This window comes from Pongo pygmaeus, chromosome 20, assembly GCF_028885625.2.
Source record: "Pongo pygmaeus isolate AG05252 chromosome 20, NHGRI_mPonPyg2-v2.0_pri, whole genome shotgun sequence".
NCBI classification, from domain to species: Eukaryota; Metazoa; Chordata; class Mammalia; order Primates; family Hominidae; genus Pongo; species Pongo pygmaeus.
In genome coordinates, this window is record NC_072393.2 from 62,162,531 (window position 1) to 62,233,509 (window position 70,979).

General features: G+C 40.9%; 6 protein-coding genes across 6 annotated transcripts; 5 read left to right on the forward strand and 1 right to left on the reverse strand.

Moving 5' to 3' along the window:
- The first annotated feature begins 591 nt into the window (after positions 1-591).
- Positions 592-10,603, forward strand: LOC129021114 (ret finger protein-like 4A). Its single transcript, XM_054466162.1, has 5 exons — positions 592-877; positions 1,382-1,899; positions 8,051-8,115; positions 9,422-9,617; positions 10,529-10,603. Exons 1-5 carry the CDS (start codon positions 592-594, stop codon positions 10,601-10,603), a joined length of 1,140 nt encoding a protein of 379 aa, XP_054322137.1.
- Positions 10,604-12,194: 1,591 nt separating this feature from the next.
- On the forward strand, positions 12,195-16,501 carry LOC129020841 (ret finger protein-like 4A). The gene is made up of 3 exons (XM_054465707.1): positions 12,195-12,246; positions 14,877-15,171; positions 15,682-16,501. The coding sequence occupies exons 2-3, from the start codon at positions 14,886-14,888 to the stop codon at positions 16,284-16,286; spliced, it is 891 nt and encodes a 296-aa protein (XP_054321682.1). The 5' UTR covers positions 12,195-12,246; positions 14,877-14,885; the 3' UTR covers positions 16,287-16,501.
- A 9,562-nt stretch (positions 16,502-26,063) lies between these two features.
- On the forward strand, positions 26,064-28,090 carry LOC129021115 (ret finger protein-like 4A). The gene is made up of 3 exons (XM_054466163.2): positions 26,064-26,157; positions 26,681-26,975; positions 27,486-28,090. Exons 2-3 carry the CDS (start codon positions 26,690-26,692, stop codon positions 28,088-28,090), a joined length of 891 nt encoding a protein of 296 aa, XP_054322138.1. The 5' UTR covers positions 26,064-26,157; positions 26,681-26,689.
- A 2,762-nt stretch (positions 28,091-30,852) lies between these two features.
- On the reverse strand, positions 30,853-32,453 carry LOC129020993 (ret finger protein-like 4A). The gene is made up of 2 exons (XM_054466043.1): positions 32,165-32,453; positions 30,853-31,672 (listed from the first exon to the last, which is right to left on the reverse strand). The coding sequence occupies exons 1-2, from the start codon at positions 32,448-32,450 to the stop codon at positions 31,092-31,094; spliced, it is 867 nt and encodes a 288-aa protein (XP_054322018.1). The 5' UTR covers positions 32,451-32,453; the 3' UTR covers positions 30,853-31,091.
- A 21,021-nt stretch (positions 32,454-53,474) lies between these two features.
- LOC129021116 (ret finger protein-like 4A) lies at positions 53,475-54,875 on the forward strand. Its single transcript, XM_054466165.1, has 2 exons — positions 53,475-53,760; positions 54,271-54,875. Exons 1-2 carry the CDS (start codon positions 53,475-53,477, stop codon positions 54,873-54,875), a joined length of 891 nt encoding a protein of 296 aa, XP_054322140.1.
- Positions 54,876-65,316: 10,441 nt separating this feature from the next.
- LOC129021117 (ret finger protein-like 4A) lies at positions 65,317-66,718 on the forward strand. Its single transcript, XM_054466166.1, has 2 exons — positions 65,317-65,602; positions 66,114-66,718. Exons 1-2 carry the CDS (start codon positions 65,317-65,319, stop codon positions 66,716-66,718), a joined length of 891 nt encoding a protein of 296 aa, XP_054322141.1.
- The last annotated feature ends 4,261 nt before the right edge of the window (positions 66,719-70,979 follow it).

Consider the following 70,979-nt stretch of genomic DNA (forward strand, 5'->3'; position numbering starts at 1 on the left):
AAATTGGCCAGGCTTATTGTGGAGGTTGAGGGTCTCCAGTGCTGTCCAGTATAAACATAATGTGATCAACATATGTAAGGATAAATTTATGGTCCAATAGCCAAATAAATGAAGCAAAATGAAATAAGCCTAAGTAAGTTTAACAAAATATAAGCATTTCACATGTAATACATTTTTAAGATTCTCTAACAGATAGTTTACGTCTCCTTTAGGTCCTCAAAATTTAGTGTCTATTTTATACTCACAACATATCTTAATTCAGATAAGCCCCATTTCAGGTGCTCAGTAGCCACATGTGGCTGGTGGCTACTATATTGGATAACTCAGCTGTAGACCATTTTGCCACTCAACTCAAAGCCTCATACCAAGCCATGGCCTTCATTCTAGCGAGTGTTTCCAATATTGGGAGGTCAGGGCCCCAATCATTTATATTTGTACTTATATTGTATCTTCATTTCCTAGTACTAGTGCTTTACAAAGAGTAGGCGATGATGTCTTTATGCAGGTAAAGATGAAAGTGTCCCAAGAACTATCAGCCATTCCACTCACGTAAGAGCTAAAACCATGCCTATTTATTCCCAGACAGTGGCCATGGCTGAACACTTTAAACAAGCAAGCAGTTGTCCTATCTGCCTGGATTATCTTGAAAACCCCATGCACCTGAAATGTGGATACATCTGTTGCCTCCGATGCATGAACTCACTGCGGAAGGGGCCCGATGGGAAGGGGGTGCTGTGCCCTTTCTGCCCTGTGGTCTCTCAGAAAAATGACATCAGGCCCGCTGCCCAGCTGGGGGCGCTGGTGTCCAAGATCAAGGAACTAGAGCCCAAGCTGAGAGCTGTTCTGCAGATGAATCCAAGGATGAGAAAGTTCCAAGGTAAGGAATCTGTACTACCTGCTCCAAGCCCATAAAGGGCCTTGGAAAAAGCAGCTTTTCAATGTCTTTCCGTTCAATACGGGCATTAGCTGAAGTCTGCAACCTAAAAGTTTTGTGATCCCAAACATCAGCTGTTATCAGCGCGCAGTATAGATTTCCACAGGATCTGTACCAATTTATAACTATGAGAGCGAACTATCATCTCCTCCTTCATCCATCCTATGTACTAAGAGGGAGAAAAACCTTTAATCAAAATATTGAATAACTTAAACAAGAATTTTTACTATGACAAAGGTGGGCTTGTTGCAATCATATTCGTACATTCTATACATAAAATTTGACTTAATCGGGGGCCAGGGAAATTCCTAAAGAAAGTTCGGATCTGAGAATGAACGTGGAATAAAAGAAGAGACAATGAATAAAATATTTGGGTCTGTGCAGTAGAAAGGCAGAGGGAGTCTTTAGTGTGTGTCTTTGCTGAACTACCGGTTCTTCTTTGCACAGTGGATATGACCTTGGATGTGGACACAGCCAACAACTATCTCATCATTTCTGAAGACCTGAGGCGTGTCCGATGTGGGAATTTCAGACAGAATAGGAAGGAGCAAGCCGAGAGGTTCGACACTGCGCTGTGCGTCCTGGGCGCCCCTCGCTTCACTTCCGGCCGCCATTACTGGGAGGTGGACGTGGGCACCAGCAAAGTGTGGGATGTGGGCGTGTGCAAGGAATCTGTGAACCGACAGGGGAACGTTGTACTCTCTTCGGAACTCGGCTTCTGGACTGTGGGTTTGAGAGAAGGACAGATCTACTTTGCCAGCACTAAGCCTTCGACGGGTCTCCGGGTGAGCCCAGGTCTACACCGAGTGGGGATTTACCTGGATATAAAAATGAGGGCCATTTCCTTCTATAATGTCAGTGATAGGTCACATATCTTCACATTCACGAAAATTTCTGCTACCGAGCCACTGCGTCCATGTTTTGCTCATGCAGATACAAGTCGTGATGATCATGGATACTTGAGTGTGTGTGTGTAATTAATAATGGCATTGCCAGTTCCCCAATTTATCTTGGGCAAGGCAACTATACACTTGAACACAGAAAACATCCACAGTAAGTGGCTGTGTGCTCGTGACCAAAGGCGAGAACTTCTCCGCTTGGTCCACTTATGGTTCAAAGGTATGGAAGAAAAATGTGGGTCTTTCAATGAATTCTGAGCTCTACTTGTATTGCTGATGAAAAATTGCATATGAAATATAAAGCAGTGTCTTTTTTTGTAACTCATGCTTATGTTTCTTTTACAATAAACGTTTAACATTTTCAGATGCATTTGCAACTGTTTTTCTTTTGCTTTGCTGTAAGATGAAGTAAATGTGTTATGGAGGTTATAAACTGTAATAATATAAATGTGACCCCCAAAATTAATTCACTTTCTAAATGACAAGGAAACACTGCCTGTTAAGCTGGTAAAAGTATGTGCCTGTATGTGTTCAGTCTTACCCAACAAATGGAAAACACACATTCATCTCCAGTATACATTGAGCATTCGCTAGCATAGACAGATGTGGCCATAAGAGAAATCACATTGACATGAAAATTGAAATAATATACACGCTGTTCTCAAATGCCAACAGAATTAAATTATAAATCAGTAACAAGAAGAAATCTGTAAAATCTCCACATACATGAAAATTAAACAACCACTTCAAAATAAAATATAAATCAAAGGTGAACTTACAAAGGAAATTATGAGTGAAAGTAAATGCACAATATCACAACATTTGTAGATGTAGTTGAGGCTTAGAGGGAAATTTATAGAAATAGACACTTATAGAATCAAGGAAAATACCCTCATCCGTGATCTAGCTTCCATTTTTATTTTATTTTATTTTTTTTTTGAGGTGGAGTCTCGCTCTGTCACCCAGGCTGGAGTGCAGTGGCCTGATCTCTGCTCACTGCAAGCTCCACCTCCCGGGTTCACGCCATTCTCCTGCCTCAGCCTCTCGAGTAGCTGGGACCACAGGTGCCCGCCACCTTGTCCGTCTAATTTTGTGTATTTTTTTTTTTAGTAGAGACAGGGTTTCACCATGTTAGCCAGGATGGTCTCGATCTCCTGACCTCGTGATCCACCTGCCTCAGCCTCCCAAAGTGCTGGGATTACAGGAGTGAGCCACCGTGCCCGGCCGATCTAGCTTCCCTTTTTAAGTGAGCAAATGCAGTGGCAAATTAGGGAAAAAACAAAACAAAACAAAGACTACAGTAGTAGTCAATGAAATAGAAAATGGATAAATGTTATATAAAATTTTAAAAATTCAAGACACATTTTTTCAGGATCAAAGTAGTAAATCTTCAGCTAGAGTGAAGGAGTGAGGAAGGGATGAATTAAAACAATGAGTAAGCAAGAGAAAAGGAGGATGGGGCAAAATCAAGAGAGGTAGAGAAAGAAGAGACAGAGCCCATTGTGATGGCTCAAGCCTGTAATCCCAGCACTTCAGGAGGCCGAGAAGGGAGGATTGCTTGAACTCAGGAGTTTGAGGCCAGCCTGGGCAACATAGCAAAACCCCATCTTTATAAAAATAATTTAAAAAAAAATTAGCTTGGTGTGTTGGTTTGCACCTGTGGTTTCAGCCACTTAGGAGGCTGAGGTGGGAGGATTGCTTGAGCCCCAGGAAGTTGAGGCTGCAGGGAGCCATGAGCCATGATCATGCCACTGCACTCCAGCCTGGGCTACAGAGTGAGACCCTATCTTCCAAAACAGAAGAGAAAATGTGACATATGTACACAATGGAATAGTATTATCCATAGAAAAGAAGAAAGTTCTGTCATTTGCATCTACAGAAATGAACGTGGAATACACGATGCTTAGTGAAACATACAGCCACAGAAAGAGAGCTATCACATGATCTCATTCACATGGAGAATCTTAAAAAGTGATCTCACAGCACTAGAGAGCAAGACCGGGCACAGTGGCTGATGCCTGTAATCCCAGCACTTTGGGAGGCTGAGGCGGGCGGGTCACCTGAGGTCAGGAGTTCAAGACCAGCCCGGCCAACATGGTGAAACCCCATCTCTACTAAAAATACAAGTACTAGCCAGGCATGGTGGTGCACACCTGTAATCCCAGCTACTCGGGAGGCTGAGGCAAGAGAATTGCTTGAACCGGGGAGGTGGAGGTTGCAGTGAGCTGAGATTACACCATTGCACTCCAGCCTGGCGGACAGAATGCAATTCCGTCTCAAAAAAAGAACTAGAGAGCAAAATGGGGTTAGCAGGGGCCGGGGCCGGGGCTGGGGCTGGGGCAGTGAGGAGGGAGGGTTAGGGAATGGTTGGCCAAGATACATACAATTTCAGCTAGACAGGAGAAATAAATACAACATGGCAACAATAGTTCATAATAACATATTATAATATTCTTAAGAAATGCTAAGGGAGGCAATTTTCAGTGTTTTCATAAAAAAGATGACAACTTTTCGAGGAAATGCATATATTACATAACTAGATTTACCCATTTGGCAATGCATCTACATTGCAAAACACCATGATGTACACAATCATTACATACAATTATTCTGACAATTTAAATAAGAATCAAACTTTACATGTTCAAGATGTTCCGTTTTACCTCAGTGAGATCCCAAAAAATTTTTTTAATAATAAATAGTTCTGTTGGTACCAGTACCATGCTGTTTTGGTTACTGCAGCCTTGTAGTATAGTTTGAAGTCAGGTAGCGTGATGCCCCCGGCTTTGTTCTTTTGACTTAGGATTGACTTGGCGATGCAGGCTCTTTTTTGTTTCCATATCAACTTTAAAGTAGTTTTTTCCAAATTCTGTGAAGAAAGTCATTGGTAGCTTGATGGGGATGGAATTGAATCTATAAATTACCTTGGGCAGTATGGCCATTTTCACGATATTGATTCTTCCTACTCATGAGCATGGAATGTTCTTCCATTTGTTTGTATCCTCTTTTATTTCATTGAGCAGTGGTTTGTAGTTCTCCTTGAAGAGGTCCTTCACGTCCCTTGTAAGTTGGATTCCTAAGTATTTTATTCTCTTTGAAGCAATTGTGAATGGGAGTTCACTCATGATTTGGCTCTCTGTTTGTCTATTATTGGTGTATAAGAATGCTTGTGATTTTTGTACATTGATTTTTTATCCTGAGACTTTGCTGAAGTTGCTAATCAGCTTAAGGAGATTTGGGGCTGAGACAATGGGGTTTTCTAGATATAAAATCATATCATCTGCAAACAGAGACAATTTGACTTTCTCTTTTCCTAATTGAATACCTTTTATTTCCTTCTCCTGCCTAATTGCCCTGGCCAGAACTTCCAACACTATGTTGAATAGGAGTGGTGAGAGAGGGCATCCCTGTCTTGTGCTGGTTTTCAAAGGGAATGCTTCCAGTTTTTGCCCATTCAGTATGATATGGGCTGTGGGTTTGTCATAGATAGCTCTTATTATTTTGAGATACGTCCTATCAATACCTAATTGATTGAGAGTTTTTAGCATGAAGGGTTGCTGAATTTTGTCAAAGGCCTTTTCTGCATCTATTGAGATAATCATGTGGTTTTTGTCTTTGGTTCTGTTTATATGCTGGATTACATTTATTGATTTGCATATATCGAAACAGCCTTGCATCCCAAAACAGAGATATAGATCAATGGAACAGAACAGAGCCCTGAGAAATAACACCACATATCTACAACTCTCTGATCTTTGACAAACCTGACAAAACCAAGCAATGGGGAAAGGATTCCCTATTTAATAAATGGGAAAACTGGCTAGCCATATGTAGAAAGCTGAAACTGGATTCCTTCTTTACACCTTATACAAAAATTAATTCAAGATGGATTAAAGACTTCAACGTTAGACTTAAACCATAAAAACCCTAGAAGAAAACCTAGACATTACCATTCAGGACATAGGCATGGGCAAGGACTTCATGTCTAAAACACCAGAAGCAAAGGCAACAAAAGCCAAAATTGACAAATGGGATCTAATTAAACTAAAGAGCTTCTGCACAGCAAAAGAAACTACCATCAGAGTGAACAGGCAACCTACAAAATAGGAGAAAATTTTCGCAACCTACTCATCTGACAAAGGGCTAATATCCAGAATCTACAATGAACTCCAACAAATTTACAAGAAAAAAACAAACAACCCCATCAAAAAGTGGGCAAAGGATATGAACAGACAATTCTCAAAAGAAGACATTTATGCAGCCAAAAGACACATGAAAAAATGCTCATCATCCCTGGTCATCAGAGAAATGCAAATCAAAACCACAATGAGATACCATCTCACACCAGTTAGAATGGCGATCATTAAAAAGTCAGGAAACAACAGGTGCTGGAGAGGATGTGGAGAAATAGGAACACTTTTACCCTATTGGTGGGACTGTAAACTAGTTCAACCATTGTGGAAATCAGTGTGGCGATTCCTCAGGGATCTAGAACTAGAAATTCCATTCGAGTCAGCCATCCCCTTACTGGGTATATACCCAAAGGACTATAAATCATGCTGCTATAAAGACACATGCACACGTATGTTTATTGTGGCACTATTCAGAATAGCAAAGACTTGGAACCATCCCAAATGTCCAACAATGATAGACTGGATTAAGAAAATGTGGCATATATACACCATGGAATACTATGCAGCCATAAAAAATGATGAGTTCATGTCCTTTGTAGGGACATGGATGAAATTGGAAATCATCATTCTGAGTAAACTATTGCAAGGACAAAAAACCAAACACCGCATGTTCTCACTCATAGATGGGAATTGAACCATGAGAACACATGGACACAGGAAGGGGAACATCAGACTCTGGGGACTGTTGTGGGGTGGGGAGAGGGGGGAGGGATAGCATTAGGTAATATACCTAATGCTAAATGACGAGTTAATGGGTGCAACATACCAGCATGGCACTTTTATACATATGTAACTAACCTGCACATTGTGCACATGTACCCTAAAACTTAAAGTATAATAATAATAAAAAAAGAAAATAGTTCTGTTGAAACTCTCTCGTGAATTTTCCTTTCAGTTATTGTACTTTAATGTCCTTAAATTGCTTACTGGTTCCTTCTTCAACTTTCTCTTTATTCATGTTCTCTATTTGATGAGGAGTTATTGCTCTGGTTTATTTTCATTCTTCTGCCCTTGGTTTTCTTGAGTTGTTTGTGCCTATTTAATTTAGTATTTGGAGAGGAAGCCCAATGTCTTGGCTTGCTGATAGTGTTATTTTTTCTTAGGACTATTATAATTTCTTGTGTGCGTGCCTCATATTTTTTTGTGCGAAAAAGTGGACATTTTGTGTGGCAAACCCTGGACATCAGATTCTCACCCCTGACCAGGCTTTTTTGTTGCTGCTGGTTGTGAGTTGGAGTCTTCTGTTTTTGTTTTCATTTTTTGTTTGGTTTGAACCTTTGTAAACTAGTGTGTAAAGGTTTTACTCTTTCTTCTGCATGGCCACTGAAGTCTCTGCCTTCTGGTCTGCTAACGAATTGATGGAGATTTAAAAAAAATGCCTGAGCCCAAACCCAAAATTCTCTGAAGCTCTTTGCCATGGGATCCCTCTAGGGGCCTAGCCAGGAATTTTTTTTTATTATTTTTATTATATTTTTATGTTTTATTTTTTTTTAAGACGGAGTCTAGCTCTGTCGACCAGGCTGGAGGGCAGTGGAGCCATCTCGGCTCACTGCAACCTCCGTCTCCCAGGTTCACCAGCCAGGATTTTTACAAGTCTCATTTTAGCCTTCATTTCCTGCTTGCCTGGAGCCTTAGGATCATCAGAGGTAAAACATAGGGTTTCCCAGATTTTTGTAATCTTGCATGGACATGTATGATTGAACTCAATCCTTGGTATACCTCAGTGCTATTCAAAGCCCTTACTATCTCATGTAATTCTTCCCCCAGACTCTCCCTTAATAGGCTTTTCATTCCGTCATCTGTTTTCCCTGTTATCCCTTAGCCAGGCAACTTCAGCAAGTGTATTTGTCTTTAAGGGCTTTTAATGACACTGGCACCCCCAAGAAATCGGCTTTAGTCTGTGTAGATCTAAAAAGGGTGAAATAAAGGCAAGCCCTTGAGCCAACCCTTCAAGGAACCACTAAGATAGATGGAGGCACACAACAATTTTTTGAGAACAAAGATTCTTCATCCTGTGGCACCAGCGTGCTCGTCTGGGAATGATGGACGCCACGTTCTCAGCAGCCATCAAGCTGAAGAGTGGGGAAGAGTAGGTGGGTGAGTTAACATGCCACCACTCAGCTGGGCGCAGTGGCTCACGCCTGTAATCCCAGCACTTTAGGAGGCCGAGGCGGGCGGATCATGAGGTCAGGAGATCCAGACCACCGTGGCCAACATGGTGAAACCCCATCTCCACTAAAGATACAAAAATTAGATGGGCGTGATGGTGGGTGCCTGTAGTCCCAGCTACTCGGGAGGCTGAGGCAGGAGAATCGCTTGAACCCGGGAGGAGGAGATTGCAGTGAGTCGAGATCGTGCCACTGCACTCCGGCCTGGTGAAAGAGCAAGATTCCGTAAAAAAAAAAAAAAAAAGCCACAGTGGAAGAAAGGTAAATCCAATTCTATATAATTTACATTTCTACACAGGGCAGAGAAAGCAAAGTAAAGGGAATTGGGTAATTTATTAATTCAGCAAGTGTTGTGTGAAGCCATGAAGCTGACTCCATGCCAGGTACAGTGTGTGCCCTGAGCCCTCTGCCCTGGCAGGTATTAGCAGGACTTCAAGTTCAAAACCCAGGCTGGTGAACTGACAAGGGCCTTCATTTTCCTTAATCAAATCATAGCTTCAAAGACTCTGCAGGACGCTGGTGAGTTGAGTTTTAGCCATTAACTTACTCAATTTCTGAGGTCCCGTTAGTTTTTCCCACAGTCATAGGAGACCAGCTGGGGGAGTCGCAGGGTCTTTGAGTCTAGACCAGCGCTGTTCATAAGAAATATACTGTGACCCATATATGTAATGATGAATTTTCTGGATACACTAAAGAAAATGGAAAGAAACATGTTGAATTAATTTTAATATCCAAAAGATTTGTCATTTTAACATGGAACCAATATTAAACAGCTATGAATGATGACTTTTTTCATCTAACATCATGTCAATCTTGTGTGCATTTTATAGTCACGGTATGTCTCAATTGAGATAAACTCCATTTCAGGGGCTTGCTAGCCACATGCTGTTGGTGGCCACCATATTGGACAGCCCGGGTCTAGACCCTTTTACCACTTCAACTCTATGTGGAATAATGAACGATATTCTTCATTCCAGCTAGCATTTGAAATTCAGAAGTCAGCAGCCATGACTCTTCATGTCTGCACCCGTATTGCCTGGTAGAAGGGATATCACATAGTAGGTACACAATCCCTAAAGTTAAAGGACCCCGGTTCATTTGTCTCGTGGAGTCTCCATGAAGAGGCACATTTTCCCCCCAGGCAGCAGCCACGGCTGAATATTCGTGAGAAGCAAGATGTCTTAACTGTCTGGCCTGTGTCGAGAAACCTGTATTCTTGAGATGTAGATACATCAGCTGCATCAATTCACTGAAGATGGAGCCCCAAGCGGAGGGTGTGTGGTGCCCTTTCTGTACCATGGTCACTCAGAAGAATGACATCAAGACAAATTATCAACAGTGGAAGGCAGCTTCCACGAGAAAGGAACTAGAGCCACAACTGCGGTCTGTTCTACAGATGAACCAAGGATGCCGAAGTTCCAAGGTAAAGTATCTGACCCACCTAGACCCTCCCCACAAAGGGCCTAGGGAAAAGCAACTGGGCAAAAGCCTCTTCACTTAATATTAGCAGAATTCTGGTTCCTAACATTGTATGCACCTTTGAGCATCAGTGGTTCTTGCCTCTGAGTACAGAACCACCTGGAGATTTTTAAGAAAATGTCATATTCAGGTCATGCCCTAGCCCTGTGCTGTCCAACAGGGTAGGCACTAGTGGCTCTGGACCACGAGAAATGCAGCTGGTACCTAGTGGAAAGGATGCTATCTATACCTATTGGATTCAATGAAATATATTACTGAAGTTAATCTCACCAGGTCTGTTTTATGTTTTTGAATGCAGCTACTAGTACATTTACAACGTGACATGCGGGTCATGTTATATTTCTTTAGACAGCACTGGCCTACAACTTGAATATTTGTTAAATTATCTGAGGATCTTATTAAAATGTACATTCTGGTACGACACCTCTGGGATCTCCTGAGACTCAGGATTTCTGACAAGAGCCCAGAAATTTCTGAGAAGAGCAGCTGATGTTGCTAGTTCCTGAAACATATGTCGTTTTGGGTTTTTTTTTTTCCCTCCTTTACTAAGTTCGTTTTTTTTTTTTTCCTTCCGACTTGTATGTTAGGTTCATGGTGGTACAGGTGCAGCTTTGTAACATGATAAACTGCATGCCTCAGAGGTTTGGTTTACAGACAGTTTCATCACGCAGGTAATAAGCACAGTACCTGAGAGGTAGTTTTTTGATTCTCGCCCTCTTCCCACCCTCTACCCTTGAGTTACCCCCAGTGTCTCTTGTTCCCTTCTTTGTGTCCATGTGACCTCAATGCTTAGCTCTCAGTTCTAAGCGAGAACACGTGATGTTTCCTTTCCTGTTCCCACGTTATTTCACTTAGGACAGTGGCCTGCAGGGACAGGGCATGGAGAATACAGCCCTCGCTGACTGGGATGTTGAAGGACAGGTTTATTGAAACACAGAAGACCCTTAAAGTACCAAACTGTACATGACAGCGGGCAAGGAAAACTTTACCACTGTCTTAATAGAAGCCAGCGGAGCTACTTTCTGTGAAAAGATGCAGTTGGAAAAGATGTGGAAAGTATCTAACACTGAAAACAACCCCGCGAGTGTGCCCGCAATCCTAATACACTCTTCTCTAATTCTGAATGGAAGAACTCCTTTCCCAAGACATGAGCATGAATGCAATTCCAGGCTGAAAGATATTTTGGGAGAATGTTCCAGAGGCAAGTCAACCCACTGGGCTTGGTGGTTTCCACAACTGAGGCTACCTGGTATTCCCAAAGAGAACATAAATTTTGTTCAGGATTTACTCAAAGCAGATAAAATGTAAAAGATGTCAGGGATCAGTGCTCCATGAACGTGGGTCCATAAAATTACAAGCTGGAGAATAACTACTCCCATAAATGTGAGTCTATTTTAAAAGGATTTATATAAGAAAATAAACCAATTTGAATTATGCAAGAAGAGATAAGCATTTTCTCTCTGCATGCATATGTGTAGATACGGTATGTGTGTATACATGGACATACATGTGGCAGATTATATTATAGATCCCAATCAGTGAAGAAATGCAATGTGCAAGGATTTGAAAGAATATATGCATCTCAACGTAGAGTTTTGTGTTTTTCAATTTGCCTTCATGAGACAAAAGGAATTGAGAACTGCCTTGGCTTTGATTATGAAAGAAGAGAATCCAGCCATCACTAGGGAATGATTACTATGGAGATGATTAAATTAAAGACTAGTAATTTCATCACATCAATGTAATCATATCCTTTTCCACCCTACCTCCAGTCTCCCACTTTTACATTCTTATCCATGAACTCTGATCACCTATAATATATTTAATACATGAGGAACCCATTTTTGAACATTTTTGAAAAAGAAATTAATCTCATTTCATTTATGATGTGATGTAAGGGAAACAGTAAGGTTGTAACAATAGCTTTTACCTTTAATTTTAGATGCTATAACTAAAAAGAAAAACAGGACTTTCATTGGCTGACTGATTGTCTGGAAACAGTTTTGGGATTTCTTTTCTAAGCTTCTTAACTAGAACCTTTACATTATAGAGAAAGTGTTTTCGAGAGTTGAGTGTGGTCTGGGGAGTGTCCGATTAGTAACAACTTCTGAGTAGGTTGAACTCACCTCTTTTATTGACATGTGAAAAGGTGTTACATTTATAATAAAAAACGATTTGAAAGTCGCACCATTCATTTTAGTGGAATTTTAAATGTCACCCCAATTTTTAAGATTTTAATTACTTTTAATTAATTTTCAAATTTTAATCGAGGCATAGTATTCAAGATCTTATCTAAAAACTATTACATGGCAATATTTTGTCCTTTTTAATTAAAAAGTAACACTGAAAGCACAATCGTCTTCCTTCATGGTAAAAAGCTGTCCAATAGTAACAATCTCAATGATGGCAGAATTAAATCAGAATCTGATTGGATGAGAAAGGAGGGGGAGGGTGTGGCTAAGGTGGGTGGAGAGACTCTCTCGTATAAAAGCCCCTGGCAGCCAGCTCTCACTCTAGATCTGAGCTGTCCGCAGAAGCAGCTTGAGGCCAGGGGAGAAACTCCAGAAGGAGAGGTGAGTTCAATCTTATGGAATTCATTTTTACAAAAGGCGTATGAGAGTCTAGGGGAATGCAATAATTTCTTGATTCCACAAGTGTTGTCTGAGGCCAACTCCATGACAGACACACTGTATTTCTGGAGGAGAATGGGACCTCTGCCCTGGTGATGGTTAGGTAAGTCTTAGATTTTCAATACCAAGAGTAGAGAAATGACAATCTCCATTTGCTTGAATTTCAGCAGAATCTGGTAGACTTTCTGAAATGATGGAGAGAGGTTCCGTGGCTGTGTTATTCCACGTCAGGTTTTCCTACGGGTTTGGTATTGTTTTCCTATTCTCCCCTTCCCACAACCCCTGGCAACCATCATTCTTCTCTTGTTTTCTGATTTTTTTGTCTTCAGTTTTTACTTCCTTTGAATTCAGAAAGAGAAAGGGAAGGAAATAAAAAGCAAAGTTTGTTTAAATTATTATTGCAGAAAAGATCTGGCTGGATGCTGGGACCTACTTCTTCCAGGATGGGGATTCATTATTTATTTAATTTTTTGGAGACAGGGACTCGCTCTGTCGCCCAGTCTGGAGTGCAGTGGCTATTTTCTGATTCTATGAGATCAGTCAACTCAGATTCCACGTAACTGAGATCACACAGTGTACATTTCCCTCAGCCTCACTTATTCCACTTCCCATAACGCCCTCGGCCTTCATCCACATCGGTGAAAATGCCAGGATTTCCTTCTTTTTTATGATAGAATAATCCATTGTATATATCACCGTTTCCTCATCCATTTTTCTCCCACAGACTCTGGGGTTGTTTCCATGGCTATTGTGAATAACGCTGCAGAGAACCTAAGAGTGCAGATATCTCTTTGACATGCTGACCTCTTTCTTTCATGTATAAACACAGAAGTAGGGTTGCTGGAACACAGGCAGTTCTACTCTTCGTGTTTTCAGAAACCTCCCTACTATTTTCTGTAGCGGTTGTACCAATTCTCTTTCCCACCAACCTTGTACAAGGGTTCCCCTTTCTCCACATCCGTACCAACACTTATCTTTTGTCTTTTTGATCACAGCCATCCTAGCAGAGGGGGTGTAATATCTCATGGCGGTTTTGTTGCTGGAGGGCTCAGGAGGGTCTCTGGATGCCAGAGAGACCCCAGTCCCAGCCAGTTTCCAGATTCTTGATGCTGTCAGGAGAACGAATTCAGGGATGAGCCAGAATGAAGTGAAAGGCAAGAAGTTTCTATTCCAGAGGAAAAGCACACACTTAGGAGAGAAGTGTGGGCATGATTCTGAGAGCTGGTGGTGTGCAAAGGAGTTCGGGTTTTCTATTTTTATGAGCCCTTCTAATTAGGATGTGAACTAATCATTAGGTCTTCTAAGAAAAAAACAGAGATTTTTTGGAATTGGTGTGGTACCCATTTTGATACTACATATAGGCATGCTGGGGTCAGACGTGACACTGCAGAGTGTGTGACTTAGTGTGGTGATGACCATGGTAATTACCGTGGTAATGGTTTCAACCAGCTTAACTCACTCCTATTTTTGTAGCACCTCATCAGCCTAGGGTCCCCCTTGTCCTTGTAATTTTAAAGACAAGTGGCTAATTTTAACAGCCACCGTTTTGGTCTAATGTGAAATTGTCACTGGATACGTTCTCGATTCTCTTGTGACCACACAGTATTCCTGTCTCAGTTTAAATTGCATTTCTCTGACGGTGAGTGAAGTTGAGGTTGTTCTTCAGTACTTGCTGGTCATTGGTGTGTGTTTTTCAGAGAAATGTCTGCTCAGGTTTTTGCCCATTGGAAATTGGATTATTTTGGCTTTTTTTCCGTTTTGCTATTGCCTTCAAAAAATACCTTATATATTTTGGATATTAATCCATTGTCATATACATGGCTGTTTGTTTGTTTGTTTTTTTTTTTTCAGTTCTGTTTTTTGCTTTTTCGTTTTTTTCCCCTGCTATGCAGAAGATTCAGTTTTACCTGGTAGAACTTATTTGTATTTTGCGTCTTGTCCTTTTGGTGCACTATCAGGTTCCTCACCACATCCGGTTTGCACAATTGGGGAAGTAGAAGGTATTCAAATGGACTCCAGCACTGTCCAATAGAAACAGAAGATAACCCATATATGTAATTGTAAATTTATTTTCTGGTAGTCACATAAAACATAAGAAAACAAGCCTAATGAATTTTAACTCAAAATAGAATCATTTAACATGTGAGCAACTTTAAACGTTCTCAAGCAGATAGTTTACATTCTCTTTTCCCCATTATGTCTTCCAAAATAAGAGTGTATTTGGCTCACAGCACATCTCCATTCAGATACGCCCCATTTCAGGTCTCAGTAGCCATTTGTGACTGGTGGCTACCATATCAAACAGCTCAGATGTAGATTCCTTTACTATTTCAACTCAAAGTCTTTCGGTGAATCATGCCCTTTATTCCAATGGGTGTTACAGATATTAGAAGTTCAGGGCCTCGAGTCATTGACATTTGTATTCATGTTGTGTCTTCATCACTAGCAGTAGTGATTTTAAGTATCGTGTCATGATAGCTCTATGCTTGTAAAGATAAAAGTCCCAAGCACTATCAGCTGTTCATTCAGCTCATGGAAATTCTAATACTGTGTTCACTTTCTTTTTTCTATAGACATTTGCCATGGCTGAACACTTCAAACAAATCATTAGATGTCCTGTCTGTCTAAAAGATCTTGAAGAACCCGTGCAACTGAAATGTGGGTATGTCTGCTGCCTCCAGTGCCTCAATTCACTCCAGAAGGAGCCCGATGGGGAAGGTTTACTGTGCGGCTTCTGCTCTGTGGTCTCTCAGAAGGATGACATCAAGCCCCACTACAAGCTGAGGGCGCTGGTTCCCATCATCAAGGAACTAGAGCCCAAGCTGAAATCTAGTCTAACAATGAACCCAAGGATGAGGAAATTTCAAGGTAAGGAATCTACATGACCTGCGACTACCCATAAAAGGCACTGGGAAAACGACTTTCAAACGTTTCTTCATTAAACATAGGCAGTAGCAGATATCTAGCATCTCAAACTTGCATGCTTCACACTCAACAGCAGTTCTCACCTTTGCGTATAGCTTTTCATGGAATCTGTGCAAGTTTGTACAGTCCTTTGGAGAGCAAGCTACAGTCTTCTTTCATGTATCATATGTGCTAAACGGAAAAATAATTTTAATCCAATTATCCACTAACTGATTTCCAAAGGAATTTCTAATATGAATCAGGTGGACTTGTTACAATTATCGTATTCATGCAATCTATAGATAAACTTTAACCTCATCAGGTGGCCAAACAGGTTTCCCCAGGAAATTTTGATTTGGGAGAGAAAGGAGAATAAATGTGAAAGTGAATAACGTACTTAAGTGTTTGCAGTAAAAGGGCAGAGGGAGTCTGTAGTGTGTGTGTTTGCTGAACTACTGCTTCTTATTTCCACAGTGGATATGACCTTGGATGTGGACACAGCCAACAACTATCTCATCATTTCTGAAGACCTGAGGAGTTTCCGAAGTGGGGATGTCAGCCAGAATAGGAAGGAGCAAGCTGAGAGGTTCGACGCTGTACTGTGCGTCCTGGGGGCCCCTCGCTTCACTTCCGGCCGCCATTACTGGGAGGTGGATGTGGGCACCAGCCAAGTATGGGATGTGGGCGTGTGCAAGGAATCTGTGAGCCGACAGGGGAAGATTGTGCTTTCTTCAGAACACGGCTTCTTGACTGTGGGTTGCAGAGAAGGAAAGGTCTTTGCTGCCAGCACTATGCCTATGACTCCTCTCTGGGTGAGTCCCCAGTTGCACAGAGTGGGGATTTTCCTGGATGTAGGTATGAGGTCCGTTTCCTTTTACAATGTCAGTGATGGGTGCCATATCTACACATTCAGCAAAATCCCTGTTTGCGAGCCATGGCGTCCATTTTTTGCTCATAAAAGTGGAACTGAAGATGATCAGAGCATCCTGAGTATCTGTTCTGTGATCAGTCCAGCCAGTGCCAGTGCCCCAGTTTCTTCTGGGGAAAGTCAATCAACATTTGAACAGAATCATCTTTAGGAAGTTTCTGTGTGCCCATAGCCATAGCTAAGAACTTTTCTGCTAGATACACATAGCTACAAAGGGATAGAAGGGAAAGAGCCATCATACTGTAAACCATGAACAGAAAGCAGTTATATGAATTAGGGGAAAATGACATTGTACTTAAAGTTTGTCATGGTATTTTCTTTGAGGCTTATGTTTATATTTCTGTTCAATAAATATTTTGAAAATTCAGATTCATTTGCCAATGTTTTCTGTTTTCTGCAAGATTAGTGTACTATGTGTTATGGAAGTGATGAACTTAATAATAATTTGAATGGGACCAAACACAGTAAGTGAATTTCAAATGATAAGGACCTAGGAATACGGCAAAATTATACATGTTTATGTGTTTAGTTTAACCCAACAACTGAACACTGACATTCATTTGAAGTGCACACTGAGTGTTTGCCAGAAATGTGTGTGGTCTGAGAGAGAACTCATTAGCTTTCAAATGGAAATATTATACACCGTCTTCTATGCTGGCAAGAGAGTCAAATAAGAAATCAATAAGAGGAAAAAATTCATAGATTGTCCACATAAATGGAAATGAAATAACCACTTGTAAATAAAATGATCAAATATGAAATTACAATGGAAATTTCAGCTACTCTGAGTTGAATGAAAAGCACACATTTACAAAATTTCTAGATGCAGTTGAAGCTTGGTGAGAAACTCATAATAGGAAGAAGATACCATAATCAGCCACCTTAATTTCTACTTTAAGGTACTTTGCTAAGAGGAATTCAATTGTCAGCATTTTGATGAAAACCATCTAACAAGTATCTAGGAAGTTCCAGACTTTCTCACATCTTCCCGTGTTCTTCTGAGCCCTCCAAACGGTTGCAACCTCTGCCCGTTACCCAGTTCCAAAGTCGCTTCCACATTTTCAGGTATCTTAATAGCAGTGCCCCGCTCCTGGTACCAACATTCTGTATTAGTTCATTCTCACACTGCTATAAAGAACTACCTGAGACTGGGTAATTGATGAAGAAAAGAGGTTTCATTAATTTATAGTTCTGCAGGTCACACAAGGAACATCTCTGGTTGGCCTCGGGAAACTGAACAATCATGGAGGAAGGCAAAGGGGAAGCAAGTGGCTTTTTCACATAGTGATAGGAAAGAGAGGAAAAGGAAAGTGCTATACACTTTTAAATCGTCAGATGTTGTGAGAACTCACTCACCATCATGGGAACAGCGTGGAGGAAATCCGTCCCCATGATCCAATCATCTCCCCCCTGGTCCCTCCCCCAACACTGAGGATTACAATTCAGCACGAGATTTGGCTGCGGACACAGAGCCAAACCGTATCACTTGATATGATCCCACAGAATACTATTAATTTTCATTCAGTCTTTTATTTCTTAACAAATGGTGGTAAAGTATATATAATTTACCATCTTCACCGTTTTTAAGTGTAAAATTCAATGGTATTTATTATGTCCATATTATTTTGCCACCATCACTGCCAAAATATCCCATGGTCTCACTTATATGTGAAATCTAAAAGAAATTTGGTCTCAGAGAGTAGAGCAGTGGTTATTAGAGGCTGAGGAAGGTAGGAGGAAGTAAGGAAATAAGAAGAGGTGAGTTAATCAGTTGAGGTCAAGAGTTCGAGACCATCCTGGCCAATATGGCGAAACCCCTTCTCTACTAAAAAGACAAAAATTAGCCAGACGTGGTGCTGGGCACCTGTAATCCCAGCTACTCGGGAGGCTGAGGCTGGAGAATCACTTAAACCTGGGAGGTGGAAGTTGCGTGAAGCTGAGATAGCACCACTGCACTCCAGCCTGGGCAACAGAGTGAGACCTTATCTCAAAAAAAAAAAAAAAAAATTGACGGAAGGAAGGAATTCATAATAAACGTGGGTTTCCATTTAAAGCCAAAACATTTGTGGTAACCTCTCTCTATATCATTAGTAAAACTCTTATTTCTGCCTAAATTAAAATATGATTTGATGAAGAAGGTGTGGCCTGATGTGATTAAGGTGGGAAGAGGTACCCTCTTCAATAAAAGCCTCTTGCCCATGGATGTCACTCCAAAACCAAATTATTTCAGAAGGTTTGAAGGCAAAAAAAAAAAAAAAAAAAGCCACAATAGAAGAAAGGTAAATCCAATTCTATATAATTTACATTTCTACAAAGGGCAGAGAGAGCAAAGTGCAGGGAATTGGGTAATTTATTAATTCAGCAAGTGTTGTGTGAAGCCATGAAGCCGACTCCATGCCATGTACAGTGTGTGCCCTGAGCCCTCTGCCCTGGCAGGTATTGGCAGGACTTCAATTTCAAAACCCAGACTGGTGAAGTGACAAGGGCCTTCATTTTCCTTAATCAAATCATAGCTTCAAAGACTCTGCAGGACGCTGGTGAGTTGAGTTTTAGCCATTAACTTACTCAATTTCTCAGGTCCCGTTAGTTTTTCCCACAGCCATATGAGACCAGCTGGGGGAGTCGCAGGGTCTTTGAGTCTACACCAGCGCTGTTCATAAGAAATATACTGTGACCCATATATGTCATGATAAGTTTTCTAGATACACTAAAGAAAATGGAAAGAAATATGTTGAATTAATTTTAATATCCAAAAGATTTGTCATTTTAACATGGAACCAATATTAAACAGCTATGAATGACGACTTTTTTCATCTAACATCGTGACAGTCTAGTGTGTATTTTATAGTCACGGTATGTCTCAATTGAGATAAACTCCATTTCAGGGGCTTGCTAGCCACATGCTGTTGGTAGCCACCATATTGGACAGCCCGGATCTAGACCCTTTCACCACTTCAACTCTATGTGGAATAATGAACGATATTCTTCATTCCAGCTAGCATTTGAAATTCAGAAGTCAGCAGCCATGACTCTTCATGTCTGTACCCGTACTGCCTGGTACAAGGGATATCACATAGTAGGTACACAATCCCGAAAGTTAAAGAACCCCAGTTCATTCATCTCGTGAAATGTCCACGAAGAGGCACATTTTCCCCCCAGGCAGCAGCCACGGCTGAACATTCGTGAGAAGAAAGTTGTCTTAACTGCCTGGCCTGTCTCAAGAAACCTGTATTCTTGAGATGTACATACATCAGCTGCGTAAATTCACTGAAGATGGAGCCCCAAGCGGAGGGTGTATGGTGCCCTTTCTGTACCATGGTCACTCTGAGAATGAGATCAAGATCAATTATCAACCAGGGAAGCCAACTTCCACAATCAAGGAACTAGAGCCACATCTGAGATCTGTTCTATAGCGGAACCAAGGATGCTGAAGTTCCAAGGTAAACTATCTGCTCCATCTAGACCCTCCCCACAAAGGGCCTAGGGAAAAGCAAGTGGGCAAATGCCTCTTCACTTGATATTAGCTGGATTCTGGCTCCTAACATTGTATGCACCTTTGAGCAACAGTGGTTCTTGCCTCTGAGTACAGAACCACCTGGAGATTTTTAAGAAAATATAATATTCAGGTCATGCCCTGGCCCTGTGCTGTTCAACAGGGTAGTCACTGGTGGCTCTGGACCACGAGAAATGCAGCTGGTACCTAGTGGAAAGGATGCTATTCTGTACGTATCGGGTTCAATGAAATATATTACTGAAGTTAATCTCACAAGGTCTTTTATATGTTTTTGAACGCAGCTACTAGTACATTTACAATGAGACATGTGGGTTATGTTATATTTCTTCAGGCAGCAATGGCCTACAACTTGAATATTTGTTAAATTGTCTGAGGATTTTATTAAAATGTGCATTCTGGTACTACACCTCTGGGATCTCCTGAGACTCAGGATTTCTGACAAGAGCCCAGAAATTTATGACAAGAGCAGCTGATGCTGCTGGTTCCTGAATCATGTGTCGTTTTGGGTATTGTTTTCCCTCCTTTACTAAGTTCTTTTGTTTTTTTCCTTCCAACTTGTATTTCAGGTTCATGATGGTACATGTGCAGCTTTTTGTGACATGATAAACTGCATGCCTCAGGGGTTTCGTGTACAGAAAGTTTCATCACCCAGGGAATGAGCACAGTACCTGAGAGGTAGTTTTTTGATTCTCGCCCTCCTCCCACCCTCTACCCTCGAGTTGCCCCCAGTGTCTCTTGTTCTCTTCTTTGTGTCCATGTGACCTCAGTGCTCAGCTCTCACTTCTAAGTGAGAACACGTGATATTTGCTTTCTTGTTCCCGTGTCATTTCACTTAGGACAGTGGCCTCCACCTGGATCCGTGTTACTGGAGAAGACATGATTTCATTCTTTGACTGTGTAGTATTGCATGGTGTATACGGGCCACATTGTCTTTATCCAGTCCACCACTCATGGCCATCCAGGTTGATTCCTTGTCTTTGCTAGTGTGGATGGTATTGTGATGAAGATTTACGTGCATGTGTCTTTATGATAGAAAAATAGGAATCGTGAAAATTTATACATTTCATTGGTGCAGATTGTTTTACTCTAATTAGTCTTTTTTTTTCAAGTTGGAGACTCACTCACTCTGTCGTCCAGGCTGGAGTACAGTGGCACAATCTCGGCTGACCGCAACCTCTGCTTCCTGGATTCACGTGATTCTCCTGCCTCAGACTCCCAAGTAGCTGGAAGTACAGGTGTGTGCGACCATGCTGGGCTAATATTTGTATGTTTAGTAGAGACGAGCTTTCTCCATGTTGGTCAGGTTGGTGTGGAACTCCTGGTCTCAAGTGATTCACCCGCCTCGTCTCCCCAAAATGCTGGGATTACACGCAAGACCCGCCGTGCCTAGCCTTCAATTAGATTTTAATGACATTTGTAAAAACAAAAAAAGAAATGGAAAAACTTCTGTGGAACCTCTGTAGTGAGATTTCATTTCAGTTATTTTACTTTATGCCCCTCAACTTCTAATTAGTTCATTTCTAAAATTTCTCTTTGGTTATTGATATTTTCTATTCTGTGAGGTGTTATTCTTCTAATTGACTTCAGTTCTTTGCGTGTTGTTTCCTGTAGTTCTTTTGGTCCTCCTTAGACAAGTAATTTAGTCTGTGGAGAGGAAGCCCAATGTCTTGAGTTCTCATAGACATTTCTTTCATCTTGTGAGTTGTAGACATTCTGTTCTCTTTGTGTGCCTCCTATTTTTTTTGTTGAAAATTGGAAGTTTTATGTGGCAGACGCAGATCAGATTCTCAAACGTCACAGGTTTTTTTTTTGTGTGTTATACTTGTGGGCTGTAGTTTTCTGTTTTTGTTTTGTTTTGTTTGGACTTAAGGAAACTATTTTGCAAAAATTCTGTTTTTTCTCCTTTGTGGTCTCAGCTCATCCTGACTGACACTTCTCCTCACAGAACTTGGTGACTAGAAGACCCACGGGAGTGCTTCCTCATCTTCTGGGCAAAACACAGAACCGAAGGAATCGTGAACAAAAGAATTCAGAGCCACGGTTGAGCAATAACATGTCCTGCCTGGTTCTGAGCCACCTCATCCACGCCGTGGCTGGACTGACAGTGGGGCTGCATGCTGGGCAGTGGCTGAGGGTGAGACCAGGATTTCCGGGTTCACCTCAAAGCCGTTTACCGTGCCAACACTGACAATGAGAGAAAGGAACACAGTTTCCTTTAGAAACTGAGCCAAGCCCTGGGTTGTCAGAAACTCTGAGCTTCTCTTCATTGTTAAAGACAAAATGTGGCACATATACATCATGGAATACTATGCATCCATAAAAGAGGATGACTTCATGTCCTTTGCAGGGACATGGATGAAGCTGGAAACCATCATTCTCAGTAAACTATCACAAGATTGGAAAACCAAACACCGCATGTTCTCACTCATAAGTGGGAGTTGAACAATGAGAACACATGGACACAGGGAGAGGAACATCACACACTGGGACCTGTCGGGGGGCGGGGGTTAGGAGAGGGATAGCATTAGGGAGAAATACCTGATGTAGGTGACGGGTTGACGGGTGCAGCAAGCCAACATGGCACACGAATACTTATGTAACAAATCTGCACGTTCTGCACGTGTACTCCAGAACTTAAAGTATAATTAAAGAAAAGAAAAAGAAAAGTCTGCTTGTACAGTGAACAGGTCCTGGGGATCAGAAGCCACCGATGCCAACCATTTATGTCTGGTTCTGTGACACGCCTGCAGGGACAGGGCATGGAGAATAAAGCCCTCGCTGACTGGGATGTTGAAGGACAGGTTTATTCAAACACAGAAGACCCTTAAAGTACTGAAGTGTACATGAGAGCGGGCAAGGAAATCTTTACCAGTGTCTTAATAGAAGGCAGCAGAGCTACTTTCTGTGAAAAGATGCAATTGGAAAAGATGTTGAAAGTGTGTGCCGGCAATCCTAATACGCTATTCTGTAATTCTGAATGGAAGAACACCTCCCCGAAGACGTGAGCATGAATGCAATTCCAGGCTGAAAGATATTTTGGGAGAATATTCCAGAGGCAAGTCAACCCACTGGGCTTGGTGGTTTTCACAACAGAGGCCACCTGGTATTCTGAAAGAGAACATAAATTTTGTTCAGGACTTACTGAAAGCAGATAAAATGTAAAAGATGTTAGGGATCAGTGCTCCATGAACATGGGTCCATAAAATTACAAGCTGGAGAATAACTACTCCCATAAATGTGAGTCTATTTTAAAAGGATTTATATAGGAAAATAAACTAATTAGAATTATGCAAGAAGAGATAAGCATTTTCTCTCTGCATGCATATGTGTAGATATGGTATGTGTGTATACATGGACATACGTGTGGCAGATTATATTATAGATTCCGATCAGTGAAGAAATGCAATGTGCAAGGATTTGAGAGAATATACGCATTACAACGTTGAGTTTCGTGTTTCTCAATTTGCCTTCATGTGACAAAAGGCATTGAGATCTGCCTTGGCTTTGAATATGAAAGAAGAGAATCCAGCCATCACTAGAGAACGATTACTATGGACATGATTAAATTAAAGACTATTAATTTCATCACGTTAATGTGATTATGTCCTTTTCCACCCTACCTCCAGTCTCCCTGTTTTACATTCTTATCCATGAACTCTGATCACCTATCATACATTTAATACATGAGGAACCCATTTTTGAACATTTTTGAAAAAGAAATTAATTTCATTTCATTTATGTTGTGATGTAAGGGAAACAGTAAGATTGTAACAATAGCTTTTAGCTTTAATTTTAGATGCTATAACTAAAAAGAAAAACAGGACTTTCACTGGCTGACTGATTGTCTGGAAACATTTTTGGGATTTCTTTTCTAAGCTTCTTAATTAGAATCTGTACATTATAGAGAAAATGTTTTTCAGAGTTGAGTGTGGTCTGTGGAGTGTCCTATTAGTAACAACTTCTGAGTAGGTTGAACTCACCTCTTTTATTGACTTGTGAAAAAGTGTTACATTTATAATCAAAAAGTCTTTGAAAGTCACACCATTCATTTTAGAGGAATTTTAAATGTCACCCCAATTTTTAAGATTTTAATTAGTTTCCAAATTTTAATCAATAGGCATAATATTCAAGATCTTATCTGAAAATTATTACATGGCAATATTTTGTCCCTGTTAATTAAAAAATGGCACTGAAAACAAAATCGTCTTCCCTTATGATAAAAAGCTGTCCAAAAGTAACAATCTCAATGATGCCAGAATTAAATCAGAATCTGACTGGATTAAAAAGGAGGCGGTGGGTGTGTCTAAGGTGGGTGGAGAGACCCTCTCGTATAAAAGCCCCTGGGAGCCAGCTCTCACTCCAGATCTGAGCTGTCCGCAGAAGCAACAGGAGGCCAGGGGAGAAACTCCAGAAGGAGAGGTGAGTTCAATCTTATGGAATTCATTTTTACAAAAGGCGTATGAGAGTCTAGGGGAATGCAGTAATTTCTTGATTCCACAAGTGTTGTCTGAGGCCAACTCCATGACAGACACACTGTATTTCTGGAAGAGAATGGGACCTCTGCCCTGGTGACGGTTAGGTAAGTCTTAGATTTTCCATACCAAGACTAGAGAAATGACAATCTCCATTTGCTTGCATTTCATCAGAATTTGGCAGACTTTCTGAAATGATGGAGAGAAGTTTGGTGGCTGTGTTATTCAACATCAGGTTTTCCTACGGGTTTGGCATTGTTTTCCTATTCTCCCCTTCCCACAACCCCTGGCAACCATCATTCTTCTCTTGTTTTCTGATTTTTTTTCCTTCGGGTTTTTGTTCCTTTTATTTCAGAAAGAGAAAGGGAAAGAAATAAAAAGCAAAGTTTGTTTAAATTGCTATTGCAGAAAAGATCCGGCTGGATGCTGGGACCTACCTCTTCCGGGATGGGGATTCATTATTTATTTAACTTTTTTGAGACAGGGTCTCGCTGTGTCGCGCAGTCTGTTGTGCAGTGGCTATTTTCTGATTCTGTGAGATCAGTCAACTCAGATTCCACATAAATGAGATCATACAGTGTACACTTCCCTCAGTCTCACTTATTCCACTTCCCATAACGCCCTCGGCCTTCATCCACATTGGTGCAAATGCCAGGATTTCCTTCTTTTTTATGGTACAATAATGCATTGTATGTATCACCATTTCCTCATCCATTTTTCTCCCACAGACTCTGGGGTTGTTTCCATGGCTATTGTGAATAACGCTGCAGAGAACCTGAGAGTCTAGATATCTCTTTGACATGCTGACCTCTTTCTTTCATGTATAAACACAGAAGTAGGGTTGCTGGAACACAGGCAGTTCTACTCTTCATGTTTTCAGAAACCTCCCTAGTATTTTCTCTAGTGGTTGTACCAATTCTCTTTCCCACCAACCGTGTACGAGGGTTACCCTTTCTCCACATCCTTACCAACACTTATCTTTTGTCTTTTTCATCATAGCCATCCTAGTAGTGGTGGGGTAATATCTTATGGCGGTTTTGTTGCTGGAGGGCTCAGGAGGGTCTCCGGATGCCAGAGACATCCCAGTCCCAGCCAGTTTCCAGGTTCTTGATGCTGTCAGGAGAATGAATTCAGGGATGAGCCAGAATGAAGTGAAAGGCAAGAAGTTTCTATTCCAGAGCAAAAGCACAGACTTAGGAGAGAAGTGTGGGTGTGATTCTGAGAGCTGGTGGCGTGCATAGGAGTTCGGCTTTTTTATTTTTATGAGCCCTTCAAATTAGGAGGTGAACTAATCATTAGGTTTTCTAAGAAAAAAGCAGAGTTTTTGGAATTGGTGTGGTACCCATTTTGATACTACATATGGGCAAGCTGGGGTCAGCCGTGACAATGCAGAGTGTGTGATTTAGTGTGGTGATGACCATGGTAATTACCATGGTAATGGTTTCAACCAGGTTAACTCCCTCCTGTTTTTGTAGCACCTCATCAGCTCAGGGTCCTCCTTGTCCTTGTAATTTTAATGACAAGTGGCTAATTTTAACAGGCACCATTTTGGTCTTATGTGAAATTGTCACTGGATATGTTCTCGATTCTCTTGTGAACACACAGTATTCCTGCCTCAGTTTAAGTTACATTTCTCTGATGGTGAGTGAAGTGGAGCTTGTTCTTCAGTACTTGCTGGTCATTGGTGTGTGTTTATCAGAGAAATGTCTGCTTCGGTTTTTGTTCATTGGAAATTGGATTATTTTGGCTGTTTTTTTCTTTTTGCTATTGCCTTGGAAAAATTCCTTATATATTTTGGATATTAAACCATTGTCATATATATGGCTGCTTGTTTGTTTTTTTTTCATTTCTGTTTTTTGCTTTTTTTCTGCTGTGCAGAAGATTCAGTTTTACCTGGTACAACTTATTTGTATTTTGTGTCTTGTCCTTTTGGTGTGCTATCAGGTTTTTCACCACATCCAGTTTGCACAGTTGGGGAAGTAGAAGGTCTTCAAATGGACTCCAGCACTGTCCAATAGAAACAGAAGATAACCCATGTATGTAATTGTCAATTTGTTTTCTGGTAGTCACATAAAACATAACAAAACAAGCCTGATGAATTTTAACTCAAAATAGAATCATTTAACATGTGAGCAACTTTAAACGTTCTCAAGCAGATAGTTTACATTCTCTTTTCCCCATTATGTCTTCAAAACTGAAAGTGTATTTGGCTCACAGCACATCTCCATTCAGATACGCCCCATTTCAGGTCTCAACAGCCATTTGTGACTGGTGGCTACCATATCAAACAGCTCAGGTGTAGACTCCTTTACTATTCCAACTCAAAGTCTTTTGGTGAATCATGCCGTTTATTCCATTGGGTATCACAGATATTAGAAGTTCAGGGTCTCGAGTCATTGACATTTGTATTCATGTTGTGTCTTCATCACTAGCAGTAGTGATTTTAAGTATTGTGCCATGATAGCTCTACGCTTGTGAAGATAAAAGTCCCAAGCACTATCAGCTGTTCATTCAGCTCATGGAAATTCTAATACTATGTTCACTTTTTGTTTTCTATAGACATTTGCCATGGCTAAACACTTCAAACAAATCATTAGATGTCCTGTCTGTCTAAAAGACTTTGAAGAACCCGTGCAACTGAAATGTGGATATGTCTGCTGCCTCCAGTGCCTCAATTCACTCCAGAAGGAGCCCGATGGGGAAGGTTTACTGTGCGGCTTCTGCTCTGTGGTCTCTCAGAAGGATGACATCAAGCCCCACTACAAGCTGAGGGCGCTGGTTCCCATCATCAAGGAACTAGAGCCCAAGCTGAAATCTAGTCTAACAATGAACCCAAGGATGAGGAAATTTCAAGGTAAGGAATCTACATGACCTGCCACAACCCATAAAAGGCACTGGGCAAACGACTTTCAAACATTTCTTCATTAAACATAGGCAGTAGCAGATATCTAGCATGTCAAACTTGCATGCTTCACACTCAACAGCAGTTCTCACCTTTGTGTATAGATTTTCATGGAATCTGTGCAAGTTTGTACAATCCTTTGGAGAGCAAGCTCCTGTCTTCTTTCATGTATCATACGTGCTAAATGGAAAAATAATTTTAATCCAATTATCCACTAACTGATTTCCAAAGGAATTTCTAATATGAATCAGGTGGACTTGTTACAATTATCGTATTCATGCAATCTATAGATAAACTTTAACCTCATCAGGTGGCCAAACAGGTTTCCCCAGGAAATTTTGATTTGGGAGAGAAAGGAGAATAAAAGTGAAAGTGAATAACGTAACTAAGTGTTTGCAGTAAAAGGGCAGAGGGAGTTTGTAGTGTGTGTGTTTGCTGAACTACTGCTTCTTATTTCCACAGTGGATATGACCTTGGATGTGGACACAGCCAACAACTATCTCATCATTTCTGAAGACCTGAGGAGTTTACGAAGTGGGGATGTCAACCAGAATAGGAAGGAGCAAGCTGAGAGATTCGACGCTGCACTGTGCGTCTTGGGCGCCCCTCGCTTCACTTCCGGCCGCCATTACTGGGAGGTGGACGTGGGCACCAGCCAAATATGGGATGTGGGCGTGTGCAAGGAATCTGTGAACCGACAGGGGGAGATTGTGCTTTCTTCAGAACACGGCTTCTTGACTGTGGGTTGCAGAAAAGGAAAGATCTTTGCTGCCAGCACTATGCCTATGACTCGTCTCTGGGTGTGTTCCCCGTTGCACAGAGTGGGGATTTTCCTGGATGTAGGTATGAGGTCCGTTTCCTTTTACAATGTTAGTGATGGGTGCCATATCTACACATTCAGCAAAATTCCTGTTTGCGAGCCATGGCGTCCATTTTTTGCTCATAAACGTGGAACTCAAGATGATCAGAGCATCCTGAGTATCTGTTCTGTGATCAATCCAGCCAGTGCCAGTGCCCCAGTTTCTTTTGGGGAAAGTCAATCAACATTTCAACAGAATCATCTTTAGGAAGTTTCTGTGTGCCCATACATAGCTAAGAACTTTTCTCCTAGATATACATAGCTACAAAGCGATAGAAGGGAAAGAGCCATCATTCTGTAAACCATGAACAGAAATCAATTATATGAATTAGGGGAAAATGACATTGTACTTAAAGTTTGTCAGGTTATATTCTTTGGGGCTTTTGTTTATATTTCTGTTCAATAAATATTTTGAAAATTCAGATTCCTTTGCCAATGTTTTCTGTTTTCTGCAAGATTAGTGTACTATGTGCTATGGAAGTGATGAACTTAATAATAATTTGAATGGGACCCAACACAGTAACTGAATTTCAAATGATAAGAACCTACGAATATAGCAAAATTATACATGTTTATGTATTCAGTTTAACGCAACAACTGAACACTGACATTCATTTGAAGTGCACACTGAGTGTTTGCCACAAATATGTGTGGTCTTAGAGAGAACTCATTAGCTTTGAAATTGAAATACTATACACCCTCTTCTATGATGGCCACAGAGTCAAATTAGAAGTCAATAACTGGAAGAAATCCATAAATTTCATTTCATTACATGGAAATGAAATAACCACTTGTAAATAAAATGATCAAATATGAAATTACAATGGAAATTACAGCTATCCTGAGTTGAATGAAAAGCACACCTTTACAAAATTTCTAGACGCAGTTGAAGCTTGGTGGGAAACTCATAATAGGAAGAAAATACCATAATCAGTCACCTTAATTTCTACTTTAAGTTACTTCCCTAAGAGCAATTCAATTGTCAGCATTTTGGTGAAAACCATCTAACAAGTATCTAGGAAGTTCCAGACTTTTTCACATCTTCCTGTCTTCTTCTGAGCCCTCCAAATGGTTGCAACCTCTGCCCGTTACCCAGTTCCAAAGTCGATTCCATGTTTTCAGGTATCTTAATAGCAGTGCCCCACTCCTGGTACCAATATTTTGTACTAGTTCGTTCTCACACTGCTATAAAGAACTACCTGAGACTGGGTAATTGATGAAGAAAAGAGGTTTCATCAATTTATGGTTCCGCGGGTCGCATAGGGAACATCACTGGTTGGCCTCGGGAAACTGAACAATCATGGAGGAAGGCAAAGGGGAAGCAAGTGGCTTTTTCACATAGTGACAGGAAAGAGAGAAAAGGGAAAGTGCCATACACTTTTAAATCGTCAGATCTTGTGAGAAATCACTCACAGTCATGGGAACGGTGTGGAGGAAATCCGTCCCTATGATCCAATCATCTCCCACCTGGTCCCTCCCCAACACTGAGGATTACAATTCAACATGAGATTTGGCTGGGGACACAGAGCCAAACCGTATCACTTGATATGATCCCACAGAATACTATTAATTTTCATTCAGTCTTTTATTTCTTAACAAATCGTGGTAAAGTATATATAATTTACCATCTTTGCCATTTTTAAGTGTAAAATTCAATGGTATTTTTTATGTCCGTCTTATTTTGCCACCATCACTGCCATTCATCTCCAGAAATCTTTTCATCTTACAAAATGGAAACTGTATACCCATCGTAGCCCATTTTTCAATTCATCTATTTGTTTTCTTGCTTGAGTGCCTTATGTATTCTGGATATTAACCCCTTATCAGATGTATGGTTTGCAAATATTTTCTCCCGCTGTGTAGATTGTCACTTCACTTTCTTGTTTCCTTTGTTGTGCAGAAGCTTTTAAATGTGATGCAATCCCATTTGTCTATGTTTGCTTTTGTTGCCTGTGATTTAGGGGTTATATCAAAAAAAGTTTCTTAGATGTTTCCCCCTGTGTTTTGATCTGATAGTTTTACCATTTCAGGTCTTTCATTTAACTCTTTACTCCATTTTGAGTTGATTCATGCATGCAGTTTGATGTAAAGATACAATTTTATTCTTCTATATGTGGATGAGTTCTTCGAGTGCAATTTATTGAAGGGGCTGTACTTTCCCCATTTTGTGTTATGGATCCTTTGTCAAAAATCAATCTTACCACATGTGCATGGGTTTATATGGGAGGTTTCTATCCTGTTTCATTGGTAGACATGGCTGTTTTCATTCTAGTACCATGTCGTTTTGATTATAATAGTTTTATATTTTGAAATCAAGTAGTGGGATGTCTACAGCTGTGAGTTTTTTTTGCATATGATTGTTGTAGCTATTTGGGGTCTTTTGTGGCTTCACACAAATTTTAGGACTTTTTTCTCTTTTTCTGTGAAAAATGACAATTGTGATTTGGATTGCATTGAATCTGTGGATCCTTTTGAGTGTATAGACATTTTAACAATATTAATTCTAATCCATGAACATGAGATATCTTTTTATTTGTGTTTTTGTCAGGTCAGGATAGTTTTGATTTCCATTGAAATTTAATATTTGATCACAATTTCATTTAAAAGGGTTAAATTCCATGGATTTGGAGGATTTATGGATTTCTTCCCATTACTGATTTCTAACTTAACTCTGTTGCCATTAGAGAAGGGAGTATATATTATTTCAATTTTAATCTTAATGAGTTTTGTCTGTGATCCCACATATCTAACTCTGGCAAATACTGTGTACACTTGAATGTGAATATTCAGTTGTCGCGTTAAACTGAATACATAGACATGTAGATAATTTTACTGTAGTCAAATAAGGCCTTATATTTTGAAAATCAGTTACTCTGTTGTTTCACATTCAAATTATTATTTAGTTCATAACTTCCATAACACATAGTGCATTGATCTTGCAGAAAATAGAGAACATTGGCAAGTGAATCTGAAATTTCAAAATATTTATTGTACAGAAATATAAACATAAGCCCCAAAGAAAACAACATGACAAACTTTAAGTAAAATGTAATTTTCCCCTAATTAATATAACTGCTTTCTCTTCAAGGTTTACAGAATGATGGCTCTTTCCCTTCTATCCATTTGTAGCTATGTGTATCTGGCAGAAAGGTTCTTAGTTCTGGCTATGGGCGCACAGAAACTTCCTAAAGATGATTATGTTCAAATGTTTATTTACTTTCCCCAGAATAAATTGGGGCACTGGCACTGGCTGGATTTATCACAGCACAGATACTCAGGAAGCTCTCATCATCTTGAGTTCCACGTTGAAGAGAAAAAAATGGACGCCATGGCTCGCAAACAGGAATTTTGCTGAATGTGTAGATATGGCACCCATCACTAACATTGTAAAAGGAAATGGAGCTCATACCTATATCCAGGAAAATCCCCACTCTGTGAAACTGGGGACTCACCAGGAGAGCAGTTATAGGCATAGTGCTGGCAGCAAAGACCGTTCCTTTTCTGCAACCCACAGTCAAGAAGCCGTCTTCTGAAGAAAGTGCGATCTTCCCCTGTCGGTTCACAGATTCCTTACAAATGCCCACATCCCATACTTTGCTGGTGCCCACGTCCACCTCCCAGTAATGGCGGCCGGAATTGAAGCGAGGGGCGCCCAGGACGCACCGTGAGGAGTCGAACCTCTCAGCTTGCTCCTTCCTAGTCTGGCTGAAATCCCCACATCGGACACTCCTCAGGTCTTCAGAAATGATGAGATAGTTGTTGGCTGTGTCCACATCCAAGGTCATATCCACTGTACAAAGAAGAACCAGTAGTTCAGCAAAGACAAGCACTAAAGACTCCCTCCATCCCTTTGCTGCAAACACCTAAATATATTATTAACTTTTACTTCTTTTATTCTACTTTCCCAAATCAAAATTTTCCTGTTTAGCCACCTGATGGGGTCAAATTTTATGTACAGAATGTTTGAATATAATAATTGTAACAAGTCCACCTGATTCATAGTAGAAATTCCTTTTGAATTACGTCATTGGATAATTTGATAAGTATTTTTTCCATTTAGCACATAGGATACATGAAGGAAGACAGTAGCTTGCTCTCCAAAGGATTGTACAAATTTGCACAGATTCCACGAATACCTATACGCAAACGTGAGAACTGCTGTTTGTGCAGCATAGAAGTTTTAGATGCCAGCCTTCTGATAATGCCCATATTTTAAAAAATGTTTGAAAGCTGTTTTTTCGGTTCCTTTTAAGGGTTGTAGCAGGTCGTATAGATTCCTTACCTTGAAACTTCCTCATCCTTGGGTTCATTGTTAGAATAGATTTCAGCTTGGGCTCTAGTTCCTTGATGATGGGAACCAGAGCCCTCAGCTTGTAGTGGGGCTTGATGTCATCCTTCTGAGAGACCACAGAGCAGAAGCCGCACAGTAAACCTTCCCCATCGGGCTCCTTCTGGAGTGAATCGAGGCATGGGAGGCAGTAGACACATCCACATTGCAGTTGCACGGGTTCTTCAAGATCTTTTAGACAGACAGGACATCTAATGGCTTGTTTGAAGTGTTCAGCCATGGCAAATGTCTGTAGAAAAAAAATGAGCATGGTATTAGAATTTCTGTGAGCCAATAGTGAATAGCCAATAGTGCTTGGGACCTTTTATCTTTACATGCATAGAGATATCTTTGCATGATATTTACAACCACTACTACTAGTGAGGAAGAGACAACATAGATACAAATATAATTGACTCCGGGTGCTGAACTTCTAATATTTGTAATACTCATTGGAATAAAGGGCATGATTCACCAAAAGACTTTGAGTCGATGTAGTGAAGGCTGGGCACGGTGGCTCACGCCTGTAATCCCAGCACCTTGGGAGGCTGAGGCAGGTGGATCACGAGGTCAGGAGATCGAGACAATCGTGGCTAACACGGTGAAACCCCGTCTCTACTAAAAATACAAAAAATTATCCCGGTGCAGTGGCGGGCGCCTGTAGTCCCAGCTACTCGGGAGGCTGAGGCGGGAGAGTGGCGCGAACCTGGGAGGCGGAGCTTGCAGTGAACTGAGATCTCACCACTGCACTCCAGCCTGGGCGACAGAGCGAGACTCCGTCCCCCAAAAAAGAAAATGTTAACTATCTTCCTGAGAACATTGAAAATTGATTACATGTTGAAAGGATTATATTTATGAGTTAAAATTTGTTAGGCTTGTTTCATTATGCTTTATTTGACTACTTGAAAATAAACTTATAATTACCTATGTGGGTTATCTTTCTGTTGGACAGTTCTGGACTACATTTGAAAATTCTCTACCTCCCCAGCTGTCCAACCTGGATGTACTTTAAAAAAACTCTATAGCATAACATCACATCCAAAGCACAAGACACAAACATTAATAAGTAAGTTTTACTAGGTAAGAGTGAAAATATTCTGCATAGCACAAAACAAAGAAAGCAGCAAAATGTGAAGACCAGCTGCAGAATGGGAGAAATTATCTACTACCATATGGATAAAAATAAATTAATATTCAAAATACATAAGGAACTTATTTAAGGCAATAGCCAAAAAATTCCAATATTTAAATGGGCCAAAGACCTGAATTGACATTTCTCTGAAGAACAGGTACAGATTGCTAACAGGTCCTTAAAGCATGCTCAACTTCAGTAATCATCAGCTACATGAAAACTAAAACTGAGACAGGAATTCTGGGTAGTCACAGTAGAAAAAGGTATCAATTACTAATTTCTTTTTTTATTTTTATTTTTATTTTATTATTATTATACTTTAAGTTTTAGGGTACATTTGTACAACGTGCAGGTTACATATGTATACATGTGCCATGTTGGTGTGCTACACCCATTAACTCCTCATTTAGCATTAGGTATATCTCCTAATGCTATCCCTCCCCCCTCCCACAACAGTCCTCGCCCGGTGTGTGATGTTCCCCTCCTCCGTGTCCAAGTGTTCTCTTTGTTTAATTCCCACACATGAGTGAGAACATGCGGTGTTTGGTTTTTTGTCCTTGCAATAGTTTGCTGAGAATGATAGTTTCCAGCTTCATCCATGTCCCTACAAACGACATGAACTCATCATTTTTTATGGCTGCATAGTATTCCATGGTGTATATGTGCCACATTTTCTTAATCCAGTCTATCATTCACATAACAGCAAGAAAGGAGCTGTTAAATTAGCTATAAGGACAAGGAGGAGCTTCAGCTTTAACAAACAGGATGGAGCTAAGCAGGCTGAGACAGGCTGGGTGCAACATAGTATTTGATTTGACCCAAGCCCTACCCCAGACCTAATTATCTGCTCATTACCACAATAAATCACTCACCCAGCAGCTCCAGGATAGATCTGAGCATGCCCTCATTTAGTACGAAATTGGGTGGCACCCCCATTCTGAGAAATCTCTGCCTTTTCCCCAGAAAATCTCCTGATTATTCCATCCCCTAATTAGAAGACCTCAAAAAAATAGAAAACCCAAACCCTGTTGGGCTCGACTCATTCTCAGGAGCACGCCCTCCCACACTTCTCTCCTAACTGTGTCCTTTTGCTCTGGAATAGAAGCTGCTTGCCTTTCACTTCATCCTGAGTAGTTCCTGAATTTGTTCTCCTGACAGCATCAGGAACCTGGAAACTGGCTGGGACTGGGGTCTTTCTGGCATCCAGAGACCCTCCTGAGCCCTCCAGCAAGAAAACCACCATGAGATATTACCCCCCTCTGCTAGGATGGCTGTGATCAAAAAGACAAAAGATAAGTGTTGGTATGGATGTGGAGAAAGGGGAACCCTTGTACACGGTTGGTGGGAAAGAAAATTGGTACAACCACTACAGAAAATAGTAGTGAGATTTCTGAAAACATGAAGAATAGAACTGCCTGTGTTCCAGCAACCCTACTTCTGTGTTTATATGTGAAAAAAAGAGGTCAGCATGTCAAAGAGATATCTGCACTCTTAGGTTCTCTACAGCGTTATTCACAACAGCCATGGAAACAACCCCAGAGTCTGTGGGAGAAAAATGGATGAGTTAATGGTGGTATATACAATGAATTATTCTACCATAAAAAAGAAGGAAATCCTGGCATTGCACCAATGTGAAGGAAGGCTGAGGGCATTATGGGAAGTGAAATAAGTGAGGTTGAGGGAAGTAAATCGCTTGAACCTGGGAGCTGGAGGTTGTAGTGAGTGGACATTGCGTCACTGAACTCCACTCTGGGAGACAGAGCAAGACTCTATCTAAAAAAAAAAAAACGATCTCAGCTCACTGCAAGCTCCACTTCCTGGGTTCACACCATTCTCCTGCCTCAGCCTCCTGAGTAGCTGGAACTACAGGCACCCGCCACCAGGCCCGACTAATTTTTTGTATTTTTAGTAGAGATGGGGTTTCACTGTGTTAGCCAGGATGGTCTCCATCTCCTGACCTTGTGATCCGCCCGTCTCAGCCTCCCAAAGTGCTGGGATTACAGGCGTGAGCCACCGCGCCCGGCCTAGGAAGGAGATTCTGACATATGCTGTGACACGAATAAACCTTGAGGACATTATGCCAAGTGATAGAAACCAGTCACAAAACGACAAAAATTGTTCAATTAAACGTATATGAGGTACTTAAAGTGGTCAGAATCATAGAGACAAAGTAGAAATTATGGTTGCCAGGGGCTGAAGAAGAAAATGGGAAGTTATTGTTTAATCAGGACAGTTTCAGTTTTACAAGATAAACAGGGAGATGGATGTGACGATGCTTGTACAACATTATAAGTGTATTTAGTACCATTGAACTATACACTTAAAACGGTTAAGATGGTAAGTTTGGTATTATGTATATTTTACCACAATAAATTTTTTGAGACAAGGTCTTGCTCTGTGCCCAGGCTGAGTGCAGTGGCTCAATCACAGCTCCCTGCAGCCTCAACCGGCCTCCCACCCACACCCACTGGGGCTCAAGGACCTCCTCAACCTCCCCACCTCCGCCTCCCAAGTAGCTGAGACTACAGGCACACACCACCAGGCCCAGGTAATTTTTTTAGATTTTTGTAGAGATGATGTCTCACTATGTTGCCCAGGCTGGTCTCAAACTCCTGGCCTCAAGTAATCCTCCCACCTCGGCCTTCCAAAGTGCTGAGATTATAGGCAAGAGCTACCACACCCAGCAAAAAAAAAAGTTAATAATATACCATTTAGGTAATGCACAAGAAAGAGTTTGTGGCATATATATGTGAAATATATGTCTACATTTTTTAAAGGGGAAGTGCTTTGATTCCAAATCAAATATGTACATTCCATTCAAACACACATGGGACATTTACTAAACTTGACCTTATCTTGGGCATAAATAAAAGCTAAAAGAGAAACAGGTATTCTAAATCAGAGATCACTGGTCTCATTCAACAATCACAATAAAATTAGAAAATAAAGGCAAAAGCATGGAAATCCATTGTTAAATTTTTTTTTTTTTTTGAGACTGAGTCTCGCTCTGTTGCCCAGGCTGGAGTGCAGTGGCACCACCTCAGTTCACTGCAACCTCCGCCTCCCAGGTTCAAGCAATTCTTTGCCTCAGCCTCCTGACTAGCTGGGATTAGAGGTGCCCACCACCACGCCTGGCTAATTTTTTTGTATTTTTGGTAGAGACGGGGTTTCACCATCTTGGCCAGCATGGTCTCGAACTCCTGACCTTGTGATCCACCCGCCTTGGCCTCCCAAAGTGCTGGGATTATAGGCATGAGCCACCGTGCCCGGCCTCCATTGTTAAATTTTAAGTGTACATTTTAATATAACAGGCAAGTAAGAAGCTAATTTAACTTATTGAGAAAGGAATGGACAAACTTCATGAAATAAACTTCAATGGCTGTTAAAAATAGGAAAAGTTTTCTAGAAGCTCATTTTCCATCCAGATTTGAAATATATAGGCTGGGTAGGGTGGCTCATGCCTGTAATCCCAAGCACTTTGGGAGGCTGAGGTGGGTGGATCACCTGAGGTCGGGAGTTCGAGACCAGCCTGCCCAATGTGGTGAAAGTCCAACTCTACTAAAAATACAAAAAATTAGCGGGGCATGGTGGCAGGCACCTGTAATCCCAGCTACTTGGGAGGCTGAGGCAGGAGAATCGCTTGAACCCGGGAGGCAGAGGTTGTAGTGAGCCGAGGTCACACCGTTGCACTTCAGTCTGGGAGACAAGAGCAAAACTCAGTTTCAAAAAAAAATGAATAATATATGTAATTTTCATCATAATATATGGGGAAATGGATGTTAAACACTGGTGGAATATAAATGCATGTAATTTTGGACGAAAATGTGGCAACCTGTATTAAAATGGAAAATGAAGATTTTCTTCAACCCCACAATTTTACTCGCTGGTATCCATTCCAAAGTAGCATTTTCAAATGTGCCCAGAGTTTTGTGTGCACAAATGGTCACTGCAGGGTTTTAAATAATTGTTGAAAGCAAAAACCTAAATATTCATAAGTAAGAAAACAGTTAAGTCATGGCACGGTATTATGGTACAACTGGACCATTATATGGAGTCAGAGGGAGACTAGAGGGGCTGGAGGAGAAGATATGGGGAGTGGTTTGATGGACATTGCATAGAGTTTCAGTTTGGTATGAACAGGTTCTAGGGATGGTGGTGATGATTGCACAGCAATGTAAATGCACTTAATGCCACTGAATTGTACTCTTAAAAATAGTTAAGATGGTAAGCTTTATGTATATTTCACCGAAGTTTTTTTTTTTTTTTAAAAACCCTCACATCCCTTTAATCTCTTCTCCAAACATTCCTTTCTCCTTCCTGCTCTAGGGGAAGCCTTCCCTTGCAGATACTGAGTCTCCCGCGGCTCTCCCATGCCGACAGTTTCATCAGCCCCATTCTTCGTGCTGCAGAGTCCAGATAAGGGACGGATACCCTCTCTGGTGCTCCCTAACACTTCACAGACTTTAGGCCGACACTAGGCTCCACCACCCATTACCACTTTGTGTTGTTGCCATCCAAGGTCCCTAGCACAATCTCCTCATTCCTCCCAGATTCTACCCCCTGGCTCACCCCTACTCTCACGCTATTCTTGGGGCATGCAAAGCAAACATTACTGACAACGTGATGAATATGTCATTTAGCATAAGATTAGGACATTTTAGAACTGGCTGATAAAAGATTACTTCAAAACCAACCAGCCAAGTCACCAGATCAACAGGTCTCAAACTTCCTTCTCTCCACTTCACTCTTTCTCACTGCCAGAGATTTGGTGTTTTATTATTTGTCTCCCCAGGTTACATGAATTCCCCAATCACAACCAACATACCAAGTCTGGAAAATGGACCTTCAGTTTTCTATATTTTCTTCATTTCTCCTCAGCTCTCCAAGACCTCCAATTTTCTGTATCTCTAATTCAATTTCAGAAAAAAAAAAAAATGAGGAGACAATGCCTTCTGGAAGAGTCCCGTTGTCTCACCCAATTTAGAGTTGGGAAACACAAAAGTTAACAAGTGAAAGTGCCGGCTGCACAACCTCTCTGCAAATTTATCTGGTTTTCATTACAGGCCGGGAATAGTGACTCTCACCTGTAATCTCAGCACACTGGGAGGTCGAGGTGGGCGGATCACTTGAGGTCAGGAGTTTGAGACCAGCCTGGCCAACATGGCAAAACCCCGTCTCTACTAAAAATACAAAAATTAGCTGGGAGAGGTGGCGTGCACCTGGAGTCCCAGCTACTCGGAAGGCTGAGGCAGGAGAATCACTTGAACCCGGGAGGCAGAGATTGTGGTGAGCCGAGGTCACGCCATTGCACTCCAGCCTGGGTGACAATGCAAAACTCCATCTTAAAACAATAAATAAATAAATAAATAAATAAATGAATAAATAAATAAATGGTTTTCACTACAATGCATCCTTGCCAAAACAAAAGGTCAAGACTTGATCATTTCTGGTGCCCTCTTACCTGTTCCTTATGCCCTCCAGACCTTCAGGAAACACTGAGACTTTAGGGAAATGAAGAAGAAAGAAAGGTCGGGGGAAGACTTACCCAACCCAGCCCCTGGTCCCCCTGGCTGGAACTCAACAAAGAACAGCTGTGGAAACTTAGAATAAAAGGCCCTGGCTGCTCTGTGACTGGCCACAGAATCTCTCCTTTTCATTGGCTGTCATGGATATTGATGACTAGATGCAGAGGGCAATTGTTTAGGTTCTTTTTTAACTCCTCAGGTGTGAATGCTTTTCCCCCAGCTGGATAGTTCCATGCTGCTGTTAATATCATCTCCCTACATAATATAATATGATCACAGGGCTTCTGCAAACTATCTTCTCCTGACCAATAATAGCTGGTTTGGCAGACTAGTAATGGGAACCACTCTGCTTATAATCTGAGTATCTGACTCCTCCTATGAACTTCCTACGGGAACCTATTTTGTGCATGTCTCAACTTCCGCTTTAAAAGTTGAGCACTTAAAAAGGAGCATTTGTATATAAGGAAATCAGTGAATATGCTTGAATAACTGGCTTTGGATATAAAGAGCAGAAGTCAGAATCTGCAGGTGTCTCCAAACGCCCTGTTACCCTCATCATTGACTCCTGTGCAAATGCTGCCCCCTCTTCACGCTCATCCCCATTATCCCCCCGCAGCTGCCATTCTTGTCTCCACCATCTTTAACGTTAATTGAATGCTAATGGTGTAAAAGCCCTACCACTAAGTGCATTTTATGCAAGATCCTTCTCTTCACAGCCCTCTGAAGTAGATAGCATTATTATTCCCATTGTCAAAGATACTTGAGGGCATCAGGGTGGAGGCTAGAGTTGAGAACATTCCTACTTGGTCCGCCCAAATTTTTTTTTTTGACTTTTTTTTTTTCTTTATTATTATTATTATTATTATTATTATTATACTTTAGGTTTTATGGTACATGTGCGCAATGTGCAGGTAAGTTACATATGTATACATGTGCCATGCTGGTGTGCTGCACCCACTAACTCGTCATCTAGCATTAGGTATATCTCCCAATGCTACCCCTCCCCCATCCCCCGACTCCACAACAGTCCCCGAAGTGTGATGTTCCCCTTCCTGTGTCCATGTGTTCTCATTGTTCAATTCCCACCTATGAGTGAGAATATGCGGTGTTTGGTTTTTTGTTCTTGCGATAGTTTACAGAGAATGATGATTTCCAATTTCATCCATGTCCCTACAAAGGACATGAACTCATCATTTTTTATGGCTGCATAGTATTCCATGGTGTATATGTGCCACATTTTCTTAATCCAGTCTATCATTGTTGGACATTTGGGTTGGTTCCAAGTCTTTGCTATTGTGGATAATGCTGCAATAAACATACGTGTGCATGTGTCTTTATAGCAGCATGATTTATAGTCCTTTGGGTATATACCCAGTAATGGGATGGCTGGGTTGAATGGAATTTCTAGTTCTAGATCCCTGAGGAATCGCCACACTGACTTCCACAAGGGTTGAACTAGTTTACAGTCCCACCAACAGTGTAAAAGTGTTCCTATTTCTCCACATCCTCTCCAGCACCTGTTGTTTCCTGACTTTTTAATGATTGCCATTCTAACTGGTGTGAGATGGTATCTCATTGTGGTTTTGATTTGCAAAATTTTAACCACAGCATTGTGCTGCCTCCCAGGCATCATTGATCCCAGTGAGGCTTAGGAAGGTCTGTGTTGGATCTATGGGAAGATGTGGCTTGGTTCTGTCTAACGAGACTGAGCTAAGAGACTCAAAGAATCTTTCCTCTCCAGGATCTTGGCCTTTCTTTAACCAGCTACTCACCATCAAAATTCTGACCTGACCTCTTTACCCTGACTGATTAAACCATCCTTAGCTGGGCTGGGGTGCATCCATTAGAGGGCTGTGTCTTGATCTCCCTTTCTTCAGTTTTTCTGATAGCCGCCACAGGATCTGGCATAGAAGGTTAGAAGTGGTTAAGCACTTGAGCTGGAACAGCAACCTCTATTCTAGACTGTTGGTGTGGCTATGGGCAAGTATTTACTAACTGCACTTTTTTTTCCTCCTCTGTGAAATGAAAAGGATGATGATCGTGATGATATTGATGATGATGGTGATGACGATGATGATGACGGTGATGGTGAAGATGAAGATTATGATGATGGTGATGGTGGTGATGATGATGATGACGGTGATGGTGAAGATGAAGATTAGATGATGGTGATGATGGGGGGCAGAAAGGGTGGCTGGGCTGTCACTTGGTTTCTCTTTTTTGAATTGCCTGTTCTTTTCCTTAAAGATTTACCTGACTTTATGTATTTTTTTGTGTATATTAATACAAAATACAATTTGCCAGTTAATACAAAATCATAAATCTTTCTAAAATTTGGGATTTTCTATTTATTGTTTATGGTATTTGAGGGGTAGAGTTGTTTTAAAATGTATTAATGTCTTTTTATTAATCTTATCATTTGTGGGTGATATAAATACTTCCTATCCTGAAAGCCAACTATTTCCCTATATTTTCTTTCACACGTTAATGTCTCTTTTTACATTTTCAACTCGCTTATACATAATAAATCTTCATAACGTGATGTAGTGGTTCAGTTTTATCTATTGATACCAATTACTTCAACACATATATTGCATAGCCTATCTTCCCATACCAATTTTCTGGCACCATCCACTGGATGTGAAACACCCACCTGTTGCCTTGGTCTCTTTCTGTAACTTTTGTTGTACTTTATTTGTCGATTTCCTGTTACTGCTACAATATCATACCACTTTACAAATATTGAATATTGGCTGGGCGCAGTAGCTCCTGCCTGTAATACCAGCACTTTGGTAGGCTGAGGTGGGCAGATCACTTGAGGTCAGGAGTTCGAGATGAGCCTGGCCAACATGGAGATACCCCATCTCTACTAAAAATACAAAAATTAGCCAGGTGTGGTGGCACATGCCTGTAATCCCAGCTACTCAGGAGGCTGAGGCGGGAGAATCCCTTGAACCTGGGAGGTGGAGGTTGTGGTGAGCTGAGATCGCGCTATTGCACTCCAGCCTGGGCAACAAGAGCGAAACTCTGTCTCAAAAAAAAGATTGAATATTTCTGTATTACGTGGGTTTATAGTAATATATTTCCATATGCATTTTTATAGTTTTATCATGCATACTATTTTAATAATATTAAAGTTATTGCACAGTGCCTTTTAGAGTGTTGAGTATCGGGACACACATTCTCACGTTGTGTCACTGATTCTTGCTCATGGGAAATTGTTTCCAAGTGTGTCTTGTAGTTATTTTGAAGCAATGAATAAGGAACATTTTCACTTTGGTATGACCATATGGCTTCACTTGCAAAAGGTAACCAAAAGTGTTCAATTCTGCTTCCGGTAGGTTCATCCAAGTAGCCCTTGTCTCGGATAAGTGCGAGGGTTAGTGTGTTGGTTTCGTATTTTTTGTTTTACTATCCTTTCAGGAAATTTCTGGGACTGCCTTTGGCTTTCAATTCCTAATATTTTAAAATTGCTGAGAAACAATTGTCCTTTGGGGGAAGTGATTGGCTTACTTTCTCTCCTGGCATAGAGGTAAGGATTCTGTTGCTGAATCGCTAGAATTTCAGCACCTCAGGAATCTCCTGTGGGTGAAGAGCTCAGTTTCTGCATCTCACTTCGCCAGTGTCAATGCTTACACCCGTCCCTGCCTGAGTGTTGAGTCTCTGGGCCTCAAAGGAATCCAACTCATTTCTAACTCTGACCCTCCGACCGTGCCCAAAGCTCATAATAGCATGGACTTGAGAGGGAACACTCAGAATTCCATTTCACTTTCGTATACATGCCCTGGAGATTTCTTTAGTTTTGTTGAAAGTTCACCTTTCATTATTATATTGATGAAATTAGAGTTAATCGTGTTAGACATAATTATGCCAATTATAATGATGGTGAAATTTTTCTTTTAATTTCAGGAAATTCTGCAGGCAGTTATCTCTTTCTCTTTTGGATATATATTAGTTCTTTAATGAATTGCATCATGCCTTATTTCATTCTGGCCGAAACTGAATTTCCCATCCTGGCTGAATATTATATCAGTTAGATCATGCCTATTAAGAAGTCCACTGGTGTCCAGGCACCGTGGCTCACACTTGTAATCCCAGCAGTTTGAGAGCCCGAGATAGGTGGATCACCTGAGATCAGGAGTTCGAGACCATCCTGACCAGCATGGTGAAACCCTATCTCTACCAAAAATACAAAAATTAGCTGGGCGTGTTGGTGGGTGCCCGTAATCCCAGCTGAGGCACGAGAATTGCTTGAACCCAGGAGGCGAAGGTTCTAGTGAGCCGAGATTGTGCCACTGCACTCCAGCCTGGGTGACAGAGTGAGACTCTGTTTTAAAAAAAAAAAAAAAAGTCTGTTGGCAAAAAGTTAGAAGTTGCATCTTATCCACATGTAACAAATATGTAGTTAGAGACCCTTTTGATAAAGCCTATTCACAAGTATTCCCTAAAAGCTTACTCAGAAGATAAAATTGTTTCTTCAGATATATTTTTTAATTGCAGGAATTTATTTTCAGAAGGCTTTTTTTTTGTTTAAACGGAGTCTTGCTCTGTCGCCCAGGCTGGAGCGCAGTGGCGCGATCTCGGCTTACTGCAAGTTCCGCCTCCCGGGTTCACACCGTTCTCCTGCCTCAGCCTCCCAAGTAGCTGGGACTACAGGCGCCCGCCACCATGCCTGGCTAATTTTTTGTATTTTTAGTAGAGACGGGGTTTCACTGTGTCAGCCAGGATGGTCTTGATCTCCTGACCTCGTGATCTGCCCATCTCGACCTCCCAAAATGCTGGGATTACAGGCGTGAGTCGCCCCACCTGGCCTATTTTCAGAAGTTTTTTAAACAAACTGGAAATTGTCTTGAAATGACTTGTCAACTAAACAAGAACCTTTCTGAACATTTTATTAGCAAAAAATTGTAACCAAAATAAATGGTATTTTAATTTCTTTTTTATTAAAAGATTTTCCCCTAGCTTTATTGAAATATAATTGACAGGTAAAAATTGTACATATTCATTGTGTTTGAAATGATAATTTGATTATACATAAGCATTGTGAAATGATTACCACAACCACATTAACACATCATCACAATTACTTAACTTTTTGTGCTTGCGTGGGATAAGAACACTTAAAATCTACTTTCTTCACAAATTGTAAGTAAACTGTACAGTAATATTAAATATGGTCATCTCATTGTACATCAGGGCTTCAGAATTTATTCATCTTATTATTAAGAGTTTGTACCCATTGACCAGCATCTTTTCATTTCCTCTTCTCCCAGCCCCAGGCAGCCACATCTCTACTCTCTAATTCTATGAGTTTGGCTTTTTTAAAAAAAATTCCATATACAACTGAGATCATATAGTACCTACCTTTTCGTATCTGGCTTATTTCACTGAGCACCACGTCCTCCAGACTCATCCATGTTGTCACAAATAGCAGAATTTTCTTGTTTCTTATGGTTGAGTAATATTGAAATGACAGTTTTATAACTTCATCATTTCTTCTATATTTATTAGCTGACATTTTAATGAGGGAAGAAGAATTTTATTCACTTGTTCGTTTATTTTTTTCTGTCTGATTTTTAAAATTTTTCCTTTAAGTTATTGGGGTACAGGTGGTATTTGGTTACATGAGTAAGTTCTTTGGTGGTGATTTGTGAGATTGTGGTGCACCCATCACCTGAGCAGTGTACACTGCACCATATTTGTAGTCTTTTGTCCCTCGCCCCCTCCCACCCTTCCCCCCAAGTCCCCAAAGTCCCTTGTATCATTCTTATGCCTTTGCATCCTCACAGCTTAGCTCCCACATATCAGTGAGAACATATAATGTTTGGTTTTCCATTCCTGAGTTACTTCACTTAGAATAATAGTCTCCAATCTCATCCAGGTTGCTGCAAATGCTGTTACTTCATTCCTTTTTGTGGCTGAGTAGTATTCCACCATATAAATAAAAGTAGAACTACCATTTGATCCAGCAACCCCACTCCTGGGTATCTACCCAGAGGAAAAGAAGTCATTATATGAAAAAGACACTTGCACACGCCTGTTTATAGCTGCACCATTCGCCATTGCAAAATCGTGGAACCAACCCAGATGCCCAGCAATCAACGAGTGGATGAAGAAACTGTGGTATATTTCACTTGTTCATTTCGCCAGTATTGATTCATTGATTCTCATTTCATTCTCAGGGTTATGTTATTGTAATTATTTAGTCTGGTATTCAAATTGATCCACATTCGGCAAGTGGGACCCACTTCAATTTCATTTTCATTTCAAGATCCGGTGACACGTCCCCATCACTGATCCTTTTCTTTTTTCTTTCTTTTTTTTTTTGTTTGAGACGGAGTCTCGCTCTGTCGCCCAGGCTGGAGTGTGGTGGCGCGATCTCGGCTCACTGCAAGCTCCGCCTCCCGGGTTCCCGCCATTCTCCTGCCTCAGCCTCCCGAGTAGCTGGGACTACAGGCGCCCACCACCACGCCCGGCTGATTTTTTTGTATTTTTAGTAGAGACGGGGTTTCACCATGTTGGCCAGGATGGTCTCGATCTCTTGACCCCGTGATCCGCCCTTCTCGGCCTCCCAAAGTGCTGGGATTAAGGGCTTGAGCCATCACTGATCCTTTTCTTATTTTCTGGGACTACAAGATACTCCAGGCTCCTCTAGTATTTCCCTTGCCCCAGCCCTGATTTAGCTATTTCTTCAAGGGGTCTTGATTCCTCTTAGTGTAGAATAATATTTAAAATTCAAGATCTAGGTACCAGTTCACTGACTTTTGATAAATGTATATGCCCACATACTACCAACCCAGTCAAGGTATGGGATGTGTCCACATTCCTAGAAAGTGTGCATTCTTCAACAGTCAATGTCCCTTTCTAATCTATGAAAACGTGTTTGGTGTTAAAGCTTAAAACTAATAGTCCATAAAACTGTGATTCATCAGTTTATTTTAAAAGCTATTTCTCCTGCAGGTTAATAAGAAATACATTACAGAAATGCATTGTTGCTTATGATCCTAACACTGTAGGTGCCATTTTGTTCTATTTTTAACTTTAACTTTACAAAATTCTGAAATCTACATACTGTGTTTGTTAAGGACTGGAACGATAGACATAAAATTCAAATGTGACTGTGGATGAATGGATAAAGAAAATACGGCACATATACACAATAAAATACTATTCAGCCTTTAAAAAGAAGGAAATCCTGTTACTTGTAAGAACACAGATGAACCTGGAGGGTATTCTGGGTTTTTTCACTAGTCTTTCCATTTTTTTTTTTATTTTTGTGGATACAGAGTAGGGGTATATATTTATGGGGTACATGAGATATTTTGGTTCAGGCTTGCCATGTGTAATAATCACATCAAAATGTATAGAGTATCCATCACCTCAAGGATTTATCCCTTGTGTTATAAACAATCCAATTATACTCATTTAGTTTATTTTTCTTTGTATTTTAAGACAGAGTCTCACTCTGTTGCCCAGGCTGGAGTGCAGTGGCACCATCTCAGCTCACCGCAACCTCTGCCTCCTGAATTCAAGCGACTCTTCTGCCTCAGCCTCCTGAGTAGCTGGGATTACAGGTGCACACCACTGCGCCTGGCTAATTTTTGTATTTTTAGTAGAGACGGGGTTTCACCATGTTGGCCAGGCTGGTCTTGAACTCCTGACCTCAGGCGATCCGCCTGCCTCAGCCTTCCAAAATGCTGGGATTACAGGTGTGAGCCACTGCGCCCAGCCTCTTTTAGTTATTTTGTAAATGTACGTTAAATTATTTTTTACTATAGTCAACAGGTTGTGCTAGCAAATCCTAAGTCCTATTGTTTCTATTTTTTAATACCAATTAACCATCCCCACTTTCGCCCCAAGACCCCTCCACTACACTTCCCAGCCTCTGGTAATCACTCTTCTACGCTGTCTCCATAAGTTCAATTGCTTTAATTTTTAGCTCCCACAAGTAAGTGGGAAGTTTGTCTTTCTGTGCCTGGCTTATTTCACTTAACGACTGGAGGACATTATGTTAGATGGAATAAGTCAGGCACGAAAAGACAGATATCCCATGGTCTCACTTATATGTGAAATCTAAAAGAAATTTGATCTCAGAATTAGAGAATAGAGTAGTGGTTATTAGAGGCTGAGGAAGGTAGGAGGAAGTAAGGAAATAAGAAGAGGTGAGTTAATCAGTTGAAGTCAAGAGTTCGAGACCATCCTGGCCAACATTGTGAAACCCCTTCGCTACTAAAAATACAAAAATTAGCCAGACGTGGTGGTGGGCGCCTGTAATCCCAGCTACTCGGGAGGCTGAGGCAGGAGAATCACTTAAATCTGGGGGGTGGAGGTTGTAGTGAGCCAAGATAGCACCACTGCACTCCAGCCTGGGCAACAGAGTGAGACCCTATCTCAAAAAAAAAAAAAAATTGACGGAAGGAAGGAATTCATAATAAATGTGGGTTTCCATGTTAAGCAAAAACATTTGTGGTAACCTCTCTCTATATCATTAGTAAAACACTTATTTCTGCCTAAAATATAATATGATTGGATTAAGAATGTGTGGCCTTTCCCCACACTTCCCCCCCCTTCCTCATGGCCCGCTCCCGATGGTCGCTGTCTCTTCGGAGCTGTTGGGTACACCTCCCAGACAGGGCGGCCGGGCAGAGTCGCTCCTCATCTCCCAGACGGGGCGGCCGGGCAGAGGTGCTCCTCACTTCCCAGACGGGGCGGCCGGGCAGAGGTGCTCCTCACTTCCCAGACGGGGCGGCCGGGCAGAGGTGCTCCTCACTTCCTCCCAGACGGGGTGGCGGCCGGGCAGAGGCGCTCCTCACCTCCCAGACGGGGTGGCCGGGCAGAGGCGCTCCTCCCTTCCCAGACGGAGTGGCCAGGCAGAGGCGCTCCTCCCTTCCCAGAGTGGGCGGCCAGGCAGAGGCGCTCCTCACCTCCCAGACGGGGCGGCCGGGCAGAGGTGCTCCTCACTTCCTCCCAGACGGGGTGGCGGCCGGGCAGAGGCGCTCCTCACCTCCCAGACGGGGTGGCCGGGCAGAGGCGCTCCTCACCTCCCAGAGTGGGCGGCCGGGCAGAGGCGCTCCTCACTTCCCAGACGGAGTGGCCAGGCAGAGGCGCTCCTCACCTCCCAGAGTGGGCGGCCGGGCAGAGGCGCTCCTCACTTCCCAGAGTGGGCGGCCGGGCAGAGGCGCTCCTCATTTCCCCTAGGGGGTGGCAGCCAGGCAGAGGCGCTCCTCACTTCCCAGATGGGGCAGCTGGGCAGAGGTGCTCCTCACTTCCTCCCAGACGGGGTGGCGGCCAGGCAGAGGCGCTCCTCACCTCCCAGACAGGGCGGCCGGGCAGAGGCACTCCTCACCTCCCAGACGGGGCGGCTGGGCAGAGGCGCTCCTCACCTCCCAGAAGGGGCGGCTGGGCAGAGGCGCTCCTCACTTCCCATATGGAAATGGGGAAAGGAAGGAGAGATCAGATTGTTGCTGTGTCTGTGTAGAAAGGGGTGGGCATAGGAGACTCCATTTTGTTCTGACTAGGAGAAATTCTTCTGCCTTGGGATGCTGTTGATCTATGGCCTTTCCCCCAGCCCCATGCTCTCTGAAACATATGCTGTGTCAACTCAGGGTTAAATGGATTAAGGGCGGTGCAAGATGTACTTTGTTAAACAGATGCTTGAAGGCAGCATGCTCTTTAAAAGTCATCACCACTCCCTAATCTCCAGTACCCAGGGGCACAAACACTGCAGAAGGCCGCAGGGTCCTCTGCCTAGGAAAACCAGAGACCTTTGTTCATGTGTTTATCTCCTGACCTTCTCTCCACTATTATCCTATGACCCTCCCATATCCCCCTCTCCGAGAAACACCCAAGAATCATCAATAAATACTTCATAAATTAAAAAAAAAAAAAAAAAAAAGAATGTGTGGCCTGATGTGATTAAGGTGGGAAGAGTTACCCTCTTCAATAAAAGCCTCTTGCCCATGGATGTCACTCCAAAACCAAATTATTTCAAAAGGTTTGAAGCCAAAAAAAAAAAAAGCCGAAAAAAAAAAGCCACAATGGATAAAGGTAAATTCAATTTTATGTAATTTACATTTCTAAAAAGGGCAGAGAGAGCAAAGTCTATTGATGGGTGCAGCAAGCCAACATGGCACATGTATACTTATGTAACAAACCTGCATGTTCTGCACATGTACCTCAGAACTTAAAGTATAATTAAAAAAAAAAAAAAGAAAAGACTGCTTTTACAGTGAACAGGGCCTGGGGATCAGAAGCCACCGACGCCAACCATTTAGGTCAGGTTCTGTGACACGCCTACAGGGACAGGGCATGGAGAATACAGCCCTCGCTGACTGGGATGTTGAACGACAGGTTTATTTAAACACAGAAGATCCTTAAAGTACTGAACTGTACATGAGAGCGGGCAAGGAAATCTTTACCACTGTCTTAATAGAAGCCAGCGGAGCTACTTTCTGTGAAAAGATGCAATTGGGAAAGATGTGGAAAGTATCTAACACCCAAACCAACCCCACGAGTGTGCCGGCAATCCTAATACACTCTTCTCTAATTCTGAATGGAAGAACTCCTCTCCCAAGACATGAGCATGAATGCAATTCCAGGCTGAAAGATATTTTGGGAGAATATTGCAGAGGCAAATCAACCCACTGGGCTTGGTGGTTTCCACGACTGAGGCCACCTGGTATTCCCAAAGAGAACATAAATTTTGTTCATGATTTACTCAAAGCAGATAAAATGCAAAAGATGTTAGGGATCAGTGCTCCATGAACATGGGTCCATAAAATTACAAGCTGGAGACTAACTACTCCCATAAATGTGAGTCTATTTTAAAAGGAATTATATAAGAAAATAAACCAATTAGAATTATGCAAGAAGAGATAAGCATTTTCTCTCTGCATGCATATGTGTAGATACGGTATGTGTGTATACATGCACATACGTGTGGCAGATTATATTATAGATCCCGATCAATGAAGAAATGCAATGTGCAAGGATTTGAATTAATATATGCATCACAACATAGAGTTCTGTGTTTCTCAATTTGCCTTCACGAGACAAAAGGAATTGAGAACTGCCTTGGCTTTGAATATGAAAGAAGAGAATCCAGCCATCACTAGAGAATGATTACTATGGAGATGATTAAATTAAAGACTAGTAATTTCATCACATTAATGTAATCAAATCCTTTTCCCCCCTACCTCCAGTCTCCCACTTTTACATTCTTATCCATGAACTCTGATCACCTATCATATATTTAATACAAGAGGAACCCATTTTTGAACATTTTTCAAAAAGAAATGAATGTCATTTCATTTATGTTGTGATGTAAGGGAAATAGTAAGATTGTAACAATAGCTTTTACCTTTAATTTTAGATGCTATAACTAAAATGAAAGCAGGACTTTCACTGGCTGACTGATTGTCTGGAAACAGTTTTGGGGTTTCTTTTCTAAGCTTCTTAATTAGAATCTTTACATTATGGAGAAAATGTTTTTGAGAGTTGAGTGTGGTCTGTGGAGTGTCCTATTAGTACCAACTTCTGAGTAGGTTTAACTCACATCTTTTACTGAAGTGTGAAAAGGTGTTAAATTTATATTAAAAAACTATTTGAAAGTTGCACCATTCATTTTAGAGGAATTTTAAATGTCACCCCAATTTTTGAGATTTTAATTAATTTTCAAATTTTAATCAATAGGCATAATATTCAAGATCTTATCTAAAAATTATTACATGGCAATATTTTGTCCTTGTTAATTAAAAAATAACACTGAAAACACAATTGTCTTCCTTCATGGTAAAAACTTATCCAATAATAACAATCTCAATGATGGCAGAATTAAATCAGAATCTGATCGGATTAGAAAGGAGGGGGAGGGTGTGGCTAAGGTGGGTGGAGAGACCCTCTCCTATAAAAGCCCCTGGAAGCCAGCTCTCACTCCAGATCTGAGCTGTCCGCAGACGCAACTGGAGGCCTCGGGAGAAACTCCAGAAGGAGAGGTGAGTTCAATCTTATGGAATTCATTTTTACAAAAGGCGTATGAGAGTCTAGGGGAATGCAATAATTTCTTGATTCCACAAGTGTTGTCTGAGGCCAACTCCATGACAGACACACTGTATTTCTGGAGAATGGGACCTCTGCCCTGGTAACAGTTAGGTAAGTCTTAGATTTTCCATACCAAGACTAGAGAAATGACAATCTCCATTTGCTTGCATTTCATCAGAATCTGGTAGACTTTCTGAAATGATGGACAGAGGTTTGGTGGCTGCATTATTAAACGTAAGGTTCTCCTATGGGTTTGGTATTGTTTTCCTATTCTCCCCTTCCCACAACCCCTGGCAACCATCATTCTTCTCTTATTTTCTGATTTTTTTTTCAGTATTTGTTCCTTTTAATACAGAAAGAGAAAGGGAAGGAAATAAAAAGCAAAATTTGTTTAAATTACTATTGCAGAAAAGATCTGGAAGGATGCTGGGACCTACCTCTTCCAGGATGGGGATTCATTATTTATTTAATTTTTTTGAGACAGGGACTCGCTCTGTCGCCGAGGCTGGAGTGCACTGGCTATTTTATGATTCTGTGAGATCAGTCAACTCAGATTCCACATAACTGAGATAATACAGTGTTTACTTCCCTCCGACTCACTTATTTCACTTCCCATAACACCCTCGGCCTTCATCCACATTGGTGCAAATGCCAGGATTTCCTTCTTTTTTATGGTAGAATAATCCATTGTATATATCACCATTTCCTCATCCATTTTTCTCCCACAGACTCTGAGGTTGTTTCCATGGCTATTGTGAATAACGCTGCAGAGAACCTAAGAGTGCAGATATCTCTTTGACATGCTGACCTCTTTCTTTCATGTATAAATGGAGAAGTAGGGTTGCTGGAACACAGGCAGTTCTATTCTTCATGTTTTCAGAAACCTCCCTACTATTTTCTGTAGTGGTTGTACCAATTTTCTTTCCCACCAGCCGTGTGCAAGGGTTCCCCTTTCTCCACATCCGTACCAACACTTATCTTTTGTCTTTTTGATCATAGCCATCCTAGCAGAGGGGGGTAATATCTCATGGCGGTTTTGTTGCTGGAGGGCTCAGGATGTTATCTGGATGCCAGAGAGACCCCAGTCCCAGCCAATTTCCAGGTTCTTGATGCTGTCAGGAGAATGAATTCAGGGATGAGCCAGAATGAAGTGAAAGGCAAGAAGCTTCCATTCCAGAGCAAAAGTAGACAGTTAGGAGAGAAGTGTGGGCATGATTCTGAGAGCTGGTGGCGTGCAAAGGAGTTCGGGTTTTCTATTTTTATGAGCCCTTCTAATTAGGATGTGAACTAATCATTAGGTTTTCTAGGAAAAAAGCAGAGATTTTTTAGAATTGGGGAGGTACCCATTTTGATACTACATATGGGCATGCTGGGGTCAGACGTGACACTGCAGAGTGTGTGATTTAGTGTGGTGATGACCATGGTAATTACCGTGGTAATGGTTTCAACCTGCTTAACTCCCTCCTGTTTTTGTAGCACCTCATCAGCCCAGGGTCCCCCTTGTCCTTGTAATTTTAATGACAAGTGGCTAATTTTAACAGCCACCGTTTTGGTCTCATGTGAAATTGTCACTGGAGACGTTCTTGATTCTCTTGTGAACACACAGGATTCCTGTCACAGTTTAAATTGCATTTCTCTGATGGTGAGTGAAGTTGAGCTTGTTCTTCAGTACTTGCTGGTCATTGGTGTGTGTTTTCGAGAGAAATGTCTACTTTGGTTTTTGCCCATTGGAAATTGGATTATTTTGGCTTTTTTATCTTTTTGTTATGGCCTTGAAAAAATTCCTTATATATTTTGGATATTAATCCATTGTCATATATATGGCAGTTTGTTTGTTTTTTTTTTTTTCAGTTCTGTTTTTTGCTTTTTTTTCCGCTATGCAGAAGATTCAGTTTTACCTGGTACAACTTATTTGTATTTTGTGTCTTGTCCTTTTGGTGCGCTCTCAGGTTTTTCAACACATCCAGTTTGCACAGTTGGGGAAGTAGAAGGACTTCAAATGGACTCCAGCACTGTCCAACAGAAACATAAGATAACCCATATATGTAATTGTAAATTTATTTTCTGGTAGTCACATAAAACATAAGAAAACAAGCCTAATGAATTTTAACTCAAAATAGAATCATTTAACATGTGAGCAACTTTAAACGTTCTCAAGCAGATAGTTTACATTCTCTTTTCCCCATTATGTCTTCCAAAATAAGAGTGTATTTGGCTCACAGCACATCTCCATTCAGATACTCTCCATTTCAGGTCTCAGTAGCCATTTGTGACTGGTGGCTACCATATCAAAGAGCTAAGTGTAGACTCCTTTACTATTTCAACTCAGTCTTTCGGTGAATCATGCCCTTTATTCCAATGGGTGTTACAGATATTAGAAGTTCAGGGCCTTCAGTCATTGACATTTGGATTCATGTTGTGTCCTCATCACGAGCAGTAGTGATTTTAAGTATCGTGCCATGATAGCTCTATGCTTGTAAAGATAAAAGTCCCAAGCACTATCAGCTGTTCATTCAGCTCATGGAAATTCTAATACCATGTTCACTTTTTTTTCCTATAGACATTTGCCATGGCTGAACACTTCAAACAAATCATTAGATGTCCTGTCTGTCTAAAAGATCTTGAAGAACCCGTGCAACTGAAATGTGGGTATGTCTGCTGCCTCCAGTGCCTCAATTCACTCCAGAAGGAGCCCGATGGGGAAGGTTTACTGTGCGGCTTCTGCTCTGTGGTCTCTCAGAAGGATGACATCAAGCCCCACTACAAGCTGAGGGCGCTGGTTCCCATCATCAAGGAACTAGAGCCCAAGCTGAAATCTAGTCTAACAATGAACCCAAGGATGAGGAAGTTTCAAGGTAAGGAATGTACATGACCTGCCAAAACTCATAAAAGGCACTGGGCAAACGACTTTCAAACATTTCTTCATTAAACACAGGCAGTAGCTGATATCTAGCATCTCAAACGTGCATGCTTCACACTCAACTGCAGTTCTTAGCTTTGCATATAGATTATCATGAAATCTGTGCAAGTTTGTACAATCCTTTGGAGAGCAAGCTACTGTCTTCTTTCATGTATCATATGTGCTAAATGGAAAAATAATTTTAATCCAATTATCCACTAACTGATTTCGAAAGGAATTTCTAATATGAATCAGGTGGACTTATTACAATTATCGTATTCATGCAATCTATAGATAAAATTTAACCTCATCAGGTGGCCAAACAAGTTTCCCCAGGAAATTTTGATTTGGGAGAGAAAGGAGAATAAAAGTGAAAGTGAATAACGTACTTAAGTGTTTGCAGTAAAAAGGCAGAGGGAGTCTGTAGTGTGTGTGTTTGCTGAACTGCTGCTGCTTATTTCCACAGTGGATATGACCTTGGATGTGGACACAGCCAACAACTATCTCATCATTTCTGAAGACCTGAGGAGTTTCCGAAGTGGGGATGTCAACCAGAATAGGAAGGAGCAAGCTGAGAGGTTCGACGCTGTACTGTGCGTCCTGGGCGCCCCTCGCTTCACTTCCGGCCGCCATTACTGGGAGGTGGACGTGGGCACCAGCCAAATATGGGATGTGGGCGTGTGCAAGGAATCTGTGAGCCGACAGGGGAAGATTGTGCTTTCTTCAGAACACGGCTTCTTGACTGTGGGTTGCAGAGAAGGAAAGGTCTTTGCTGCCAGCACTATGCCTATGACTCCTCTCTGGGTGAGTCCCCAGTTGCACAGAGTGGGGATTTTCCTGGATGTAGGTATGAGGTCCGTTTCCTTTTACAATGTTAGTGATGGGTGCCATATGTACACATTCCGCAAAATTCCTGTTTGCGAGCCATGGCGTCCATTTTTTGCTCATCAACGTGGAACTCAAGATGATCAGAGCATCCTGAGTATCTGTTCTGTGATCAATCCAGCCAGTGCCAGTGTCCCAGTTTCTTCTGGGGAAAGGCAATCAACATTTGCACATAACCATCTTTAGGAAGTTTCTGTGTGCCCATAGCCATAGCTAAGAACTTTTCTGCTAGATACACATAGCTACAAAGGGATAGAAGGGAAAGAGCCATCATACTGTAAACCATGAACAGAAAGCAGTTATATGAATTAGGGGAAAATGACATTGTACTTAAAGTTTGTCATGTTATTTTCTTTGGGGCTTATGTTTATATTTCTGTTCAATAAATATTTTGAAAATTCAGATTCAATTGCCAATGTTTTCTGTTTTCTGCAAGATTAGTGTACTATGTGTTATGGAAGTGATGAACTAAATAAAAATTTGAATGGGACCAAACACAGTAAGTGAATTTCAAATGATAAGGACCTAGGAATATGGCAAAATTATACATGATTATGTATTCAGTTGAACCCAACAACTGAACACTGACATTGATTTGAAGTGCACACTGAGTGTTTGCCACAACTATGTGTGGTCTTAGAGAGAACTCATTAGCTTTCAAATGGAAATACTATACACCGTCTTCTATGATGGCCACAGAGTCAAATTAGAAATCAATAACAGGAAGAAATCGATAAATTCTTCACATACATGGAAATGAAATAACCACTTGTAAATAAAATCATCAAATATGAAATTACAATGGAAATTACAGCTATCCTGAGTTGAATGAAAAGCACACATTTACAAAATTTCTACATGCTGTTGAAGCTTAGTGAGAAACTCGTAATAGGAAGAAAATACCATAATCAGTCACCTTAATTTCTACTTTAAGTTACTTCACTAAGAGCAATTCAATTGTCAGCATTTTGATGAAAACCACCTAACAAGTATGTAGGAAGTTCTAGACTTTCTCACATCTTCCCGACTTCTTCTGAGCCCTCCAAATGGTTGCAAACTCTGTCCGTTACCCAGTTCCAAAGTCGCTTCCACATTTTCAGGTATCTTAATAGCAGTGCCCCGCAACTGGTACCAATATTCTGTATTAGTTCATTCTCACACTGCTATAAAGAACTACCTGAGACTGGGTAATTGATGAAGAAAAGAGGTTTCATTAATTTATAGTTCTGCAGGTCGCACAGGGAACATCACTGGGTGGCCTCGGGAAACTGAACAATCATGGAGGAAGGCAAAGGGGAAGCAAGTGGCTTTTTCACATAGTGACAGGAAAGAGAGAAAAGAGAAAGTGCCATACACTTTTAAATCGTCAGATCTTGTGAGAACTCACTCACCATCCTGGGAACGGCGTGGAGGAAATCCGTCCCCATGATCCAATCATCTCCCACCCGGTAACTCCCTCAACACTGAGGATTACAATTCAAGATGAGATTTGGCTGGGGACACAGAGCCAAACCGTATCACTTGATATGATCCCACAGAATACTATTAATTTTCATTCAGTCTTTTATTTCTTAACAAATGGTGGTAAAGTATATATAATTTACCATCTGCACCATTTGTAATTATAAAATTCAATGGTATTTATTATGTCCATATTATTTTGCCAACATCACTGCCAAAATATCCCATGGTCTCACTTATATGTGAAATCTAAAAGAAATTTGATCTCAGAAATAGAGAGTAGAGCAGTGGTTATTAGAGGCTGAGGAAGGTAGGAGGAAGTAAGGAAATAAGAAGAGGTGAGTTAATCAGTTGAGGTCAAGAGTTCGAGACCATCCTGGCCAACATGGCGAAACCCCTTCTCTACTAAAAAGAGAAAAATTAGCCAGACGTGGTGCTGGGCACCTGTAATCCCAGCTACTTGGGAGGCTGAGGCAGGAGAATCCCTTAAACCTGGGAGGTGGAGGTTGCGTGAAGCCAAGATAGCACCACAGCACTCCAGCCTGGGCAACAGAGTGAGACCCTATCTCAAAAAAAAAAAAAAAAAAATTGACGGAAGGGAGGAATTCATAATAAACGTGGGTTTCCATTTTAAGCCAAAACATTTGTGGTAACCTCTCTCTAGATCATTAGTAAAACACTTATTTCTGCCTAAATTAAAATATGATTGGATTAAGAAGGTGTGGCCTGATGTGATTAAGGTGGGAAGAGGTACCCTCTTCAATAAAAGCCTCTTGCCCGTGGATGTCACTCCAAAACCAAATTATTTCAGAAGGTTTGAAGCCGAAAAAAAAAAAAAAGCCACAATAGAAGAAAGGTAAATCCAATTCTATATAATTTACATTTCTGCAAAGGGCAGAGAGAGCAAAGTGCAGGGAATTGGGTAATTTATTAATTCAGCAAGTGTTGTGTGAAGCCATGAAGTGAAATCCATGCCAGGTACAGTGTGTGCCCTGAGCCCTCTGCCTTGGCAGCTATTGGCAGGACTTCAATTTCAAAACCCAGGCTGGTGAACTGACAAGGGCCTTCATTTTCCTTAATCAAATCATAGCTTCAAAGGCTCTGCAGGACGCTGGTGAGTTGAGTTTTAGCCATTAACTTACTCAATTTCTCAGGTCCCGTTAGTTTTTCCCACAGCCATATGAGACCAGCAGGGGGAGTCGCAGGGTCTTTGAGTCTAGACCAGCGCTGTTCATAAGAAATAGACTGTGACCCATATATGTCATGATAAGTTTTCTAGATACACTAAAGAAAATGGAAAGAAATATGTTGAATTAATTTTAATATCCAAAAGATTTGTCATTTTAACATGGAACCAATATTAAACAGCTATGAATGACGACTTTTTTCATCTCACATCACGTCAATCTTGTGTGCATTTTATCGTCATGGTATGTCTCAATTCAGAAAAACTCCATTTCAGGGGGTTGCTAGCCAGATCCTGTTGGCCACCATATTGGACAGCCCGGGTCTAGACCCTTTTACCACTTCAAATCTATGTGGAATAATGAATGATATTCTTCATTCCAGCTAGCATTTGAAATTCAGAAGTCAGCAGCCATGACTCTTCATGTCTGTACCCGTATTGCCTGGTACAAGGGATATCACATAGTAGGTACACAATCCCTAAAGTTAAAGAACCCCAGTTCATTCGTCTCGTGGAATCTCCACGAAGAGGCACATTTTCCCCCCAGGCAGCAGTCACCGCTGAACATTCGTGAGAAGAATGATGTCTGAACTGCCTGACCTGTCTCGAGAAACCTGTATTCTTGAGATGTACATACATCAGCTGCGTCAATTCACTGAAGATGGAGCCCCAAGTGGAGGGTGTATGGTGCCCTTTCTGTATCATGGTCACTCGGAGAATGAGATCAAGATCAATTATCAACCAGGGAAGCCAACTTCCACGAGCAAGGAACTAGAGCCACACCTGAGATCTGTTCTACAGCTGAACCAAGGATGCTGGAAGTTCCAAGGTAAAGTATCTGCCCCACCTAGACCCTCCCCACGAAGGGCCTAGGGAACAGCAACTGGGCAAATGCCTCTTCACTTGATATTAGCTGGATTCTGGCTCCTAACATTGTATGCACCTTTGAGCATCAGTGGTTCTTGCCTCTGAGTACAGAACCACCTGGAGATTTTTAAGAAAATGTCATATTCAGGTCACGCCCTGGCCCTGTGCTGTCCAACAGGGTAGGCACTAGTGGCTCTGGAGCATGAGAAATGCAGCTGGTACCTAGTGGAAAGGATGCTATTCTGTATGTATCGGGTTCAATGAAATATATTACTGAAGTTAATCTCACCAGGTCTTTTATATGTTTTTGAATGCAGCTACTAGTACATTTACAAGGAGTCATGTGGGTTGTGTCATATTTCTTCAGGCAGCACTGGCCTACAATTTGAATATTTGTTAAATTGTCTGAGGATTTTATTAAAATATGCATTCTGGTACTACACCTCTGGGATCTCCTGAGACTCAGGATGTCTGACAAGAGCCCAGAAACTTCTGACAAGAGCAGCTGATGCTGCTGGTTCCTGAATTATATGTCGTTTTCTGTATCTTTTTCCCTCCTTTACTAAGTTCTGTTTTTTTTTTCCTTCCAACTTGTATTTCAGGTTCATGGTGGTACACGTGCAGCTTTTTGCGACACGATAAACTGCATGCCTCAAGGGTTTCGTGTACAGAAAGTTTCATCACCCAGGGAATGAGCACAGTACCTGAGAGGTAGTTTTTTGATTCTCGCACTCCTCCCACCTTCTACCCTCGAGTTGCCCCCAGTTTCTCTTGTTCTCTTCTTTGTGTCCATGTGACCTCAGTGCTCAGCTCTCACTTCTAAGCGAGAACATGTGATATTTGCTTTCCTGTTCCTATGTCATTTCACTTAGGACAGTGGCCTCCACCTGGATCCATGTTACTGGAGAAGACATGGTTTCATTCTTTGACTGTGTAGTATTGCATGGTGTATACGGGCCATATTTCCTTTATCCAGTCCACCACTCATGGCCATCTAGGTTGATTCCATGTCTTTGCTAGTGTGGATGGTGTTGTGACGAAGATTTACGTGCATGTGTCTTTATGATAGAAAAATAACAATCATCAAAATTTATACATTGCATTGGTGCAGATTGTTTTACTCTAATTATTATTTTTTTTCAAGTTGGAGTCTCACTCACTCTGTCGTCCAGGCTGAGTTCAGTGGCACAATCTCGGCTGACCGCAACCTCTGCTTCCTGGATTCACGTGATTCTCCTGCCTCAGACTCCCAAGTAGCTGGAAGTGCAGGTGTGTGCGGCCATGCCGGGCTAATTTTTGTATGTTTAGTAGAGACGAGCTTTCTCCATGTTGGCCAGGTTGGTGGCGAACTCCTGATCTCAAGTGATTCACCCGCCTCGTCTCCCCAAAATGCTGGGATTACACGCAAGACCCGCCGTGCTTTGCCTTCAATTAGATTTTAATGACATTTGTAAAAACAAACAAACAAAAAAATGGAAAAACTTCTGTCGAACCTCTGCAGTGAGTTTTCATTTCAGTTATTTTACTTTATGCCCCTCAACTTCTAATTAGTTCATTTCTAAAATTTCTATTTGGTTATTGATATTTTCTATTCTGTGAGGTGTTATTCTTCTAATTGACTTCAGTTCTTTGCCTGTTGTTTTCTGTAGTTCTTTTGGTCCTCCTTAGACAAGTAATTTAGTCTGTGGAGAGGAAGCCCAATGTCTTGAGTTCTCATAGACATTTCTTTCATCTTGTGAGTTGTAGACATTCTGTTCTCTTTGTGTGCCTCATATTTTTTTTGTTGAAAATTGGAAGTTTTATGTGGCAGACGGAGATCAGATTCTCAAACTTCACAGGTTTTTTTTGTTATACTTGTGGGCTGTAGTTTTCTGTTTTTGTTTTGTTTTGTTTGGACTTAATGAAAGTATTTTGCAAAAATTCTGTTTTTTCTCCCGTGTGGTCTCAGCTCATCCTGAATGAAACTTCTCCTCACAGAACTTGGTGACTAGACGACCCACGGGAGTGCTTCCTCATCTTCTTGGCAAAACACAGAACCTAAGGAATCGTGAACAAAAGAATTCAGAGCCACGGTTGAGCAATAACATGTCCTGCCTGGTTCTGAGCCACCTCACCCATGCCCCGGCTGGACTGACAGTGGGGCCGCGTGCTGGGTAGTGGCTCAGGGTGAGACCACGATGTCCGGTTTCACCTAAAATCCGTTTGCCGTACCAACAGTGACAATGAGGGAAAGGAAGACAGTTTCCTTTAGAAACTGAGCCAAGCCCTGGGTTGTCAGAAACTCTGAGCTTCTCTTCATTGTTAAAGGAGAAAATGTGGCACATATACACCATGGAATACCATGCAGCCATAAAAAAGGATGACTTCATGTCCTTTGCAGTGACATGGATGAAGCTGGAAACCATCATTCTCAGCAAACTATCACAAGATTGGAAAACCAAACACCGCATGTTCTCACTCATAAGTGGGAGTTGAACAATGAGAACACATGGGCACAGGGAAAGGAACATCACACACTGGGACCTGTCGGGGGGTGGGGGTTTAAGGGAGGGATAGCATTAGGGATAAATACCTAATGTAGTTGAGGGGTTGATGGGTGCAGCAAGCCAACATGGCACATGTATACTTATGTAACAAACCTGCATGTTCTGCAGATGTACCCCAGAATTTAAAGTATAATTAAAATAAATGAATAAATACATAAAAGTCTCCTTGTACCGTGAACAGGGCTTGGGGATCAGAAGCCGCCGACGCCAACCATTTACGTCAGGTTCTGTGACACGCCAGCAGGGACAAGGCATGGAGAATACAGCCCTCCCTGACTGGGATGTTGAAGGACAGGTTTATTCACACACAAAAGACCCTTAAAGTACTGAACTGTACATGAGAGCGGGCAAGGAAAACTTTACCAGTGTCTTAATAGAAGCCAGCGGAGCTACTTTCTGTGAAAAGATGCAATTGGAAAAGATGTGGAAAGTATCTAACACCCAAACCAACCCCACCAGTGTGCCGGCAATCCTCATACGCTCTTCTCTAATTCTGAATGGAAGAACTCCTCTCCCAAGACATGAGCATGAATGCAATTCCAGGCTGAAATATATTTTGGGAGAATGTTCCAGAGGCAAGTCAACCCACTGGGCTTGGTGGTTTCCACAACTGATGCCACCTGGTATTCCCAAAGAGAACATAAATTTTGTTCAGGATTTACTCAAAGCAGATAAAATGTAAAAGATGTTAGGGATCAGTGCTCCATGAACATGGGTCCATAAAATTACAAGCTGGAGAATAACTACTCCCATAAATGTGAGTCTATTTTAAAAGGATTTATATAAGAAAATAAACCAATTAGAATTATGCAAGAAGAGATAAGCATTTTCTCTCTGCATGCATATGTGTAAATACAGTATGTGTGTACAAATATACATACGTGTGGCAGATTATATTGTAGATAGCAATCAGTGAAGAAATGCAATGTGCAAAGATTTGAAAGAATATATGCATCGCAACGTAGAGTTTTGTATTTCTCAATTTGCCTTCAGGATACAAAAGGAATTGAGAACTGCCTTGGCTTTGAATATGAAAGAAGAGAATCCAGCCATCACTAGAGAATGATTACTATGGAGATGAATAAATTAAAGACTGTTAATTTCATCACATTAATGTAATCATATCCTTTTCCACCCTACCTCCAGTCTCCCACTTTTACATTCTTATCCATGAACTCTGATCACCTATCATATATTTAATACATGAGGAACCCATTTCTGAACATTTTTGAAAAAGAAATTAATCTCATTTCATTTATGATGTGATGTAAGGGAAACAGTAAGATTGTAACAATAGCTTTTACCTTTAATTTTAGATGCTATAACTAAAAAGAAAAACAGGACTTTCACTGGCTGACTGATTTTCTGGAAACAGTTTTGGGATTTCTTTTCTAAGCTTCTTAACTAGAACCTTTACATTATAGAGAAAGTGTTTTCGAGAGTTGAGTGTGGTCTGAGGAGTGTCCGATTAGTAACAACTTCTGAGTAGGTTGAACTCACCTCTTTTATTGACATGTGAAAAGGTGTTACATTTATAATAAAAAACGATTTGAAAGTCGCACCATTCATTTTAGTGGAATTTTAAATGTCACCCCAATTTTTAAGATTTTAATTACTTTTAATTAATTTCCAAATTTTAATCAAGAGGCATAATATTCAAGGTCTTATCTAAAAATTATTACATGGCAATATTTTGTCCTTTTTAATTAAAAAATAGCACTGAAAACACAATCATCTTCCTTCGTGGTAAAAAGCTGTCCAATAGTAACAATCTCAATGATGGCAGAATTAAATCAGAATCTGATTGGATGAAAAAGGAGGGGAAGAGTGTGGCTAAGGTGGGTGGAGAGACCCTCTCGTATAAAAGTCCCTGGCAGCCAGCTCTCACTCCAGATCTGAGCTGTCCGCAGAAGCAGCTGGAGGCCAGGGGTGAAACTCCAGAAGGAGAGGTGAGTTCAATCTTATGGAATTCATTTTTACAAAAGGCGTATGAGAGTCTAGGGGAATGCAATAATTTCTTGATTCCACAAGTGTTGCCTGAGGCCAACTCCATGACAGACACACTGTATTTCTGGAGGAGAATGGGACCTCTGCCCTGGTAACGGTTAGGTAAGTCTTAGATTTTCCATACCAAGACTAGAGAAATGACAATCCCCATTTGCTTGCATTTCATCAGAATTTGGTAGACTTTCTGAAATGATGGAGAGAGGTTCGGTGGCTGTGTTATTCAACATCAGGTTTTCCTACGGGTTTGGTATTGTTTTCCTATTCTCCCCTTCCCACAACCCCTGGCAACCATCATTCTTCTCTTGTTTTCTGATTTTTTTTCTTCAGGTTTTTGTTCCTTTATTTCAGAAAGAGAAAGGGAAGGAAATAAAAAGCAAAGTTTGTTTAAATTGCTATTGCAGAAAAGATCTGGCCGGATGCTGGGACCCACCTCTTCCAGGATGGGGATTCATTATTTATTTAATTTTTTTGAGACAGGGTCTCGCTCTGTCACGCAGTCTGGAGTGCAGTGGCTATTTTCTGATTCTGTGAGATCAGTCAACTCAGATTCCACATAAATGAGATCATACATTGTACACTTCCCTCAGTCTCACTTATTCCACTTCCCATAACGCCCTCGGCCTTCATCCACATTGGTGCAAATGCCAGGATTTCCTTCTTTTTTATGGTACAATAATGCATTGTATGTATCACCATTTCCTCATCCATTTTTATCCCACAGACTCTGGGGTTGTTTCCATGGCTATTGTGAATAACGCTGCAGAGAACCTAAGAGTGCAGATATCTCTTTGACATGCTGACCTCTTTCTTTCATGTATAAACCAGAAGTAGGGTTGCTGGAACACAGGCAGTTCTATTCTTCATGTTTTCAGAAACCTCCCTAGTATTTTCTCTAGTGGTTGTACCAATTCTCTTTCCCACCAACCGTGTACAAGGGTTTCCCTTTCTCCACATCCTTACCAACACTTATCTTTTGTCTTTTTGATCATAGCCATCCTAGTAGAGGTGGGGTAATATCTCATGGCGGTTTTGTTGCTGGAGGGCTCAGGAGGGTCTCCGGATGCCAGAGACATCCCAGTCCCAGCCAGTTTCCAGGTTCTTGATGCTGTCAGGAGAATGAATTCAGGGATGAGCCAGAATGAAGTGAAAGGCAAGAAGTTTCTATTCCAGAGCAAAAGCACACACTTAGGAGAGAAGTGTGGGTGTGATTCTGAGAGCTGGTGGCGTGCATAGGAGTTCGGGTTTTTTATTTTTATGAGCCCTTCAAATTAGGAGGTGAACTAATCATTAGGTTTTCTAAGAAAAAAGCAGAGTTTTTGGAATTGGTGTGGTACCCATTTTGATACTACATATGGGCAAGCTGGGGTCAGCCGTGACAATGCAGAGTGTGTGATTTAGTGTGGTGATGACCATGGTAATTACCGTGGTAATGGTTTCAACCAGGTTAACTCCCTCCTGTTTTTGTAGCACCTCATCAGCCTAGGGTCCCCCTTGTCCTTGTAATTTTAATGACAAGTGGCTAATTTTAACAGGCACCATTTTGGTCTTATGTGAAATTGTCACTGGATATGTTCTCGATTCTCTTGTGAACACACAGTATTCCTGCCTCAGTTTAAGTTACATTTCTCTGATGGTGAGTGAAGTGGAGCTTGTTCTTCAGTACTTGCTGGTCATTGGTGTGTGTTTATCAGAGAAATGTCTGCTTCGGTTTTTGTTCATTGGAAATTGGATTATTTTGGCTGTTTTTTTCTTTTTGCTATTGCCTTGAAAAAATTCCTTATATATTTTGGATATTAAACCATTGTCATATATATGGCTGCTTGTTTGTTTTTTTTTCATTTCTGTTTTTTGCTTTTTTTCTGCTGTGCAGAAGATTCAGTTTTACCTGGTACAACTTATTTGTATTTTGTGTCTTGTCCTTTTGGTGTGCTACCAGGTTTTTCACCACATCCAGGTTGCACAGTTGGGGAAGTAGAAGGTCTTCAAATGGACTCCAGCACTGTCCAATAGAAACAGAAGATAACCCATATATGTAATTGTCAATTTGTTTTCTGGTAGTCACATAAAACATAACAAAACAAGCCTGATGAATTTTAACTCAAAATAGAATCATTTAACATGTGAGCAACTTTAAACGTTCTCAAGCAGATAGTTTACATTCTCTTTTCCCCATTATGTCTTCAAAACTGAAAGTGTATTTGGCTCACAGCACATCTCCATTCAGATACGCCCCATTTCAGGTCTCAACAGCCATTTGTGACTGGTGGCTACCATATCAAACAGCTCAGGTGTAGACTCCTTTACTATTCCAACTCAAAGTCTTTTGGTGAATCATGCCGTTTATTCCATTGGGTATCACAGATATTAGAAGTTCAGGGTCTCGAGTCATTGACATTTGTATTCATGTTGTGTCTTCATCACTAGCAGTAGTGATTTTAAGTATCGTGCCATGATAGCTCTACGCTTGTGAAGATAAAAGTCCCAAGCACTATCAGCTGTTCATTCAGCTCATGGAAATTCTAATACTATGTTCACTTTTTGTTTTCTATAGACATTTGCCATGGCTAAACACTTCAAACAAATCATTAGATGTCCTGTCTGTCTAAAAGACCTTGAAGAACCCGTGCAACTGAAATGTGGATATGTCTGCTGCCTCCAGTGCCTCAATTCACTCCAGAAGGAGCCCGATGGGGAAGGTTTACTGTGCGGCTTCTGCTCTGTGGTCTCTCAGAAGGATGACATCAAGCCCCACTACAAGCTGAGGGCGCTGGTTCCCATCATCAAGGAACTAGAGCCCAAGCTGAAATCTATTCTAACAATGAACCCAAGGATGAGGAAATTTCAAGGTAAGGAATCTACATGACCTGCCACAACCCATAAAAGGCACTGGGCAAACGACTTTCAAACATTTCTTCATTAAACATAGGCAGTAGCAGATATCTAGCATGTCAAACTTGCATGCTTCACACTCAACAGCAGTTCTCACCTTTGTGTATAGATTTTCATGGAATCTGTGCAAGTTTGTACAATACTTTGGAGAGCAAGCTCCTGTCTTCTTTCATGTATCATACGTGCTAAATGGAAAAATAATTTTAATCCAGTTATCCACTAACTGATTTCCAAAGGAATTTCTAATATGAATCAGGTAGACTTGTTACAATTATCGTATTCATGCAATCTATAGATAAACTTTAACCTCATCAGGTGGCCAAACAGGTTTCCCCAGGAAATTTTGATTTGGGAGAGAAAGGAGAATAAAAGTGAAAGTGAATAACGTAACTAAGTGTTTGCAGTAAAAAGGGCAGAGGGAGTTTGTAGTGTGTGTGTTTGCTGAACTACTGCTTCTTGTTTCCACAGTGGATATGACCTTGGATGTGGACACAGCCAGCAACTATCTCATCATTTCTGAAGACCTGAGGAGTTTACGAAGCGGGGATGTCAACCAGAATAGGAAGGAGCAAGCTGAGAGGTTCGACGCTGCACTGTGCGTCCTGGGCGCCCCTCGCTTCACTTCCGGCCGCCATTACTGGGAGGTGGATGTGGGCACCAGCCAAGTATGGGATGTGGGCGTGTGCAAGGAATCTGTGAACCGACAGGGGAAGATTGTGCTTTCTTCAGAACACGGCTTCTTGACTGTGGGTTGCAGAAAAGGAAAGATCTTTGCTGCCAGCACTATGCCTATGACTCGTCTCTGGGTGTGTTCCCCGTTGCACAGAGTGGGGATTTTCCTGGATGTAGGTATGAGGTCCGTTTCCTTTTACAATGTTAGTGATGGGTGCCATATCTACACATTCAGCAAAATTCCTGTTTGCGAGCCATGGCGTCCATTTTTTGCTCATAAACGTGGAACTCAAGATGATCAGAGCATCCTGAGTATCTGTTCTGTGATCAATCCAGCCAGTGCCAGTGCCCCAGTTTCTTCTGGGGAAAGTCAATCAACATTTCAACAGAATCATCTTTAGGAAGTTTCTGTGTGCCCATAGCCATAGCTAAGAACTTTTCTCCTAGATATACATAGCTACAAAGCGATAGAAGGGAAAGAGCCATCATTCTGTAAACCATGAACAGAAATCAATTATATGAATTAGGGGAAAATGACATTGTACTTAAAGTTTGTCACGTTATATTCTTTGGGGCTTTTGTTTATATTTCTGTTCAATAAATATTTTGAAAATTCAGATTCCTTTGCCAATGTTTTCTGTTTTCTGCAAGATTAGTGTACTATGTGCTATGGAAGTGATGAACTTAATAATAATTTGTATGGGACCCAACACAGTAACTGAATTTCAAATGATAAGAACCTACGAATATAGCAAAATTATACATGTTTATGTATTCAGTTTAATGCAACAACTGAACACTGACATTCATTTGAAGTGCACACTGAGTGTTTGCCACAAATATGTGTGGTCTTAGAGAGAACTCATTACCTTTCAAATTGAAATACTGTACACCCTCTTCTATGATGGCCACAGAGTCAAATTAGAAGTCAATAACTGGAAGAAATCCATAAATTTCATTTCATTACATGGAAATGAAATAACCACTTGTAAATAAAATGATCAAATATGAAATTATAATGGAAATTACAGCTATCCTGAGTTGAATGAAAAGCACACATTTACAAAATTTCTAGACGCAGTTGAAGCTTGGTGGGAAACTTATAATAGGAAGAAAATACCATAATCGGTCACCTTAATTTCTACTTTAAGTTACTTCCCTAAGAGCAATTCAATTGTCAGCATTTTGATGAAAACCATCAAACGAGAATCTAGGAAGTTCCAGACTTTTTCACATCTTCCCGTCTTCTTCTGAGCCCTCCAAATGGTTGCAACCTCTGCCCTTTACCCAGTTCCAAAGTCGCTTCCATATTTTCAGGTATCTTAATAGCAGTGCCCCACTCCTGGTACCAATATTCTGTATTAGTTCATTCTCACACTGCTATAAAGAACTACCTGAGACTGGGTAATTGATGAAGAAAAGAGGTTTCATTAATTTATGGTTCTGCAGGTCGCATAGGGAACATCACTGGTTGGCCTCGGGAAACTGAACAATCATGGAGGAAGGCAAAGGGGAAGCAAGTGGCTTTTTCACATAGTGACAGGAAAGAGAGAAAAGGGAAAGTGCCATACACTTTTAAATCGTCAGATCTTGTGAGAAATCACTCACAGTCATGGGAACGGCATCGAGGAAATCCGTCCCCATGATCCAATCATCTCCCACCTGGTCCCTCCCCAACGCTGAGGATTACAATTCAACATGAGATTTGGCTGGAGACACAGAGCCAAACCGTATCACTTGATATGATCCCACAGAATACTATTAATTTTCATTCAGTCTTTTATTTCATAACAAATGGTGGTAAAGGATATGTAATTTACCATCTTCACCATTTTTAAGTGTAAAATTTAATGGTATTTTTTATGTCCGTCTTATTTTGCCACCATCACTGCCATTCATCTCCAGAAATCTTTTCATCTTACAAAATGGAAACTGTATACCCATCGTAGCCCATTTTTCAATTCATCTATTTGTTTTCTTGCTTGAGTGCCTTATGTATTCTGGATATTAACCCCTTATCAGATGTATGGTTTGCAAATATTTTCTCCCGCTGTGTAGATTGTCTCTTCACTTTCTTGTTTCCTTTGTTGTGCAGAAGCTTTTAAATGTGATGCATGCAATCCCATTTGTCTATGTTTGCTTTTGTTGCCTGTGATTTAGGGTTTATATCAAAAACGTTTGCCCAGACAAGTTTCTTAGATGTTTCCCCCTGTGTTTTGATCTGATAGTTTTACCATTTCAGGCCTTTCATTTAACTCTTTACTCCATTTTGAGTTGATTCATGCATGCAGTTTGATGTAAAGATACAATTTTATTCTTCTATATGTGGATGAGTTCTTCAAATACAATTTATTGAAGGGGCTGTACTTTCCACATTTTGTGTTATGGATCCTTTGTCAAAAATCAATTTGCCACATATGCATGTGTTTATTTGGGAGCTTTCTATCCTGTTTCATTGGTAGACATGGTTGTTTTCATTCTAGTACCATGTCGTTTTGATTATAATAGTTTTATAATATATTTTGAAATCAAGTAGTGCGATGTCTACAGCTGTGAGATTTTTCTGCATATGATTCTTCTAGCTATTTGGGGTCTTTTGCGGCTTCACAGAAATTTTAGGGCTTTTTTCTCTTTTTCTGTGAAAAATGACAATTGTGATTGGGATTGCATTGAATCTGTGGGTGCTTTTGAGTGTATAGACATTTTAACAATATTAATTCTAATCCATGAACATGAGATATCTTTTTATTTGTGTTTTTGTCAATTTTGTTCATTGGTATTTTATAGTTTTTATTGTACAGGTCTTTCTCCTTCTTTATTGAATGTACTCTTATCTTTTATTTTCTTATTGTTATTTTAATTGGAATTATTATTATTATATTTTGAGAGAGAGTCTCTCTCTGTTTTCCTGGCTGGAGTGCAGTGGCACGATCTCAGCTCACTGCAGACTCCTGCCTCAGGCCCCGAAGTAGCTGAGATTACAGGCACCTGTCACCATGCCCAGCTAATTTGTGTATTTTTCGTAGAGATAGAGTTTCACCATTTTGACCAGGCCGGTCTTGAATTCCTGACCACAAGTGATCTGCCCACTTTGGCCTCCCAATATGCTGGGATTACAGGTGTGAGCCACCTCACCTGGCCCGGAATTATTTTTTATTTTCATTTTTAGATAGTTTATTTACAATTCATAAAAATGCTAAGAATTTTTGTTTGTTGATTTTGTGTCCTGCACCTTCGCTGAATTCATTTATCAGTCCTAACAGAATTTGTTGGAGTTTTTAAGGTTTTCTATATATAAGATCATGTCATCGGCAGTGATAATTTCACGTCTTCCTTTTCTATTACAATGACGTTTATTTCTTTCTCTTGCCTAGTTGCTCTGGCTTGGACTCCCAGTACTGTGCTGAAGAAGTGGTAAGACTTGGCATCCTTGTGTTGTCCCAGATCTCAGAGCAAAAGCTTTAAACTTTAATCCATTGAATATGATGTTAGGTAAGGGTTTGTCCTATATGAACTTTATGAGGTACATTTCCTCTCAACCTAATCAGTTGAGAGTTTTTATAATGAAAAGGGTTTGAATTTTGCTGAGTGCTTTTTCTGAATCTACTGAGATGAACTTATGATTTTACTCCTTCCTTTTGTTAATGTGATGCATCATATTTATTGATTTGCTTATTTGAAAGATCCTTGCATACCAGGATTTATTCCACTTGATCATGGAAAATGATTCTTTTACTGTGTTTTTAATTCAGCTTGCTAATATTTTGTTGAGGGTTGTTCCGTCTATTATTATTGGGGTTATGGATTATACTTTTTTTATTCCTTGTACTGTTTTTGTTTGGCTGTGGTATCTGGTAATGCTGTTTTTTTGCAAAATGAGTTTGGAAGTATTTCACCAACTTGCATTTCTTGGAAGAGTTTGAGAATAATTTGTATTAGTTCTTTTAAAAATATTTGGTAGAATTCAGTAGTGAAGCTGTCCACTCCTGGGCTCTCCTTGAAAAAAACTTTTTATTGATTTCACTGATGTGAGGTGTCTGTGAGAGTCAAATGCATAGATAGAAAGTGGAATGGTGGTTGTAAGGATGGGTGAATTGGGAAATAGGGAGTTTTTGTTTAATGGGTGTACATTTCCATTTTGCAAGGTGAAAATGTTTCTGGAGGTGAATGGTGGTGCTGGTTGCAAAGCAGTGAGGATGTAATTTATGCCATTGAATTGCGTACTTGAAAATTGTTAAGACGGTCACTTATAGGTATTTTACCACAATTTTAAAAAATAACTGCAAAGACTGCAATTAAGAGTAGTCTGTGGGTATTATCAAATATAGTAACTTACATGTAATTGGAGTCTAGGAAGGAATCGAGAAAAAAAAGGGACAGAATAAGTAACTAAAGAAATAGGGCTGAAAATGTCCCAATTAAAAAAAAATTAACCTACTGATTGTAGAGCTAAAAAATGCTAAATAGAATAAATGCTAAGAAAGTGATATGTGGACATTACACAGCTAAACTAATAAAGGCCAAAATTAAAGAAAGAATCTTGAAAGTAGCAAAAGAAAATTATACATCATGCATCAGGTAAGGTTTCTCAAGCTTAGCTCTTCCGACTTTTTGAGTTGGAAGTTATGGTTGTTGAGGACTGTCCTGTACAGCCCTTTAACA

What these genes read in the sequence shown, in the direction of transcription:
- LOC129021114 (XM_054466162.1), top strand. Translation starts at nt 592, where the DNA reads ATGGCTGAACACTTTAAACAAGCAAGCAGTTGTCCTATCTGCCTGGAT. An exon ending in AAGGATGAGAAAGTTCCAAG is followed by an intron (nt 878 to 1,381) that starts GTAAGGAATCTG and finishes TTCTTTGCACAG; the next exon opens with TGGATATGACCTTGGATGTG. An exon ending in ATGATCATGGATACTTGAGT is followed by an intron (nt 1,900 to 8,050) that starts GTGTGTGTGTAA and finishes CTGTGGCACCAG; the next exon opens with CGTGCTCGTCTGGGAATGAT.
- LOC129020841 (XM_054465707.1), top strand. Translation starts at nt 14,886, where the DNA reads ATGGCTGAACACTTCAAACAAATCATTAGATGTCCTGTCTGTCTAAAA. An exon ending in AAGGATGAGGAAATTTCAAG is followed by an intron (nt 15,172 to 15,681) that starts GTAAGGAATCTA and finishes TTATTTCCACAG; the next exon opens with TGGATATGACCTTGGATGTG.
- LOC129021115 (XM_054466163.2), top strand. Translation starts at nt 26,690, where the DNA reads ATGGCTAAACACTTCAAACAAATCATTAGATGTCCTGTCTGTCTAAAA. An exon ending in AAGGATGAGGAAATTTCAAG is followed by an intron (nt 26,976 to 27,485) that starts GTAAGGAATCTA and finishes TTATTTCCACAG; the next exon opens with TGGATATGACCTTGGATGTG.
- LOC129020993 (XM_054466043.1), bottom strand. Translation starts at nt 32,450, where the DNA reads ATGGCTGAACACTTCAAACAAGCCATTAGATGTCCTGTCTGTCTAAAA. An exon ending in AAGGATGAGGAAGTTTCAAG is followed by an intron (nt 31,673 to 32,164) that starts GTAAGGAATCTA and finishes TTCTTTGTACAG; the next exon opens with TGGATATGACCTTGGATGTG.
- LOC129021116 (XM_054466165.1), top strand. Translation starts at nt 53,475, where the DNA reads ATGGCTGAACACTTCAAACAAATCATTAGATGTCCTGTCTGTCTAAAA. An exon ending in AAGGATGAGGAAGTTTCAAG is followed by an intron (nt 53,761 to 54,270) that starts GTAAGGAATGTA and finishes TTATTTCCACAG; the next exon opens with TGGATATGACCTTGGATGTG.
- LOC129021117 (XM_054466166.1), top strand. Translation starts at nt 65,317, where the DNA reads ATGGCTAAACACTTCAAACAAATCATTAGATGTCCTGTCTGTCTAAAA. An exon ending in AAGGATGAGGAAATTTCAAG is followed by an intron (nt 65,603 to 66,113) that starts GTAAGGAATCTA and finishes TTGTTTCCACAG; the next exon opens with TGGATATGACCTTGGATGTG.